Genomic DNA, 71657 nt, shown 5'->3' on the forward strand with positions numbered 1-71657 from the left:
GATTATAAAATGGGGGGTGGGGAGGAGTAAAGGTTAAGCACAGGGTACAATAGAGATTACTTACGGTAATGAATTGCATAATTTTTCTAGACATAGTTGGATCAATGTTCATCCTAAAAAGAGATTATGATAGTTGTGATTCTTGCAGTAAACGAATATTAAACACATCATTTCTGTTCAACATGGGAATCGAGGTCATAAAGAATCTATGGTTCATCATATATGAGGAGAAAAAAATGTAATTCACTCCCTAAATGTAAGCATGAGATACACTGGGGTTCTGTGCGCGAATGGAGACAGTGTGCTCTGTGCCGTGGTTTCTTTGTCCGGGTGCAGCTTTGAAGACAGTCAGGGGAACCCCAGTTGTCATAGTCTGCTAGCTGCAATTCCATTTTTTTAAGTTTATTTATTTAAATAAATAGGGAGACAGAGCGTGAACAGGGGAAGGGCAGAGAGAGGGAGACACAGAATCTGAAGCAGCTCCAGGCTCTGAGCTGTCAGCACAGAGCCGGACATGGGGCTCAAACCCACGAACCAACCGACTGAGCCACTCAGGCGCCCCTAGCGTGTGTTTTTAAACTTCAAAAACAGAAGTGTATTGTGTACTGCTATACACCCTGAGAGGGGCACATTGCTTCTGTGAGATTGTTTCCCAAAATGTTACAACTTCAATCGGATCATGAGAAGACAGGAGACAACCCAAAGTGAGGGGCATTCTACAAGTGAACAAGTACTCTTCAAAAGCAGTATGTTTGTATCATGCAAACTTGAAGAGTCCAGCTCCCAAACCCCATAATCTCACCACCAAGCATAATGACCATGAACATCTTAAAGCATCCCAGACCTTTCTCTTTGAATTATATCCCTTACCAAATTTTTAAGGAAAATGCTGTTGTGCCTATGGTTACTTAACTGCTTTATTAACTTACAGATAATATATATTGTGAACAAATTTCTCTAAAAGGTCAATATTCATGGACTCTTGAGTGTCATGCACTGGCCTATGGTGTCTCTGTCTGTGGATAAAGACTCAAGGGAAGGTAATCTTCACAGCCTTCACATCATGTCATCGTTTCTACCTGCCCCTCTTTGCACTGTGAAGCCAGTGGATACCATCAACTCAGTCCGCCAGGGTCTCAGTACTCAGGGAGTGACTCCATATTAAGGGTTCAGTTCCTCATCTTCCTGAGCCTCATTCATCCATGGAATTTTCCTGGTTTGTTCTAATGCACCTCTCCCTGAGATGGAGGATGGGAAGTATCTTGACAGGTTTTCACACTCTATGGACAGGTAGAAGTGAATATGGTATATTCTACTCACTACTGCTTTCTCTGATCCTTAAAACGTTGTCCATCAAAATGCAGGGATATGATGACCAGAATATATAAGATGACTCTTGGGCTCCACACATCCACCATGAAGCCGTCTTACTTTTGGTCCTGAAAGTGTTCCAAGGCATTATAAGGAAGCTGCCACACAAGGCATCCAACATATTGCCAAAGGGGAATTCATTGCTGAAGCCAAAGTCTGCAACCGGATGTTTACGTCAGTTTCCAATAGTTGGTTTTCTGCCTTTAGGTCTATGGACAATACCCTTTTGGAAGCAATACTGTACAGCAGACACCCTCTAGCAGAATTTTCCCGGGGCCTCTTTCTCTTTCATACTGCCACGATCCACTAGGTAATCGAACAATTCTTCCTCATTAGCATCTCCATGATAAGGTAGACTCTTCCTGTCTCCATCATTTCACGTAAGTTCGTAATGTTGGCGTGATCCAAGGCCCTCACTATTTTTACTTTCTAGGATACTTAACAAGACTGACTCCTGTTAAGGATCTTCATGACCATCTCTTTTCCAATCAGAATGTGTCAGGTCAACTTCACCTTGGCAAAGATATTCTTGCCAATGGCAGTTGCCATCATGGGTCTTTCCCTCAGCAGAGATGGCCTCGAGACTCAGCAGCATGTTACCCTTACTGGAGGCAGCATCTCCCCATGCCAGCTTAAAACTGTCAGGAGGTATGGAGAAACTTGACCCAAATTACTTCAAAAGAAAATCACTTTCAAAGCATACCTAAAAAACCGATCTTTATGATGGAATCAACATAGTGCCAGACAAAAATAAAGGTAAACAAAAACATTTTAACAAACTGAATTTTTAAAATGCAAAAAAAAGAATAAAAAATAAGAAAAAGATGTAAAAGAATTTTTATTAATAGATTTTTCACTTTTTCTTTAAAGTGAAAATAATTAATAGATAAAATAGAGAAAAACCCTACAATGCCGAGGAAGAAACTAAGTTTAGTCAGAGTCCCCTCAGGTCATTGAAAACCAACTTCCTGAGGTAGAAGCTACGAAATCCCCAGCCCAGCCCAGGTCTCAAATAGGTGCCTGGGATTCCTCAACAATGGCTCCTTATGAGGACATAGCAAGAAACTGGCTTATCATGGCTGGGAATAATGCCCAGAAGTTTTCTCACTTTTCGGATTCTAGAACCCTTTACTCTCTTTTAAAGTTTTTTTTTTTTTTTTTCAATTCCAGTTAGTTAACATAGAGTCTCAGGTATAAAATATAGTGATTCAACACTTCCATACATCACCCAGTGCTCATCACAAGTACGCTCTTTAATCCACATCCCCTATTTAACCCATCCCTCCTTCCCCTTTTCCTCTGATAACCATCAGTTTCCTCTTAAAAAATACCACATTTTGTATCAATTTACACACTGCCTGATACTAATACTTTAGATTTGTCCATCTTTTTAAAAAAATCCTTAATTTTAAAAAATGTAAACTTACATATCAATTTCTTGCTTAAAATTTAATACATATATGGAGATACCTATATAGATAAATATGCTCCTTTTTATAGAGCAATTTGAGGTTTACAGAAGAATTGAGAGGAAACTGCAGAGTTCCCATATAACCTCCCCACCTTCCTATCCCCATAATTTCTACAAATATTAACATCTTGCATTAGTATAGTATATTTGTTACAATTGACCCAACATTAATGCGTTAATATTAACTAAAGTCCTAGTTTACATCAGGGATCATTTTTGTGTTGTACATTATGTGGGTTTCGACAAATGTATGATGAAATACATGCATCATTACAGTAACATACAGAATAGTTTCACTGTCCTAAAAATCCTATGTGCTGCTCCTGTTCGTCCCTCTCTCCCTCAATCCCTTGGCAACTACTGATCTTTTAATAATTCTAGTTTTGGCTTTTCCAGAATGTCATATAGTTGTGATTATACAGCATGTAGCCTTTTCAGATTGGCTTCTTTCACTTAGCAATATGTGACTAAGTTTCTTCCATTTCTTTCTGTGGCATGATAGCTTATGTCTTTTTATCACTGAATAATATTCTACCAACCAGATTTACCACAGTTTCTTTATCTGTTCACCAACTGAAGGATATCTTGATTGTTCCCAAGTTTTGGCAATTGTGACTAAAGTTGCTTGAACATTTGTGCGCAGGTTTTGTGTGGACACAAGTTTTCAACTCATTTGGGTAAATACCAAGGATCACAGTTGTTGGGTCATGTGGTAAGAGTATGTTTAGTTTTATAAGAAACTGCCAAACTGTCTTCCAGAGTAGCTGTACCACTTTGTATTCCCACTGGCAATGAGAATTTCTGTTGTTCCACATTTTTGTCAGCATTTGGGGCAGTCAGTGTTTTGAGTTTGGCTATTCTAATAGGTGTATAATGGTAGCTCCTTGTTGTTTTAATTTGAAATTTCCTGATAATATGTGATGTGGGACATCTTTTTATGTTTATTTGCCATTGTCTTCCACAGTTAGGTGTCTGTTCAGATCTTTTACCCATTTTTAATTGCTTTTTTCTTACTGTTGAGTTTTAAGAGTTCTTTGTATATGTTGGTTATTAGTCCTTTATCAGGTATGTGTTTTGCAAAGATTTCTCTTCCAGTTTGAAATATGGGTTTTCATTCTCTTACCAGTGTATTTTGCAGGAGTTTTTAAAGAAGTTACTTTTTTTCTTTCATAGATCATACTTTTGATATTGTATCTAAAAAGTCATCACCAGCCCCGAGGTCATCTAGATTTTTCTTCTGTTATCTGCTAGGAGTTCTATAGTTTTGCATTTTACAGTTAGGTCTCTGATCTACTTAGAGTTAATTTTTGTGAAAGGTATAAGAATTGTGTCTAGATTTCTGTTTTCGTCAGGAGGATGTCATTATTCTACCACCATTTGTTGAAAAGGCTATCCGTTCTCCATTGAATGACTTTGCTCCTTTGTCAAAGATCGGTTGACTATTTGTGTTGGTGTAATTTTGGGCTTTCTCTTCTGTTCCACTGACCTATTTGTCTGTTTGTTTACCAGTAACACACTCTCTTGATTACTGTTGCTTTACAGTAAGTATTGAAGTTGAGAAGTATCATTGCTCCCACTTTGTTCTTGTCCTTCGATATTATGTTGGCTATTCTGGGTCTTTTCCCTTCCCATATAAACTCTAGAATCAGTTTTGTCAATGTCCACAAAGTAACTTTCTGGGTTCTGGTCAGGATTGCCTTGAATCTGTATATAAAGTTGAGAAGAACTAACATCTTGACAATAGGGTGTGTCTGTTGATTCTATTGATGTGCATGGGATATCCTTCCATTTATTTAACTTTTATTTGATTTATTTCCTCAGAGTTTTGTAGTTCTTCTTATGTAGATTTTGTACATATTTTGTTAGATTTATACCAAAGTATTTCATTTTTATGGGTGCCAATGTAAATGGCCTTTTTATTTCAAATTCCACTTATACACTGCTGGTAAATAGGAAAGCAATTTATTTTTGTTTATTAATCATGTGTTCTGCTACCTGGCTGTAATTGCTTATTAGTTCCAGGAGGGATTTTTTGGTTGATTCTTTGAGATTTTCTGCATAGACAGTCATGTTATCTGCAACAAGAACAGCTTTAATTCTTCTCCATCTGTATACCTTGTATTTTCTGTTCTTGTCTTACTGCATTAGCTAGGACTCCCACGATAATGTCAGACAGGAGTGGTGAAAGGGGGATCTTTGTCCGGTGTTAGATCTTGGCAGGAAAGTATCTAGTTTCTCACTATTAAGTATGATGTTAGTTGTAAGGTTTTTTTGTAGCTCTTGTTGATCAAGGTGAATTTTCCTTTCATCCTGGTTTTCTGAGAATTTTTTCATGAATAGGTGTTAATTTTGTCAAATGATGTTTCTGTATCTATGGATATGATCAGATGATTTTCTTTCTGTATCCCTTTGAGGTAATGGATTACATTAATTACATTAATTGATTTTTGAATGTTGAAGCAGCCGTAAATACCTAGAATCAATTTCACTTGCTCCTAATGTATAATCCTTTCTATACGCTGTTGAGTTCAATTTATTATTATTTTGTTGAGGATTTTAAAACCTATGTTATGTTTATTGATCTACAGTGTTCCTTTTAGTGATGTTTTTGTCTGGTTTTGTATTAGGGTAATGCTGGCCTCATAGGATGAGTTAGGAAGTGTTTTCTCTGCTTCTATTTTCTAGAAGAGATTGGAGAGAACTGGTAACATTTCTTCCTTATATGTCTGACAAAATTCACCAGTGAGCTTTAGACCTGGTGCCTTCTGCTTTGGAAGATTATAAATTATTGATTCAAGGGTGCCTGGGTGGCTCTGTCGGTTAAGCCTCTGAGTCTTGGGTTCAGCTCAGGTCATGATCCCACAGCTTTGTGGGTTCAAGCCCCGCATGGGGCTCTGTGCTGGCAGTGCAGAGCTTGCTTGGGATTCTTTCTCTCTCCTCCTCTCTCTCTGCCTCTACCCTACTTGCGCTGTCTCTGTCTCTCTCAAAATAAATAAACTTCAAAAAATTACTGATTCAATTTATTTGATAGATGCGTACTAATTCAGATTATCTATTTCTCCTTGTGTGAGCACTGTAGAGACCCTCACAAGTCTGGGCCCTTAGGATTTTATATCATAAGTTAGTCCTTGCTCAGTCTCCAGCAATTAGTCCACTCACTTTACAGAGTCTCTGTTACAGACTCCAGCGAGCTAGGCTTTTCTGCATTCCACCTGTCTCTCTAGCTTTCAGGGCAATGGTTTGCCTGGTGGCATCAGTTCCTTAATGAATCTAAGAGGAGTTGTTGATACTAAATTTGTTCAGCTTTTGTCTCGTAGTGAAGATGGGAGTGATGTCTTCCTAGCTCCTTAAATAGATAGCAGGAGAGTTGACGAATAAAACAGTTCACACAGATAATAAAAGAACTAAACCATTTATGTGCCGCTGCTTACAATGTATGGATAGCCTGGAAAACTAATCTTGTTTGTATACCAACTGCTTTCAAGAATGAATGGTAAACCTTTAAGGTTGATATTATCATTCTCAAGTTAAAAAGCAACTGGGTGTCTATGTAGCTAGTGTAGTAGATTTAAAATTTCCCAGTATTAAGGGTGTCTGGGTGGCTCAATCAGTTAAGTGACTGACTTTTTTTTTTTTGCTAATTTTTAAAATATAATTTATTGTCAAATTGGCTAACATAGAGTGTGTACAGTGTGCTCTTGGTTTTAGGGGTAGATTCCCATCGCTTACATACAACACCCAGTGCTCATCCCAGCAAGTACTCTTGATTTCAGCTCAGGTCATGATCTCATGGTTCGTGAGACCAAGCCCCGTGTTAGGCTCTGCACTGACGGTATGGAGCCTGCTTGGAACTTCCTCCCTTCCTCTCCCTCTGAGCCCACCCCCGCTTCCCCTATTTGCGCACATCCATGCACAAGCACTCTGTAAAAACATAATAATAATAATAATAATTAAGAACTTGGGTTTAATCATTGAGAACCTTTTTAGGCTCTAATTTGTAAAATTTACGAGATGTGTCCTTGTAGTGTCTTAAATAGTAAAGAGAACGTTTGAGGAAGTATATACCATCAGAGTGGAATTAAGTGGGGTGTGGACCACAATTTTTGTTTTTTGTTTTTTGCATTTTTAAAATTTATTTATTCTTTATTTTTTTAGTTACCCACTTTTGCTTCAGAATCTGTTCTTTTTAGGCTTTGGGACCTGATAATTCCCAAGAAACATTAGGTATCTATTCCCTTATTCAGCAGTGGGCAGTGGATATTTCATTTGCGAAGTCACAGAGCATGAGAGAGACAAATAGCAGTATTTACACTGTGCCATATGTCAGCAGGCCTTTCTAGATCATGATGGTGATGTCTTTCGTCTCTAAATAATTTTTACAAATGTACTGATGAAGACGGGTTTCTGTTGTCTGTCTTTGATGGGTCATAAGATGAACCAGCACTATGTTTTTTGCTGAAAATATGCATAGTTGTGACATGGTGTTTCATACATTTGAGCTTATTCCTGCCAAAATGAACATGGCTGTAAGAAATGATGACTCCCTCATCTTTGTAGCAATACAGTGGCTTCCTAATGGGTGTCCCTAACTCTGAACATTAGCTTAATATTCCCCTGGATTTCTGAGCTTTATCCTTTCCCCCCGCAGACATCCGGTGAAGAATGCAGCTTTTGACCAAATGACAGTGCGTAGAGGATGAAATTAGTGACGTTAAATTACGATATGACAAAAAGCCTTTCAAAATCTTTGTCACAATGCAGCATTCAAGCAACATTAAACAAAGCAGAGTGAAAATAGACCAAGGAAGAGAGTTAACATTTTGAAAGGAAATCTTGTGAACTGTGATCACTTACAAATTTTGAAAGCCATTGATTTATAGCCTGTATGGGACGGCAGTTTCTAATTTGGAGATCCTACCCTACAATCATATACGTTGTCTCCTCTTGTTTAATCTCTGGGTATAGAATTAACTGTTAAAATGTTTTTTTTTTTTTTTGGTACACTTCTAAATTTCTCAGAAAAGCAAGTCTCCATTTCTTAAAGTTAGCATTTAAGAAAGTAACAGGGAGGGGCGCCTGGGTGGCTTAGTCGGTTGAGCGTCCGTCTTTCGCTTAGGTCATGATCTCGCGGTTCGTGGGTTCGAGCCCCGCGTCGGGCTCTGTGCTGACTGCCAGCTCAGAGCCTGGAGCCTGTTTCAGAGTCTGGCACTCCCTCTCTCTCTGACCCTCCCCTGCTCACGCTGTCTCTCTCTCTCCTAGAAATAAATAAAACATTAAAAAAAATTAAAAAAAAAAAAAAGAAAGTAACAGGGAAAAGGATGAAGCATAAGATACACCCTTTTTAGGCAATGTTTCTTATCTTCCTATGAATAAGTATATGTATCTAAGTAACACCATATATTTTATAAATTAGTATAAAAATCAGCTTTATTCTAAAAACATAAAGCAGAGTTTTGATACCTTTTTCCTTTATTTCTACCATACTTTGGGCTTATTTTGTGTTAGTTTATTTTTTTCCCCCGAAAGATCTGATGTTTATGTCTTAAGTTCAATTCTGCCATGTTGGGTTGTGGGAAAATAAAAGCTTTTGATAGGGTTAATCTAGCTACATGAAAGTGCATGTTGAATATGATCATAATCTTGATCTTTGACTAGGCCTGAGCTAGTAATATCTTGTGATTAATCAAAATGGCTTGTTCTGCCTTTAGTACAAGCCATCTTCACAGATGGGATAGAGAATTATCAGAGTTCTCTTGAATATTTGTTTTAATCCCTTCTAGGATAAAATGGCTTTGGGTTTGTTTGTTTTTTTTTTGCTTTAAATCAGATTGAGTTCACAGAATAAATGAAGAAGAAATTTTGAAGTCCAGTTTTGCTAGGATTATAGGTCAAAAAAGAAGAAACTTGTTTTTTAATTCACAGTATTTCAGCATTCCACTGAATGTGTCTCATATGTTGTCTCGTAAAATTTAACAAACCTCTTCATTTTGTAGTTTGAAGAAAAACGTTATGAAAGAACGTAGTAAGATATACTTCATGGAAACAATGTTGAAGCTTTTACTGTTCTCCTCAGCATAAAATATTTTTCAAGATTATTAATTGCTCCTCTGCTAATGATATAATCCCAGCCTAAGTGACATCTGATAACAAAGACCTTTACTTTGACAAGTGAACTGCCTGACATCTAACACTCGGCACAGAGCTCTCGGACGTAAAATGTTTACTGTGTGTAGCTGTCATCTTAGCCAGCCATTTTGGGTCTTACAAGATACAATTTCTTCACAAGGTTGCTCACCAAAACCTAGAAATTGAACTGCCTCCCCCCCAAACCCACACATACTAGTGGGGCTCTGTAAGTCCATGTCTATGATTATATAACAATCATCGAGTAAAAGAATTGGAAATAGCTGTGCAATTCATCCATTCACTTCTAGAGTGGATTCATGACCCACGTGTATTGAAACAAGGACTTACGTTTTTCTTGTGTTTGTGTGTTTTTCTTATAGGAGACCCGGTGAGCCTCCATTGATAAAAGGCTGGCTTCCTTACTTTGGAGAGGCCTTGAACTTCCAAAAGGATCCTTTAGGTTTCATGAAAACGCTTCAAAAGCAACATGGTGACACCTTCACTGTTCTCCTTGGGGGTAAGCAGCACTTCTATGAGTACCTCCCATAAGTCATAAGTTCTCGAGGTGTCTGGCTGGCCTAGTTGGTAGAGTATGCAACTCTTGATCTCAGGGCCATGAATTCAAGCCTTGCCTTGGGTGTGGAACCTACTTAAAATTAAAAAAAAATACTTAAAAAATAATAAATTCTCAGTTGAATTTTTCTCAGTTGTTCTTAAGTTGTATTTTTCTCTAGGCAAAATATGGAATATTTATATATTGTTGTTTCATTTGTAGACGAATACGAAAGCAAACTATTTCTTCGAGTACAGTAACTTTCACATTAAAAAAGCCAAGTGTAAGAGTCTTAAGGGTACCTAGGGAACCCTACTCTCCCACCTACCATTTTGGCTTAGTATGGCTTGGTTTTAAGAATGGTTCAAAGAAAAATATAATGCTAGAATGCAATAACAGACTTCATTTTGTAGAGCAGTTTTAGGTTTGAGAGAGATTTCCCGTATATCCTGTTTCCCTTGATCATACTTTTCCTTATTATTTCCTACTATATTATATCCCATAATTTGTTACAGCTGATGAGCCAGTGTTGATACCTTATTAAAAGTCTGTGGTTTACCTTTGGGTCCGCTCTTTGTGTTGTATAGTTCTTTGAGTTCTGATAAATGTATGCCATGGATCCACCATCCCCTGTATATTATTCACTATCATAGAGGATAGTTTAAGTGCCCCCCAAATCCTCTGTGTTCCACATACTCATTCTGCTTTCCTCCCAACCTGATCCCCTAGCAACCACTGATCTAGAATGTATTTTTTACAATGTATTTTTAATCTTAAAATGTTTGTTATGCTTCTGACTTGAATAAAATGCTTACAAAAGAAAAAAGAAAACTACAGCAAGATTACTAAACATCCCAACATTGTAGGGCTGAGAGGAAAAGTTGGAATGTTCTTCTCTCATCCTCCTTGAGGGCCCCTGTTGTCCAGCTGTATGAGCTCTTCACTTCCGTGTAACAAACCTCCCCCAGATGTAATGCCTTAAGGCAGCCAGTCTTGCCTGAATCACTCCTGTGGCTTGAGTCATCTGGGTGCTTAGCTGGGAACTGGGTGTTCCAAGATGGCCTCATCACATGCCTGGCTGGGCCTCCTTCTCCACACGCTGTTTCATTCTCAAGAAGTTGTCCTTACATGGCACGTAGTGTTTCAGGTAGGTGAGAGGAAAAGCTGCAAAGCCTCCTGAGAACTAGGCTGAGATATTACAAAACCTCACGTCCACGACATTCTACTAGAGCCATCATAGGCCAGTCCCAGCTCAAGGGCAGGGAAATACACTTCACCACCTCCCGGGAAGAATGGCGGAGTCCCGTTGCAAAGGAGCAACGTAGAGGGTTAGGAAGAGTCTCCTGTAGCCATCTTGGCACACGGTCTCTTACATCAACTTGTCGCTGGACTAGCCATCTCTTTTCTTCACCTTTTTTTTTTTTTAATTTTTTTTTATGTTTTATTTATTTCTAGGAGAGAGAGAGACAGCGGGAGCAGGGGAGGGTCAGAGAGAGAGAGGGAGTCACAGACGGAAACAGGCTCCAGGCTCTGAGTTGTCAGCACAGAGCCCGACGCGGGGCTCGAACCCACGAACCGCGAGATCATGACCCGAGCGAGAGTCGGACGCTTAACCGACTAAGCCACCCAGGCGCCCCTCTTTTCTTCACCTTTTCTGTCCTGTGTCCCAGAAATCTTATTTCTACGGAGTCGATTATCTACACTTCTTTTCTCTGACTTCTGGTGGAGCGTGCTGGGGGGAGGGCAGGCAAAGCCTTTCCAGGTTCTTCTAGCTCCCGTCTCCCACGGGGCTATAGCAACGCAGCTCACTCTCCTTCCTTTCTTCCCAAGAAGAATGAAGGCGTCAGGTGTGACCTCACACCCTCACCTATCTACCAGATAGATAGATGGGTGTCTCACAACTATGCTCCTCCCTTTTCTCTAATTTCAAAGAATGTTTAAGACTGTTACGTGTCTCTGTGGCCCTAACCTCCTGCCTCCAAGGGCATTATTTATTTATTCCTCCCAAACATAGAACTTCATTTTTCTTTCCCTCTTAGGTTGTTACAAGTAGCTTAAAACCATACATAGGCTTCTCCTATGTTCTCCTTCTAGTTCCCTTTCATTTCTTTTTTTTCTCTTTTGCATCCAGAGTTTTTGGGAGTTACCTACATTTGCTGCCCATGCTTGCTTTTCTCCTAGAGATCTCCCACCCGGAACCAGCCATCGGCCTTGCTGAGGACATTAGGGGGCCCCTTCTCCTCTACAGAGTGGAGACCTCTCCACTTTGTTTGACAATACAGATCCCTCGTTCCTTCTCACAACGCCCTAGTCACTCACTCTCATGACACAACCCCCCGGGTTCTCTCACTGACTCTGAGTGTTCCTTAACTGGTCATCTTTACTTATGCCCCTTTCTTTGCTCAACCCTTTTACCTTCCTCTAACCAGCCTTGGAATTTTATGTTCTGTTCCCAAAGAATTTAGGTAATTTCCTCTTACTGTAATGACTTCGTTGAGTATCGGAAGCAACCTTTTGTACATAGAGCAACTTCATTTCAGTGCTGCCATTTTAATATAATTGGAAGGAAAAAAAACAATGACCCAACTGGATGGAATTAGCAGCGTGGCTGTGTTCTTGCATGAACAGGCAGCATCCATTTCATCACAACCTACTGGCAAGTCTCTCCCCACACTACGATTTCAGAAAAATGGGAATGGAAAAAAAAAATCATGCATCTTAGACCTGGAGCAACTGCAGTATATAACGTAATCCTCACAAGGCTCCCCGAGGCTGAGCTCCCTACCTCTCTGGCCTTATCTTTTGCTGCTGCTTGCCTTTGCTTAGTGCACTATCAATACACCAGATGGTTTGAAATGTTCTCCTCACACGCGATGCCCTTTTGTGCCTATGTTTTTTCTTGCTGTTCTTTCTGCCTGAGTGCTGTTCTCTTTGTGAGTTATCTGAAAAGATGACTGACATGGATTCATCTTTTGAGGCCATAGTCACATTACACTTCTTCCCAAAGGATCACTGACCGTCTCTTCTCCCCTGTGATGTTTAACACCTCCTCGCCAGGCTCCCATTACACTCGGGATCACTCTGTCACGGCATTTAATACATTGTGAATTTATTGTTAATTCATTTGTCTATTTACCTTCATTATTCTTTACCTCCTCTATTGCCAGCATTTAGACCAGAGCTCAGCACTGATTGATTCACAATAAATATTTGATGAGGATATTCCCAGTACCTTAGAGCTGATGAAATACTTACTATAATACAGATAAAGGCTATAGCTGGTGCTTCTATTCTAAGTGATCTTTTGGCTTCATAATAACGAAACTATATTCTTCACTTAAAAAAAAAAAAGAAAAAACCTCTTACTTAAAAACTTAAACTTCATGTTCTAATGAGTAGATACCACAAATAATTGATCTTCTCAGTTTTCCCTTTTTAATACATTATACAAAAATAACCTAAGATGATCAAGCAGAAACTTGTAGTAGAGTTGAAAAATTTTATTCACTGTTCAAAAAACAACCAATTTCCACTGACGCTTGATATTTTAAACTTAGACACTAAGAAGCTTGTTGAATGTCTGATGTCTCAATGATTTGACCATGGTTACATTTTTGAACTCAACAGCACACAACCACAGTTGAATATGTACCACTACTTCCCTTTGGCTTCTTAGCCAAGTTTGAATAAATTCCTGTCAAGACATCCTGTTAATGCATTTGCTTCTGATGATCAGTTTGCAAAATAGCTCCTTTGGAAAATGTGAAATGAGCAACAGAGACTTCTACCCTTGTCCCATAATGTGATTTCAGTTACTGTATGTTCTTGCATGAGGAGCAAATGATTGTCATCCCCAAAAGTCTCAAAGGACATGGATGTCATCTTAATAAAGAAATTAAAAGGTACATCTTTTCATGAGAAACCACGTAAATTCGTGACCTGTCGCAGAAAATAGTTCTCTAATTGGTTTTGTGTGGTGGTGCAGAGGAATAGTTTTTCCTAGATGTCACCCCAGCGAAACACCACTGTACATCATTGTCAACAGCTAGTGAAATCTCCCTAATAAGAGAGGGACTATACAATGTGGTCCTCCTCATAAACTAAAAAGTTCATTCATATTACACTTTTCAACTAATATTTTCGGCTAGATGTTTTCAATTTTTCTGTTGAAGAACAAACTAAGCATGGGGATTAAAAGCTTATAATTATGGAAAACCTCTTTAAAATCCAAATTTATCTTGTATCTGTTGACGAGGCATTTCTAAATCTAAATACTCAAAGAGTTGTCCTGAATTCCCAGGGATGTGTCTCTGGAGAGCACCAACTATCTGAAACGAAAACATCAAAATTCAATTTAGAGTGATCCAGGTATCAAACATTTTGTAAGACATCAGGGTGAATGATCTAATTTCTTAAAATATTTACTGATGTACTTTGCATCATGAAGCCTTACCTTCCTAAAAGAAGTAATTTTGAAAGTGAGAAGGCTGCTGAGTTAGTAAAGATCGTCTGCAGGTTATACAGGAATGCTAAAGTGATTACCATTACACTCAGTCAGCTCTGAAAAGGGACGAGAATGAAATCATTAGCAAAGAAGACATGAAAAATTTTGAGCCCATTTCAAATTTATTGCCCTAAAAGATGATTATATATGTTACATATTATATAATTCATATAATATTACATTATATATATGTATACATATTGCAGAAGTGAGCCCCATTTTGACATTTCTATTTTAGACAAATGCAGACTCTGAAATTCTTTAAATCAATATTTCATATCAGCTGCTGACAGCATTCTTTTCTCTTTTGAAAACATGGCAATGGATATTGTTTCTACCTTGTGATCTTTGTAAACTAGGCAACTTGCCTATCAACACTTGATATTCATTTACATAAAGTCACACTGGAGCAAAAGTTAATTTTGCTCTAAGAATACATGGCCTTCAGAACTAACTTTTCAGATTTCCTTTGTTAAAAGATTTAAATTCATTTTATGAATGTATATGTGTTTTCCTAACTGTCTGGTTAAAGATTACAAAGAAACTCTGGTTTTGCATCTCACATTAGCAGATGGTGGGCAGATGGTTTAAATTAATATTAATTTTGGAAAACTAAGCTTAAATTGTTTATACTGAAGATTAAAAGTTGGAAAGCCAACTAACATCTCCAGGGTTATTAGTACTTCCAAACCCACTTGAAAAGTAAAATCCAGAAAATCAAAACGTCTACTTTTAAAGCAATCCACATCTTACTCAGAAAGAAAGTTGATACAACACAATGCCTTGACGTTGAAGAAAATTAAAATAAGAATGAGGAAGAGAAAATACAGGTCCTGGAGTATAAAGAAGCTTGACAAGAGCTTATAGAGGTTATAAGGAACCTATAGCAATAATTGCTTATTAAAAAAACAGTTTATCAATAATAAAATCAATAACAGTTCTAGCCAACTGGAACCAGCATTTCCACATTTAGCTTTTATTCCTTTTATTTGAAATTAATCTCCGGTGCCTGGGTGGCGTAGTTGGTTAAGTGTCTGACTTCAGCTCAGGACATGATCTCACGGTTCGTGAGTTCGAACCCCGCATCGGGCTCTGTGCTGACAGCTAGCTCAGAGCCTGGAGCCTGTTTCAGATTCTGTGTCTCCCTGTCTCTCTGACCCTCCCCTGCTCACTCTCTCTCTCTCTCTCTTTCTCTCTCCTCTCTCTGTCTGTCTCTTTGTCTCTCTCTCAGAAATAAATAAAACTTAAAAAAATGAAATTAATAGTTTCTTCCCATATCCTCACCCCCGAGGAGAGAGAGAGGGGATATCTGTGTATTGGTGATGAACTGTAGACAAAAACTCTTGCATGCACACAGCCTCTGTCTACTTCAGTAGGCCAATGGCCAGTAGCCCATGCTGTCATGGCTGAATATAGTTTTGTCTTTCCACTTAGATTTTAATGAATGTAGAACATTGGTAGGAAAAATTCAAACTATTCTCTAAAAATTGTGTGTTTTACAAACTGAATCTTTTATACATTCTCTGAATTTTAGTGACTAATTTAAAATAACCCTAAAGATATTTAACAAAATCTTCTCATTTAGTGAAAGGAGGAAAGTATGAATCACCACCTGTGAAAATACATAGCTTTGCCTAAAATTATATCTTTTGCAAAATAAGAGAATTCACTCTTTTTTTCAATTATTTGTCAGGCAGATGCTGGCAATTTTATTTAATTAAGATGCTATGGTAAAGCAGGTGTCATAAAATATGCTCAAATCCAGTTGAGTCCTTTTTACTCTTCCTAGGGGGGAAACTCCAGTTTACTTTATAGATGCAGCTTTGGGATACGACCATAATGAATAGCCACTTCTAGCTTTACCCACAATCCTAGATTGCCCACCTTCTTAAATAGATGAAGGAGAAATACAGTAAATAAAATTCAAGATGTATGATTTTTAGAAAAACATCATAACACATGTACATTAATGTATACTTAAAAGTTATGTTTTAAAATTGTAAGCCAAAAACACATTGTCCTGTTTCAAGAATTAGGTTGAAAGTTATTCAAAACTTTATTCTAAATCCTGTACCACATTGAATTTAATGTCTCTGATGCTGCTTGAATTATCAATAAATAACAAGTGAGGCATTGTCGGTCTAAGAAAGCTGCACACACACACCCACACACACACCCACACACACACACACACACAGAGGAATTATGATAAAGTGAAGAGGAAAGCGTGGATAATCCTACAAATTTTAAAATTTATGAACTGTTTTCTAGAAGACGACACAATTAACAGACATTAAAATCTGTAAGGTTATCTAAACTTCATGTCTGTTCTTAGAAAAAAAGGGACATCAAATGCCCATTTTAAATACTACTTGCATAATACTTCTAATTAGGAATCTTGAAACAGCACTCTAGTGAGAAGAAATCGGCAGTGTGTAAGGAACAGGACAATGCATGGAGAGTGACTTCTTGTCCAGGCTCTGCCACTAAAAACGGCACTGTGTTCTTGGCTCTTAACCTCTCTTGAGCTTTTTCAACTGATGCATTTGATTCATTTCAACTGATTCATTGATAACTCAACAATCAACTGGGAACTGGGAACTCTCCCAACTCCAAGAGTTCCCAAGAGTTCGGAGCTCTCCAAGGTTCCTTCCGGTTTTGAGAGACCAAGGACAGTACGGCTGTGCTCCTCAGTGTGCTGTGCCTTAAGTCACGTCAGGCCGCTGTCAAAAACAGAGACCTGTAGGTCCCGCATCTAAGCCTGTGAATCAGAATCAGGCAGGAATCTGTGTTGGTAACCGACACCCTCAGTTTTTTAATTGGGTAAGTTTGGACAACACCAGTCTATGAAAAGACCAAATGTCAGCACCTGGAGGAACACTTGCTGAGTGCTAACTCCAGGCAGACGGAAGCACATTTCACTTTCTCTTTCCCTTACATTGCATTCACATCTCCGCTGTAACGCCATCCACAGTGCTACAATGATTTCTTTGTATCTTTTTATCTCAAGAGGAAAGAGATCCAAATAAATATCTGGATCTCAATAAATGCTGAATGTTGGGATGAATGCATGAATGGACAGGTTCTAGTTTGGAATCCTGTTTTAGTCACACATCAGTAGGTAACCTTGGACATGTTGCTAAATCTCCATGAACCACTTTTCTCATGTATAAAAATGAAAATGTTGACATTTTGATTTGGTATTAGTGTTTCACTGAACACTAATTTATGAGTACTGGCCTCATACCACATATTCATTTATCAGAGTGAAAAGTATTGTATCCAGGGGCGCCTGGGTGGCTCAGTCGGTTAAGCGTCCGACTTCAGCTCAGGCCATGACCTCGCAGTTTGTGGGCTCAAGCCCTGCGTCAGGCTCTGTGCTGACAGTTCAGAGCCTGGAGCCTGCTTCCGATTCTGTGTCTCGCCTTCTCTCTGCCCCTCACCTGTTCATGCTCTGCCTCTCTCTGTTTCTCAATAATAAATAAATGTTAAAAATTTTTTAAAAATATTGTATCCAACCAAAGCTAAGATGAAATAGCTCTTTATGAAGTATAAATAATAATTTGATTTGTTTGTTTGGTGTTTGTTTCCTGTTTGTATTATTGTAAGAGAAATGTTTAATAAATTGAGAGATTCTGAGGATATTTCAAGGGTAGTTTAAGTACTCGGGTACTCAGTTAAAATAAGAGAGTGTCTTTTTAAAAGTCATTCAGAATTTAAGAATATTTAACTTAAAGAGTTTTTCCTACTATCTTCCATTTTTAAAGGAAACAGTTCCGGAATCTTTGAACAAAATGGATTTTTATTCAACTTTGCACCTTTCTAGATGTTAGCTATTAAGATCTTTCTAATTTTGGTTAAAGTATTTTCAAATTTCAGGTATATTCTTTGTTTGTTTGCTACCAAAAGAACTCATATTCTCATTCATTTCTTTTAGGAAAGTATATAACATTTATCCTGGACCCCTTTCAGTACCAGTTAGTAGTGAAAAACCGCAAGTTAAGCTTTCGAATATTTACTAATAAGCTATTAAGGAAAGCATTTTCCATCGAAAAGCTGGCGACCAATGATGACCTGAACGATGAACTTCATGTCTGCTATCAATTTTTACAAGGGAAATCTTTGGACATACTCACAGAAAACATGATGCAGAATTTAAAACAAGTTTTTGAACTCCAGCTACTAAAAGCCACAGATTGGGCCACGGCACACCTGTTGGAATTCTGCAGCTCGATACTGTTTGAGATCACCTTTACAACCATATATGGAAAAGGTCTTGCTGGGAGTACGAAGACATTTATTACTGAGCTAAGAGACAATTACTTAAAATTCGATGACAAATTCCCATATTTAGTATCAGACATACCCATAGAGCTTCTAGGAAATGTCAAGTCTGTTAGAAAGAAACTTATAAAACATTTGACATCGGAACACTTAGCTAAGATACAAGGACGGTCAGAAGTTGTTCAAATGAGGCAAGATATCCTGGAGAAATACTACACGCACGAGGACCTTGAAATAGGAGGTAAGAAACTTCTGAATGATTGCTTGTCTAAAATAAAATAATTTACAATAGACCTTTGAAATAAAAAGACAAAATGGTGACCTTGAAAATTTTTATGCTCTTTCTAATTGGCTAATGATAAAATGTTTTACTCTGAAACAACCTTCTGTGATAATTGATTTTTTTTTTTTTTTTTTTTTTTTTTGCCGAGGTGGTAAAGCAAGATACTTAATGGTGATAATGAGAAAGAGTATAACTAAGCTGCATTTCCTCCTCTTATCTCATCCCCCACGTCCCCACCCCCCACGCACACATTACATTTTAAACTATTCTCATTAAGCAGAAAATTAGACTTCAGAAGTCTATTGGTCCTCATTAGCATGCACTGATCCTTGGCTGGGTCTGTGTCCTAACATCTTTTAATTAGCACACTGCAAATCTAATCAGTGTAATAAACGCTATTAATCTTCCTTTTCACTTATTTTCTCCCAGCACATCATTTAGGCTTTCTCTGGGCCTCTGTGACAAACACTATTCCAACTACGTTCTGGGCGATGTATTACCTCCTGCAGCACCCAGAAGCTATGGCAGTGCTGCGTGACGAAATTGACCATTTGCTGCAGTCAACAGGTCAAAAGAAAGGGTCTGGATTTACCATCCACCTCACCAGAGAACAATTGGACAGCCTGGTCTACCTAGGTAATTTATTTTTATCTGTTATGAAGAAAAGAAGGTACCTCTCTGCAAACTCCGTTTATCACTCAAAGCTGTTTACCACGAGGTAGAGGACACAGCTGCCTAATTGACATAATAACACCCATTTACATCAATTATAAATTATGTAGTTTATAGCTGTAGATACTCTCATTACATGTAAACATTAAGGCCTAGGTAATTAACTATGCAAGGTATGCAAAAGGCTAAACCAAAGCTTTGCAATTATTTGGAAAAAAAAAAGGTTTATGCCTATTAAGTCATTTGATTCTGAGCATCTGGTGGTGTGCTAACGCGTTCCAAACACTGCTGCACCATCTCGACAAGAAAGGTATTTGGGGACTGGAAAGAAAAGTATTTCAGAAAGGCAACAACTTGTGGACCAAATGTACTTATTCTTCCCGAAAATGGTAGGATGTTTTATACAGCTGTAAGTGTATGATTCTCAAAAATGCAGTAAAGGTGATTTCCCCTGGAAGTTCTTAGCTTGAACATACTTGGGGAGAAAAAAAAGGAAGGAGGGAAGGGAAGAAAAGGAGACAGCCAGGAAAAGCAGCAGCGGCAACTACTAATTACTCCACTTGAAATGTGAAAATTTCATAAAATAATCACTGACTCATGAGATATGCATGGTCACTATTTCAAATATATTTGAGGTCAGGAGTGACTAAGTTGTTTTTCTGTTTCTACATAGACCTGTCCACCAGTGACCTGAAAGTTTGATGACAATGGATTGCATTTTCCTTGACCAGTTTTGATAAGACGCTTCATATGTCTGTGTGAATAAACTTTAACTCCCAAAGTTAAATTCCACATCAATGAGTTATTTCTGTCCCTTCTCTGTTGATATTTCATCCCGTGGTATCCTTTACTATACAATAACGCGAGTCCCTTTAGACACAGGTAGGAGTATGTCTTTATATATATCTGTTGTTTCACTCCTGACAATGTCGGCAAGTCTTTTAGCCCGTGATGGCCTCAATTTTTTATCTTTGAAATATGTTCCAGGTTCACATTTAAAAAGGGGAGGGAGAGGTGCCTGGGTGGCTCAGTCTGTTAAGTGTCCAACTTCGGCTTGGGTCATGATCTCATGGTTCATGAGTTCGAGCCCCAAGTCGGGCTCTGTGCTGACAGCTCAGAGCCTGGAGCTGCTTCAGATTCTGTGTCTCCCTCTCTCTCTGCCCCTCTCCTCTGCATGCTCCGCCTCTCTCTTGCTCTCAAAAAATGAATAAACATTTTAAAATAATAATAATACATAAATATGTTCAGGTTCTTTGATGGGAACTTCTGGGAACAAAGAGCTTCCAGATCTTGAGTTGTGTTGACTATCGGGTGACATTAAAAAGAATGGCCCCTGTGTTCAAAGAGATTGTTCCCAGGGACTAGGCTACGACCCATCCGAAGCAGTAGCAGGAAACTTTTCTCATACAGGCTATTGGCTAGCTTGTTCCCTCAACTGGGAAAAATGTGTCACCGTATAGTTCTTGGCATACATTAACCCAAATATTGTAGCATGCATTATCCAAATATTTTATATTTGCCTGGAGAAAAGAAGTAATCCCAACATGATCAAAATACAAATATTATTTTGGTCTTCTTTGCAGAATTATTGGTGAACAAATCCAAAAAATGTGCATAAAATTCTGGGTAGTCACCTTCACGTGGCTACACAGTATTTTGTGGGTAGAAGATTTATAGTTCTATGGAAATCAAGGTTGCTTTGCCATATATTCCAGTAATGTCAGTTGCATTTTCTGAATCAGCTGATGCATACTGGGAAGTAAAGCAAATAAACTATAGAATTATGTGTTTGTATTCTGTACACAGTTATTACACTTAAAAATTTAATTGAAATTCGTCAACTCTCTTCTTACTCTCAGCGTCTTGTTATTGAAAGAAAAGGTCATTTTAAAATTGTAATATTGGGGCGCCTGGGTGGCTTAGTCGGTTAAGCGTCCGACTTCCGCTTAGGTCATGATCTCGCGGTTCATGGGTTCGAGCCCCGCGTCGGGCTCTGTGCTGACTGCCAGCTCAGAGCCTGGAGCCTATTTCAGAGTCTGTATCTCCCTCTCTCTCTGACCCTCCCCTGCTCACTCTGTCTCTCTCTCTCTCTTTCCTAGAAATAAATTAAGATAAAATAAAATTGTAATATTAAAGCAGAAATGTTTAAATTTATTTGATCCGAAGAAATGGCAAGTTCCAGAGCTACAGTTTGGGTCCATTTAAGTTCATGGCCAGAGCTAGAGGTTTTCACCCTTGGAGCCCTCATTAATTTACAGCTCATTTATCATCAACAAATGGAAAACAATTATCCCAAGAGAGTGTAGATCTACCTGGATAGAGGTGGAGCCTTGAGCAATCTAGAAGGGCGGATCTCTGTTCATCGTGACCTCGGTTACCAGAAGAGGCCAGTGTTGTTCATTACGAGGATTTAATCTTCTAGAAAATAGTGTGCATTGTTTCTTGCATGAGATAGACAGTTTGATGCAGGTTGAAACAAATTTTTATATGAATTAGTAACACAACAGATAACCTCTGCATCTGGTCATAGTTCAGTTGTGAATATTTCTCGATATAAGAAGAGTATGAACTATACGTCCAAAGGCAGATTCACAGAATTAAATATTTACAGTGTACCCCATGATGTGGGTGTATATGTTTCCCCTTTTTCATGTGCTTAAGGACAGAGTTGTATATAGTCTAAGTATATTTCTTTAAAAATAAAGACCTCTTGAATTTCTGTTATTATAAGGAAAAAGATCACAAGGATGAAATGAATGCTACCGTATTTTTTTAACTAGGAAGAAGAAATTTTTTTGAACCAGGAAGAAGAAATCTCTTTTAACAGAGATTTTGCAGGTCAGCATACATCGATTATAAAGGAAGGTTGAAAGGAAAGTTAGAATGCCGTAGAAATGAGTGCTTTATTCCTGAACAAAAATGATTTCTCTTGTTTAGAGCGATTATAGAAGACAGAGCCCAATGGGGCATGGGTTTATCTCGATGCGAATCATTGTGCGTATATTATTGATGTTTGTGGCTCAGTCCTCTAGGCATTACGTGTATCAAATTTCTTCTGACGTCAATATACACGTAATATCAGCAAAAGTTAAAATATGTCCCATAAATTGGGCTTTTAAGTACCAAGCCCGTTTAAAGAATTCAAAGCAATCATCTGTTGTAAGAGGTTGTGAGGGATTCGTGCTTTTTTCTAATGCTCTTGAGAATCTTTCTCTAAAACCATTCCACCCTTTATTTATTTATTTTTTTTTTGGATAAAGAAAAACACAACTTTCTATTTTTGTATACTTATGTAACTTACTCTACGGACTCTGCTTATCATGACTTCACTAAAATTTTATATTGATTGTTTAATACAGGTTTCTACAACAGATTTTAAATTACATTAAAAATAAAATAGTAAATGCAGTGAGGCTCAACTAACAGCCAATTGGGCCTAAATCTCAACAGGAAGAGCTGCTGATAGAAGGGAAGTTTGAGAAACTCTGAGAGAAAAGTAAGAATTGTTCAGTTTTCCTAGAAAGAGAAACCTGGAGTTGGGATTTAGACAGAGAAAGGAGAAGGAGAAAAGATGAGTCCGAGAGCAGAAAAAAGATAATGCAAGGAGGGGAATCTCAAAATTGGAATTTTGACAAATGGATGGCAGATAATCTCTCTGAATACTACCTCTTACTTCCACATTTGCCTAAATAATGTATGTAAATAACTTTAAAAGTATGGGTTCAATAAGCGTTATCTGTTGCTGTCTCCAAAGTGATGTCTAACCTCAACACCATCCCTACAATGCTTATGTTGTTCTCTTCATTTTCAATTATTTGTGAATCAAACTGCTATCAAATTCAAGTCTACCTTACCCCACAGGAGTGATCTTTCTGTGCATAACACGTGAAAGAACAAACATACTCTAAGAAGAACCTAAGTCAAGGTGGCGTAGAAGTTCTGAACTGAATAAGTGAATGACTCGGGGGCATTGCAGGCACCTAAAATGGTTCAACTGCGTATTCTGAAAATGAGAAAAGTTGCACACGTGGCTGAAGTGAGGGATATTGGAATAAAATTGCTGTAAAACTACAGCTCAGCAAAATGTGCGATACTTTTTAAAAAGGAGACCATATAGTATAAAGCCCCTAGAATTGTGCGCCTGGCGTGAGTGATTCTCCAACAAAATTCTATCAGAACTTGAAGCCCAATTAGTGAGGAGAAAGAAGCGGAAACAGAAAGAAATGATCAATTGAAAAAATAAAGATCCCTTAATAACAAATAATGACTATAAGACATAGTCCATGTTAAATATATTAATGGCTTCACAATTTCGAGGCAATTTCATGGACTCCTACATTTTTTTCAGGTGATCTTCCCCAAAATACTGGGGGACCGGGGCAGCTCTTACGTTGTCATTATTTTTACAGATGAGAAAACGATCACGATGCTAAATAACTTGCCTGAGGTCATGGAGATAAAGGGTTTCTGGCCACATCCAACCTTTTCCCCTCAGACTTGTCTGATAGCAGAGCCCTCCTGAGTCCTTTTTCATTGTCTGAACTGAGAGGGGAGAGGAATTCTTTGTATCTTGATTCAGCAAAGCTAGCCATGATGTGTACACGTACGAGATCAGAAAGTATGAGCAAGATGGTGATAGAGTTAACTATCGTTTTAATTTCCAGATGGAATAGTATGAATGACAGTATTAACCACTATCGTTTATTATGTGGTGGGCACTGTGCTACTGCTTTACATATATTAGCTTCTTTAATCTAAAGGTACTAGTGTCTTCACTTAATTATTAGGTAACAAGATGCAGAAAGATTAGTTAACCAGCTCAACTCCTACAGCTAGGTATGTGGCAGAGCTAGAAACTGATGCCAGCTCTAACTTAAACGCCAGCCCATAAATACCATCACCGCTGGGGGAAAATGCTCTACAACTGTAGCAGAGAACTTGACCACCCTTTTACAAGGATATGGATCACTAATTCTCAGACTCAGTTGAGGGTGTTAAGGGGGCTAGAGGTTCGCATCAGAATTTGGGGGCTGTTTTTTAATAAAAATAAGTCTTTCATTTTAAAATAAGTTTACATTTACAGAAAAATTACAAAGACGATAGAGTCCCCACATGCCCCCCCCACACACACACACATACAGTCCTTCTTATCACTATCATCTTAGTGTGGTTATTTGTCACAACTGGGGGTGTTATTTAGAAAAAGCTTATTCAATATTAAAGATAATTGTGTATTTGAAAAATAACATAAATTGTTTCTGTTTATTTATTGTTGAGAGAGACAGACAGACAGAGTGCGAGCAAGGGAGGGGCAGAGAGAGAGGGAGACGTAGACTCTGAAGCAGCTCCAGGCTCCGAGCTGTCAGCACAGAGCCTGACGCGGGGCTCGAACTCACAAGCCACGACCTGAGCTGAAGTCGGATGCTTAACAGACTGAACCACCCAGGCGCCCCATTTGTCTTTAAATATTTTTAAAGGGCTGATATATGGATGAGGAATTCGAAATTTTGTTTTTGCCTTTGTCTTTCCAGGACTTTCTAAATGCCATCTTTACAAGTATCTACTCAGGAATTATGCAGAATCTCGTCTAGGATCTTGACACGCATTTCTGTTTATATGCACTTCCCGACTTTGAACTACTCAGATTGCAGGGTCCATTACAGCCAAATTTCTTTTTTTTTTTTTTTTTTCTCCGGCAGCAGTGGTCCACTGTCCTGAGCAGAGTAGGACCTTCATAAGCATTTACTGAACATAGGAATGTTGAATTTACATTTCCACATTTTAGCAGAAAACCAAAGGTTGTGTCTGTAGTGCAGAGTGACAGTAGACATTTGTACCGATTACCTATGTACCTTTAACTTGATTTAAAATATATGACGCAGTTGTTGAGCCAAAAATTCGCTATTTGCTTCAAGTTATCTGATTATTGCCATTTCTAATTTACCTTCTCACCTGTCTTGAAGGCAGTTATGTAAAAATGCACACGCACACACCTGGAGCCTCACTCCATTTCTTCACACCCTCAGACCACTGCCTGCGGACCCCGCTGTCCCCCCTTGTCATCCACCTTTGTAAGACCGCCCAAGTGCTCAGCCCCAGTGGACTGCGGGAGGGCCAGGCTGTCCATCTCGCTCCAGCCATCACTGCTATCCACGGACACCATGGCTAATCAGACGGTATGACAGTCTGCACCGATCATTAAGATGACCCAAATTACCAGCCTGGCCGTGTCACAGTACATTCATTCCACATATACAGACATGGCCTAAGTGTGAGGCAGACACTTGGATGTGCTTATTTGTGTTTGCATCGTTATATGCATTATTGATTGTCATGAGCTGCTTCAGCGCTTTAAATCTGCAAATGAGAATCATCTGTCAATTATTACAGCCAGAATTGAGATCTGAGGGCAAAAGAGAAAGCGTGTATGGCTCTTTCTACCAGCAGTGCCTTTCGTTTGCCATTTTCCTTCACAGTTACGTGGTGAAGCATCTTAGCTCAACACATTCCCCAGCTTCTGCTTAGAAGGGATACTTAATCAGAATATTTTTAGCTCCTGAAAAGAGAAACAAATCTCTCCTCGCCAGGTGAAGGAGGTGGTTCAGGCTCTGCACTGTACGTTCATGGTGGGAATCCTGTGATCCAGTTTCCTAGTGCGAACCGGTCCGTAGCGCTTAGTTCTTAATAAAACACAGGCAGCCTTATCTTAATCACAGTCGAGTCGTTGGCACCTGGTGGTGCCTGGTGTAAATTATCCCCAAAATATTTGCATTCTCGATAGCCATTTCCCCCCAATGCATTTCATGAGTAGAGGGTCCTATTACCTGCTAAATGTTAGTATAAATTAACAATCCATTATGCACAATAAGTTTTATAAAACATTTACAGATAGAGATCATGTTTAATTAAAATTAACTTGCATATGAAAGCCAAGGGCACTAATGATCACAATGACCTTTTATTACCTACAGTCCCTTGTTTTGGCTGGATGATTGACAGCTTGCTGTTTGGCTACCATGTTGAATTTCAGCTGACAAGACTTTTCATTTTAACTCAATTTGCCCGCCTATCACAAGCTGGTGGCAGGCCAGACCCAAGTCACCCAGCTTTGCCTCAGCAGCTTGCTCTACTTCTCATTAGTACGCATTTATTCAGTGGAAATTGGAAGACAAATGCTTGAAGGCATGTGAACTAAGTATAGCAAATTAGGTTTAAAGACTGAATATTTATAAGTATATGGAAAGTTTTTTTTTTTTTTTTTAATTCTAGAGCGAATTGAGAACTGAGTGCTAGCTTTGGTATAAAAGAAATGAAGATAGAAGGGGGGAAGGAAGATGCTAAGAATAACAATACTATACGCTTTCCCTTTCCATTTTGGAAATCTGTAAAATCTCTCTGACAACACCTTATCAAATACCAACCTGGCCTCTCCTCCGTGGAGTGCTTGCACAATGAAGTTTAACACCTCGTGTGTGAGAAGGAGGAAAGAAACGAGGGTCATGTTCATTTGTTGCTTGGTTATCCCTTGGTATGTTTTAAATTGCCTTGTTTGTTCGGCACTAGCATAGAAACAGATGTTGCTCGGCCGCGCGGGGTGATTTACGGTTCCTCCTGGTGCAGCATGGAGGCCCTCCCGGGGCCCAGCTGGCCCGGCGGTGGCACTGGCTGCTGTCTGCTCAACTATCACAACTACCAGTCGAGGCTGCAGCTTTTTTATTCTGCAGTTGTCATTCTTCTCAACATAGAGCTCTGCCTGCATCCTTCCGGGGGCTGGCGGAAAAGCTGCTGGCTTTTGTGTCCGTCTGTGTGACACGCAGCCACAGAAGCCCTCCTCTGCGCTGCTGACAATAATGCAACTCATTACTTCTGTCATCTAATGATTATGGGCATGATGGCTCAGAGCGATGGCCAGCCTCGCCTTGCGCGGGTACCGGGAGGTGAAACAGATTTGTCATTTACGACCTGACCGCTCAGCCACACTTTGCGCCCCATTACTGTGATTAACGTCTGCCTAAGACATGCTTGCCCGACTGGCATTTGGGGCGCTGCAGCGGGCGCGAGCTGCCGTGCCCCCCTCGGGCGCGGCGGCCCATCGGACGCCACCGTGTCGTCGGGGCTGGAGACGCCTGCCCTGTCACAGAGCCACCCCACAGTTATTTTGGCCTTTGTGTGTCTTCTTCCCACGGCCCTGCTGGACCTGGGAGGCGAACAGCACTGCCGCGTGTGTCAGCCGCCGCTCCGCGCCCAGGGACGCCGGTCACCGCCGAGGTGCCCCGTGGCCGGCCGCAGGAGGGCCCACGCTCCAGAGCCGGACTTCGTTTCTGGCCGCGTGGCCCTCGGACCGCTTTGCCGCCGCCTGACCGTGGTAACGAGGGCGGCGCAGAGAACGTGCCGGGCCTCCCCGCTCGCGCACTGGGTCACCGCGCGGGCCGCGCAGCCGCGCTTCCTCAGGCAAATGCGCGCCTGGGGAAAAACGCCCGGGGAGAGGGCTCCCAAAGGAACCTGGTGTCCTTGTGCACGCGTGTGCACATGTCAGTTCTAGTGAAATAGCAGTTTTTGAAAAAAATTTTTTGGGTGATGCCCGCCCTCGCTGACCAATGAACTGCTATAATGTAATCACCGAGTCCTCTGTGTTTCACAGCTTTGCTGAACACCGAGAAATTGGGGGTGTGTGTGTGTGTGTGTGTGTGTGTGCGCGCGCGGGTGTGTGTTCTAAATTGCAAGCCATAAACACAACCGTTTGTTGCCATGTGAAAGGGGACAAACGGTCGACTTGGAGCTCCTTTTCACATTGCCGATTAGAAAGAATCAAGCTTTATATTCTAGGACCCATTCACGCTGGTGAAAACGTAGTCAGTTTTGATTACGAAGGCCGAGATGCAGCCCTAGACAGGAGCTACATGCTGATACGCATGCTATCAGAATGATTTATGCAAATTATGCATATTATTCCCAAAGGAATTCCTCCTCAAACTGCCAGGATAAATTGCCGGAAATTAGCCATAAAATCTGCCGTGCTAGGAGCAAAGGGTGAAGGCCACTGGGAAAGCAAGGACATTCCGCTTCTGGAAGCTTCCAGGTTATGACGGTGGCTGTTATTTTCCCCGGATGCTGAGGGAAACACGGTTTTCCTCTGAATCCTATAAAAGTCTTTTTCCCTTGAAATTTTTCCGATAAACGCTGACCCACATTTTATTTACAGCTAGCGTAAAAGAAATTAAGTGTTAAGCCATCGCAGAAAGCACTACTACAATTACTTTACCATTAGCGGCCTAAGTGCTTATTAACTTTCTAAGCCTGGCTTTCAAGAGGTAGCTGTTCTGGAGGTTGGTGAGATAATCCACCAGCACCATACTTTAACGGGGATCTGGTTTTAATGTCCAAAGGATATACCTGTAACACAGCATCTCACTCTCACAAACCTTTCCGTCTTACAAAAAGCCTCGTTAATGGCTTTCTGCCCAAGTACAGCGCCGTTGCCCTCTGTGACTAGGGCCAGGTCACAGCTGTCTCCGTCGCCTCATCCTCACTCTGGCCGTGGAAGGCCACCATGACTCCCTCTTGGTGCTCAACGGAGCTGATTAGGAGAGGGCTTCGTTTTCAATCAGAGCAGTTGGTAATGAGCTTCGCGGCGAATTGAGTGCACTGTTCAGGAGCAGTCGTGTTTTAATAAGCTGTTGTTGCTTGTGTCCTTCAGAAAGCACCATTCTCGAGGTTTTGCGACTATGCTCATTTTCGAGCGTCTTTCGTTTTGTTCAAGAGGATTTGACTGTACATTCAGAGACGCAGGACTACTGTCTGCGCAAGGGGGACTTGGTGGCCATCTTTCCTCCCGCCTTACACTATGACCCGGAAATCTTTGAAGCTCCAGAGGTAAGCAAGCATCTTCGCTCCTTCTTAGATAACTGCAAGCCCACTCCTCCTCCTCATCCTTATACGCTTTCTTTTTCGTTTTTCTTTTGCTTTCTTTCTGTTTATTTTTTAATTTTTTTGGAGAGCAAGAGCGTGAACAGGGAAGGGGCAGAGGGAGAGGGGCCTCGTACTCTCTCCTGTAGCTTCCTTCTTCCACCTTGTTCCAGAAGGGATTTGAGATGGATGGATGACTTCTTTTCTTCCTTCCAATGGGAAAGTTTTCCTGTTTACGGAAGTGTTTTCTAAGTATCTCTCTTTCAGAGGTTTTGTGATCTCTAAATAGAAATGGAATGATGAGACTAAATGCTAACTTCTTCAAACAAAATAGGCATGGTACCTTGCCCATCATTACTTTAGGCCAAAAAACTAGGCGTCGCTTGGCAGAGACTTATTGAAAGCCAGGGAGGGCTAGCTATTGACAGGCGGCTTAGAGAATAAATGATGAGGACTGTTTTGCTGAGTGTTTCCACAGTGGGGCTGACTATCCCCAAATCAAATACCATCATTGCCATCGTGAAGCCCATATACTTTTTCACCTCTTACCAAAGGTATATGCCCCTTTTTGATCAATCAGGATGGCATTGTGAACTTCAGATTGTAAAGCTGCTGCGTACGGGTGAAGCTCTGAGGGTAATTGTGTCATCTCCTTGTATTTTTTTCTGAAGCTGGAGTTAATGAATATCAAAGACTGGAAATTAATCCACCCTGGCTCATCCCTTAATACCATTTCAGAGGTTCACCACCTGCATGCAAATTGAATGCAGTCATATTCTGCCTGTGTGTCTCATGAAGTAATGTTGTTGCTGTAGCGGTTTTTGTATATAAAATACTATTTTTGAAAGGTGAACTTCTGGCTTTTTGGGGCAGTTTATAGCTGAACCCCTTTTATACCAGTTTCTAAGTTAGAGGCTTTGCAGCCAGGCTAGATTAAAGTATTGTTGGATTTTGGAACGTAATAAGAAGAGGACAGACTCCAACTGGACGCAGTGATGTGCATCTGCATCTATTTAATCAGCAAAGGCAAAATGTTTAAGCGAGGGGGAAATTTGTGCATATGATTTCTGTGTGTTTCAGAAGAGGCATTATATGAATGGCGGTAGCAAATCAGAACTAGGGTATTAGTGAGTGAATGGACATTCTGCAGACAATTAACTTTGTAAATATCAAAAAAAAAAACCCATCAACACATAGACACTCAGTAAATAGGGCAGATAATACCTAATATTTGAAAATATTTTTAAATTTTAAGTTTTATTTCTGTCTGTCGTTTCTTTTCTTTATTTAAATCGTGCTTATTATGTTCATTATGAGACTGTTTCATTAAGTTTACCATTCATATTATGATAGTAAAATCAACAGTGAGGTTATCAACACGTATTCAATAAATGTTTACCAAATTACCACCATTTTGACGGTACTATTCTTTGGTCTCCAAAGTTAACTAGCTAATTTTTTGCTAACATTATTTTCTTGAAATAACTGACGCAGAAAAAATATATGGTTCAGAACCGTTTTTATATGACTCGGCAAAGTCTTTAACATTCATTCCATAAACATTCACCGAGCACCTACCGCTATCAGGCATATAGATTTATTCCTGCCATTTTGATCTTGGGATGACAATAGGTAGATGCTATCGATGCTCATAGAACAGATACCCATATGAAACGACCATCCGCTGACAGTGAAAAAGAGAAGAAAATCCTTAGTTCTGTCCTTGGCCATTTACCACCGAGAGCAGTGGCCCACAAGCTCCTCAGAGCCCACCATCCTTGCTGCCTGTCTTTTGTGCTCTCTAGATCTTGAAGCGGAAGGCCAGGCCTTAGGTATAGGAAACAGACAATAGCTGTTAGGCCAGAAACTTGAAGAAGAATCACTCCAAATATAAGAATAGTTAGTTATTCCTGGAGGACACAGATATTGAAGAGCCTTAGCAGAACCTGGGTTCTGCCACCCAATGAGGCATGGTTTCCAGGATGTTCGAGCCCAAGAGACTCTAGAATATGACATTCCAAAAACAGTCCGTGGTCTTCCTTCACATCCCTTTCTCCTCCTGGAAGACACCTCTTCTCCTCCTCGCTTGTCCACTCAAGAGGTTCCAGATTACTCCACAAGAATCATCCTTAGTCACCTCTGTTTTGACAGTGTTCCTGATTCCCACCTCATTCCTCAGAGAATTTGCCATTGCCCACTGCGGGGTCTGTTGTACCTTCGCTGTATTGCATAGCACCTGCTGCTTTCCAATTACTTATTTGTCTGTGCTCCCATATGCTGTAAGCTCCAGAAGGAGAAGGAGCACATCATTGCCTTCTCTGCATCTCCGTGCCTTGCACATGAGGGTGTCCGCAGGGTGAATAAATAATAAGGGGATGCTGGGATGGTTGAATATTCCGAAAGTGAAAATACACTTAAGTTAAAGCATTAAATCAACATTGATGTTGCATATTCAAATATGTACTGGGCCTAACTAGAACAAATGGATGGAGTGTCTTGTGTAGACACGTAGCAATACTATCAGTAGTGGTAAGAACTATGGAGAAAGGAGAGCCCGGGAGGCATCTAAATAAGACCATTTGTCTACTTCTGAACTGACATTCAGCTCCTACAACTTTGTAGACCTGGCATGGCTGAGGCCTTAAAAAATATAATAATTTTTTTTAACTCAGAAAATAGACTTTTGGGTAAAGTTAAGAATTTTTAAAGGTTTGGAAAAAGAATGTTTAAAAACACAATGTGGACTAAACAAAAAGTGGTCGGTACCTGACTGAGTCTCTCAGCTCCCAACATGTAACTTCTGGGTGAAGAATTATTCTTTTCCTGAATATTGGTTGCTTAGTTTATTGTAATATTAGCACTCAAGTGGCTCTTGCCAAATGGGAAACAAATTGGCAACTAAAATTTAAGACCATGAGAGAGAGCAAAAGAAACACTCCTTCTCAACTTTCCTTTCCCTCTCTTTGTTGGTCTAAATGCTATTCAGAAAGGTCGAGGTGGTTTAACTAGGAATGGGTAGCTTTTTGAAACTTTCTGAAGGCTTCCTCAAGCTTCTGGCTTCTGTTATTTGCCAGAATTCAACCAAGTGGCTCTCAAATAGTCAATAAATAGTGATGATTTCTTTTCTGGCAAAATCTAGTATCCAGACCTGGAGCTACAGAGACGAGCAAGTCTGTTGGTTGTTTTTTCTGTGGCCAGAGATGGTGAGGTACGAAAGGAAGCCTGGGAACACGAATGAGTGATAGGGAAGAAACAGCAAGCCTTTAAGGTAGTAACACTCTATCGCAACCGTGTCGCCTCCTAAAGTAAGGTAACAGCGAAACAACAAAGTAATTACCAAGCCGTTGGCGCACACCCAAAGCTCTGACGCTTTTCCAAAGACCTTATTTGATGTCATGCCAAGTCCGACCTATCTAACTTCTCAGAGGTGTAGGGATTATAAAGCGATAAATGAATTTGAAAGCCCTTGTATAAATTCTGAATCACTATAAAAACTGTTGTATCAATATTATTCTGATTATTGTCACTATTCAACAAATATACTAGCCACAACAGATGAAGCAATATTCTAATATTTTGTCTCTACCTCAAGTTGGTATGGAGATGAAGCCACCAGTATACTTCAAGGAAACATGAATACTGAGCATCTGTTATGCAGAGAGCACTCTGATGGGCGTGATGAGTGGCCTAGAAATTTTTAAGGTTCTTGTCTTTAAGAGCGTAGAGTTTAGGGAATTGGCCTATCACAAGGCTATGTTCTCAGAGCTCGGTGCCTCATATTAAGAGGGTTTCTGCCATACCAGTAAAGTGGCCTTCATACCTACTATGTTGGAACTAGCAGTGTGCTGCCAAAGAGCACTCTGGAAAGCCTTAATTTTGTCAATTATTGTGGTATAAATACTCCCACATGGCTGAGTTCATGTTGCTAATATGAAGACCCTAAGCACAGAGCTGGGAAGAGACGTACACACTCTCTCGACCTAGTGTAAACTAATTGGAACCCAAGCTATGGGGATAAATAGAACTCTGTCATCTTGCTCCCAGGAGCACTGACTGTAAAGCTGGGGCAAGAGCCAGCCCCTTAGTCATCCACTCGAAGCACCGACAGTTTGCATTTTAAGAAGTCGTATCTTTTGTCTAGTCTAGATTCCTATACCCAAAATGATTGGGTGAATACAAAATCTTATTGTATTGTATGTCACCTACCTCAACAAGACTACGTTTTATTTGCAACTTCAGTGTTTCACATACACGGAAGTGCTCAGAAAAATCTCTTAAACTCAACTAAATACAATATTTGGAGAATGCAAATGGGGGTGTTCAATGGTCCTCAGTCACTTGCACCAAAACTCTTTTCTATCTAGAAAATTGTATCGTCTATCCAATATGGACTTCTAGTGCTATTATACCATTCTCTCTTTGTGAACGCTGAATATTCATTTATGCTCCATTCTCTACATATTTATTTACTCATTCGATATCTGTGTTGTCTTCAAAAGCTTGAAGATCAATTTTAAATTATAATTTTATATATTATAATTTTAAATTATACTTTGTTGTCATGTATTCATTTATTAATTCAACAATTGTATATGGAGCCTCTACTAGGTGCATAGCACGATGCCGGGTGCTTTGAAAATACAGAGATAAATAAGACAGTGAAGATCAGGAGATCTCCAATCTCCTGAGATTTCTTGGCTCTACTGTCTCATGTGGGTTAACTCCATCTTCAACCCGGTGGCCCAGCAGTTACAGGCATCATATTCACAGGTAACTAGGGCCAGAAGAGAAGCAGTGATTAAACATTCGCTTGTTTGTCTTTCTTCACGAGAAAGGAACTTCCGTCACATGTCCTCACAACTCTTACCCCTGTAGCACACTTACCCACACGCCCGCCCTAACTCTGTCAGAGGCCAGAGCAGTGTGATTACCATGATTGGTGCCTAGACAAACCTCAGCAGAGGAAAGATGTTCAGAAGTGCACCACAAGAGCGGTTAGTGGAGTAAGGGACATTCCAGTGTCATACCTTTTTGTTAAATGATTTTCTCCGTTCTCATCCACTTAATATTATTGCGTTTAATTGACCTTCTTTCATTGTGAAGTGCTGAGCTATTATGGTCACTGCAAAGAGTTTGGGTCGACATGATGAATCCTGTATTTCAGTCGCTCCAAATAAATGTGTGCATCTTGAGTTCTTCGCACTTTGTTCTTTGTCACTGTGACCCCAGAATATTACAGGTGAGACTATTATACCCCTTCTCGTTTGGGTAAAAGCCAGACCATCTCTCTAGCGTCTGCCACAGGCCTTTCCTAATATTGGTTTCTGCTCTAGTTCTCCACGTCCTGACAATGGAAAACAAACTGAAAATAAATTTTAACTCAAAAATATATTTATGTCCGTGTGCCCTCTGAGCTTGGTGGTAGTAAAAGAGCAACAGACGTTGGCTTTTTCTCTTCTTGTTTCATAATATAAACAACTAAATAGGGATTCCTGCGATGTTTATTAGAAGGAAATTGAATAGAAGGTGGTAGAAAACTAGAAGAGTATCATTGTCGATTGACTAGAAATTTGAGGGAATTCAATGTGAACACTACCTGCAGGTCACAGGGCTGGGCGAGCACATTATATGTTTATCCCTCTGGGCTCTCACAGGGGAGCACGTTCACTTTCACAAAGAAAACAGGAAAGCCACGATGTAAAGCAGTTATTGGCTTATTCATGTAAGCAGGACAGGATGAAGTTGCAAAGCAAGCTAAGTTCTCCTTTTGTATTTCCTGGTTTGGATAGTGCGGCTATAGTGAGACTTTTTCCAACAGATCATTCCGTGAGTACATTAACGTAAATTGAGTTGGCTACGTGAGAAGCTCTTGTGGAGGAGTCTGTCCTCAGAGTGGCCCGTGAGGAGGAGGAAGCAGCAGCCCTAAACTCAGGAGAGCAGGCTTGGGCCCCAGTAATGGAAACGGTCATCGGGAGAGAGTACCATATTGTAACTCTCCAGGAACAAAGTACAGGTCAACAGGAGTGTCCTTGCTCATTGCTACGGGGATGCACAGATATTTTTAGTTCAGCTCTGGTTAGATCCTGTTCAGATACATCGCAGAACCGTCTGGGGGTGGGGAGAGTACTTGTGTTGTAATGCAGGTTAATTTTGCCATTGTGATCGCGGCAACTTGCAAGTTGAAAGGGAATTGAAAGCACCCAAAGTGTGTTTTCTAAGCCTGACTGTTTATCACAATAGGTATATAGTGAGTAAGGACAAACCCAGTACGTTTAAAGGAAATTAGTCTGGTGACGTCAACATTGAGTGAGAAAAGTAGATCATTTGTGATGGATTCAGAATCCGTCCACATATTGTAGGGTTTTCGCTGCAACGTGAAATGCCTTCAATCTGACCCGCCTCTTCACCTCCGACTTCATGTAGTTCACCTCCGAGTTGTGTGCCGGGCAGGTCTAATGCTAATGAGCACCAAGTATAGGAAATACTTGGTCGTTTTCATGCATGCCACGTGCAGTAATTTAATCAATGGCTTAATTCGCCATGGGCTGAAGTAAGGTCACTCAGTTTCCTCTCAGAAACTCAAGTGAGAGTAAATTAATGCCAGCCTAGACACCCTCAATCAGCCAGGCCTATAATTGTCTGTGACAACTAATGTAACTTCTTTATGAAAACGTATGGGAAGTACCTGCAACCCTAGAGTTAATCCAAAGAGAGTCCGTTGTAATAGAACTGTGGTGAGAGAAATTCCATACAACATCAGAAAACAAGCAAGACCGATTTGGTGGCTTCCTTCCTCTCCAGTGCCTTACGTGGATTTCACATTTCATTTTAGGTCTGTTTAATCCAGACATAAGCCCTGAATCCTAAGCCCACAGCCCTCACCCGTCAGTAGCTAACTGAGAAGGAGTAGAGAAACATATTGGGCAATTCCTGTGGCCGGTCGGAGACATCATTTCATAGTAGCAGCGGTGGCGAGTGCAGCAACCCTTACCTTGTACGGAGCATCAGTTCACTAAGGGCCCATCAGTCAGGACCCATCTGAGAGAATGAACATAAAGACACCACTTCTACACTTAGGAAGCTCACCGGAAGAGAGAAATACGAATTAGGAAGAAGAGTCACATAGGCGCGTGTGCATTTCACTGTGATAGGAGTGGGGAGAAGTAATTCCCTAGCAGCATTTGAGTTTTTTGAAAGTTCATACATGATTTGCACTTAGTCACGTTCTACTTTCTGGCATTTGCTGGACGCAGAGAAGCCTTGTAAGATGGGCAAGAGAGAGCTGGCAACTTGGTGGAACTGAGGGCAAACTATTTCATGTAAATTTTTCATTTGAATGCTCCTTATTTCTTCTTTGCAGGAGTTTAGGTTTAATCGTTTTGTAGAAGACGGCAAGAAAAAAACCACCTTTTTCAAAAAAGGAAAAAAGCTGAAGTGTTACCTGATGCCGTTCGGATCCGGAACCAGCAAATGTCCAGGCCGGTTTTTGGCAGTTATTGAAATAAAGCAATTGTTGGTTGTACTTTTAACGTATTTTGATTTAGAAATAATTGATGATAAGCCGATAGAAGCCAGCTCCAGCCGTTTTCTGTTCGGTATTCAGCATCCAGCTTCTGATGTTTCATTTAGGTACAAAGTAAAATCGTAAAGAAGCTGAAAAGAAAGGCAGTCTATCAGAACTAACCTAAATGTCCCCTGCTCATCGATTTGTTTTGAATTTCTGCACATGTAATTGCTTTGTTTGTTTGTTTGTTTAAGAAGTGCCAATTTATATCTGATCTGTGATCAGTCCAACTCGCACTTAGGCACAAAACCCATCATAAAATAAAATAGAATGTCGACATGAAAATGGACATCAAAATAAGCATACTGATAAACTCAAAATAGCTTTTTTATGTTTTTCTACATCCTGTGATTTTCGCCTGTCATGGTAAATGTACCACAATAAATTTGGCACCGTGGGATTTTTTAAGTCACTCAAATTCTTCTCTAATATGTAAAACACTTTATGTACTACTGGAAATTTGTGCTAGAAACGGACACAGTCTAACAAATGCAAAATTCTCAGAGAAGAAGGAAATTAAATTTTCATGAGATAAACTGGATGAAAATGTTCCCTTCAAGTGTAATATCAATAATATCTATATCGCCTGGGTACGTTTGCATTAAATGAGTTTTGCAGTAGATTAAATGCTTCAACTTCACTTCAATATTTAATCATCCATAAATGTTATTACTTTGTATACTATGGCTCAATGCAACAAAATTTCTGGTTATGTAAGACCACTCATGTTAAGTTAGATACTGATAAGATGTAATGTATAAGAACACACAGAACCTATTACGCGTTCAGCGATTGCCCGGAGACGTTAGTATTGGGTTTGTTGTTAGGAGTAAATGTTGAAATCATTGCAGGACTGATGGTAGCATTTGGCTTTAGTGTAAACTGTAAGGGTGATACCAGCATGGCAATTAACTCTTAACTCTTTCCTAAATGCTTCCATGTATATAAAGTGAGAAACTGGATAGCAGGGTTTGTTCTTGATGCATCACCTTTTGGACTTGGCGATTATTTTATTGCTTACATAATACCGTATAATTTTTTGTGCCACAATGCAGCATTGTGTCCGTGAGTCAAAGCTTTCTAATTTCAGGGTACCAACTGATTATTTGGCATCTGACGTAAATGATGATGCTGTGTAGAAACAGGAAAAGCAGGTAATAAAATTGAGTCATTTGTATTGCATCAATTGGAGCTTTTGAAACAGGCAATTGATTTTTAAAATAACATTGTAAAGTTCAATACTTAATAATAAATACATGTTCTAGCATTCATCTTCTCCTTCTTGAAGTACATGCTCTAAACATTTCTTAGTGAGGCTCTGCTGGTCCATACTGTTTTTACTTGGTTGGAAATGTCTCTGTTTGTGCCGTTGTTCTTGAAAGATGACTTTGCTCTGCATACATGTCTGTGTCCTCACAGCGCTCTGAAGATACTGCATGTTCTAAGGCTTCTGTTGTTGCTGTCAAGAGGTTAGCCTTCAGCCAGTTTAATTATTCAGACGGTAGTCTGCCTCTTCTCTCTGACGGCGTTAACATGTTCTTTTTGTCTTTGATGTTCTTGGTCTCTTTCTGTATCATGCCTGCGTCACAGTGCCTCTTGAGTCTGAGAATACATGTCTTTTATCAGGCGGGAAAGCCTTAGCCTTAATATCAGAATAATACCTCTCCCAGACTCTGTATTATAGCCTCCCGCTCTAGACTCCATGCTGTTTGACCTTTTCTCCCCATGGTTTCTAGCTCTAATTTACATTCTAGGTAATGTGTGTAGATCTCACTCTCTGAGTGTACCTGATCTGCTCTTTAACTCATCCATGGAATTTGTTTCTTCTTATTCAACCTCATAGGATCGAGGAACCCTCCTCTTTGTCCTTCTTAGTCGTGGTACACACTTACGGTTGGTCCAAGCAGGACCCCTCTGCTTTACCTACTCACTCTATCTCACCCCTCATCTTCACTGTGACACCCCTCCCCGTCATAGACATTCTAGTGTGTTTGATGTGTATCTTTTTATTAGTATGTATTTTTAGAAAACATATTACCTGTGTGCATGTTAATTTACATAAGTGTATTTTCTATACATGAGATCCGTCTTTTCTTATTAATCCCTATGTTTTTAAAGATCTATCCGTATTACTGTACACACACACACACACACACACACACACACATATGTACACATATATTTAATCTGTTGGTTCTAACTGCCGTGTAGTATCCATAACATGCACCCACAATGTTTTAATGATCTTTTCACCCCATGATGGAAATTGTATCCATGGGAAACTTAATTTGGGAGAGAGGCCAAAGGAGAAACTACCCCCACCTATCTTCCCCCTGCTGTGCCCATCCATCCTTCACCCTGGACTGCCACAAACTCTGTCCCCAGCCCCTGTACCACACTGCGTGCGCACGCGCGCGCACACACACACACACACACACACACACAGCTTGTGACTGTCTTCACTCGCCCCAAGATGTTCTAGATTTGTTATGTTGCATCCTTAGATCCTTACAAGCCTCTCCTTTCTGTAGGTTGATTTTGAGTCAGGTGCCAGCTGCCGACTTGTCAGCTTTCAGTTTTTCTGAACCCATTGAGTTTGCCAAGTTCAATGATTAATTTTGTTCTTCCTATCTGCCTGGTCCTTTTTAATGTCTTTCTCAATACACTCAATATCCTCTGTCATTTCTTTAAGTATATGAAGAAATCTATTTTATATTATGTATCTGATATTTCTAAACGGTTAGTATTTTGTGGGTCTGATTCTGTGTTTGTTAGCTTTACTCAGTACGACTTGATTATTGAACCCAGATTCCTTGGAATTTTATCTCTGGAAAATTTTTAAGACCCGAGTTTAAGGTTCATTCCTTTGGAGAGAAGTTGAGTTTCTTTTGTGTGACTGCTGATGTTATTATCACGCTCGGATCACTTTAAGTTTACAGCTTGAGTACTTTGAGAGGAGATGAGGGATCGGAGATACATAGGTAATGTGGGTTATAACCCTAAGTCAGCTCCAAAGCGGTCCTATGAGAAGGAATAGACGGGAGATATGTGGGGGATATATTTTTCTTTTCCCAGAGGCATCACCGAGAGAGGCAGATCTACTCACGGTCTTGCCTGGAGCAAGGTCTCTTTCTAGTTCACCTACTAAGGATGTTTCCTTTGCAAGTTTTTGGCTTGGGGCAGCAGTCTTGGATTTCACACGCACTCCCAACTTGGGCCCTGGGTTTTATCTTCCGCCTGCCACAAAGGATAGCCCATTCTCTTTGTACCAGGAGGACACCGAGCCCACCATATTCCCTGACGTAGAAGCTACCGTGTTCTTACATTTGTCTCCACAATATGCTTTTGAGATATTACAGCAGGGAGAGCACGGGAAATTATTCAATTCTAATTTCTGTTTAACTTCGGAGTGTGTCCAGGAACTTAGAATAGAAAGTAAGAATAAACAAAATGGTTGAGAAAGTACTATATAAAAGGAATGGGCAGTCGAAGCAAAACAGAATCATAGCACAGGCTTACATCTAGGAATTGGAGTGCTTATGAAGAGAAAAAAAATGTCATGGAGAAATACGCTAAAAGGCACGGATTCTAGCTGTGATATGACTAGTTTGTTATCATCGACCAGTCATTTTGCCTCCCATTGATTCAGTTCCTTAACTGCAAGATAAAAATAATAAGGCCTTTTTGACACAAGGGTTCATGATGAAGATTAAACATAGTGAGATGTGTGAATTTATTTTGAAAAGCGTAATGCAATATGCGAACACAAAGTTGTAACGGAGAACTTTAACAAGGTTGTGCCTTTTAAAAACTGTTCTTATGTGTTTGTTAAAGGAAATATTTTTTTAAGTCATCATATAGTTCCTTATGCATTAATTCCATCAGACATTTTTGTTCTAGACATATCTGTTCTAGATATGAGGCTGTGCACTGGATCACCCTTCTTTGAGAACACACAATTTATTAGGGAAAACCACACATACACAACCAATATATTATAAGTGTCGTTGTAAGTAATCAATTCATCCCTTTAAAACAGTTCTAAAATTCTGATTTACCACTAGTTCTAACTACCCTTCCATCAGGCATTCCAGAGTACTGTTCTGTAATGAGAAATTACCATGTGCATAATTATGCACAATAAAACATGTACATCAGGTATTATGATTATATGATAAAAACAGCCAAACCAAATACAGTCACTGAGGCTCCAGAATCTTCTTAAAAACTATAGTTTACATATCTTAAAAACCCTTTTTTTTTTCATTTTTACAGCCACCCCAAGTTGCAAATGAAAGGAAATGAATAATGTGGCTTTATATCAATGACTAACACTGATGAAGCATTCAGTTAGCAAAAACTTAATGCTCTGAAGATAATAAGAGAAAAAGCTATTTACTCCTAAAATAAGGCGCGCTGCTAAGCGACCTATGTGGAACATTATCTGCCTTGTGCCAGCTTTCCTGGCACACTTGATTATATCTCCATTTTATCATTAAGTTTGGGGTCACGACTCTAAGGTAAAGGAGTTTCTAAGTCAAAATCTGCATGGTTACTTCTGTTTATTTTCTCATAAAAAATAATTTGGGTCACACTTCTTGTAAATGTTTTCCAGTTTAACAGTGGAATCTTAAAACCAATTTCAAAGATCAAAGCACAAAAATTATGTAAGTTTTAATCTTAGTATAAAATAATGTCATTAATGACAAAATAAGACCTCTATGCCCTCAGAATATGCACTGTTCTTAACCTATTAAATTCACCCATATTGCAAACTATTATTTACTTGAACTGCATTATTAGGTATTCATATTCACATACTCAATTAAGAAAAAGTTAGCAAGCCAAGATTACATTCCCTGTAGCATTATTTTAAATTATAATGAGCAATCACATAAAACTCTCTACTATTTCTCTAAAGCAATTATTACTTACTCTGCTTCGTAGTGTTAATCTAAATCAGTGATCATTGATGTTTGGACTTTTTAGCTTAAATCTTTATTTTGTTTATAATACTTTCTTGAGTAAGATGAATTTGATTTGTGAAAAAAAAAACCTACAGCACAATTTTAAAGAGGAGATAATTTGATAATACTAATGTTTAAAAATACGTTTGAGTCAAAAGGAAGTGCTGTATATTATAAAAAAACTGTTGTTCTGAATTGTCCATTTCATGTTCTCTTTTGATTTTAAAAAGGCACATACGTGGATTTATGAGGAAGCAAATCTTAAAAAGACATTAGATCAGAAATGCAAATGCCTTGTTAATCTACTTAATTATCTTTTATTTACAACAATAATTCAATAAATTAACTTTAAAAACACAGGTGAATTACTGTGTCTCATTATTTCCCTACGAGGAGCAGGTTGAGTGACAGAATATTTGGTTAAAAATAGCGAGTTGTTTGGAAAATAATTTTGCTGTCTGAATATCCTCACATTTTTGTCTCCCCCCCAACACACACACACACACACACACACACACACACACATTCTTATTTTCTGATACTGTTCCTAAAAACGTATTCATTGTTCTATTCAGAGTATTTTTCATATATTTTAACTTAGCTATTTATGTGGGAAATAATAAAAACAGACCCAAGAAATATCAGGGACTAATAAGATTTTTAATAAGTTTATTTTAGCCAGGCTGACCTTGCTAGGCTCTAGTTCTTAATAATCGTAGTCATTCTGTGGAGAGACGTAAAAGAACAACAAAAAAACAGAAACGAGATGCCATTAGACGTGGTCTTTGTCTTCTGCAGATCACTTAACACAGATCATGAATGAAGCTGAATAATACTTGGGCAGTATTCTCTTTATTCATAAAGCTGAAATCCAAACTGTGGATGAAGCAAGTAATACAGAATGCTGTTGGTGAAGATGAAATGTGGCTCCTGCATTAACTGTACATAAGCTTCTTACTGGACACTTGGCTTCTCTCAGAAACACTCCTGTGAGCCATTGACCTTTTACAGGAACTTGCCTTCACTCGAACGGTGTTCCTGTGTATTTGAACTAGTCAGTTCAGTATTGCTTTAACAATTAAGATAAATTATGCCACTAAATGGGCAGTCCCTGAAATAATTATCTCTGATTTCAGTTTTACTCTAAAAAACATTTATTGAGTAAATAAAACTTTTATTTTTTAACAGTCTGGAATTAGACAAGGCCATGTGAATAATAATATGCATTTTCTATTCAGGATATAGCTGGAAAGAGAAAACACTCAGTGGTTATGCTGGATAATTTTAAGCGGGTTTGATATAGTTTGTTGTCAATTATTTGAGGTATGGCTTATGCTCTCAATTCCTAAATGTATTCATTTTTACAAGGAGAGGCAGGATATATTGCTGAATATACAGGAAGTAAATGTTTAGTGATAGACTCTAGAAGCGTTTTATTTCCCTTATGACATTTTGTGCCTATAGAAGAAACTAAAGAGAACTGTAATCTAACAACAAATAATAAGCAAAGGTACTAATCTGATTCATCTGTGAGTCACTCCTCAATGCAAAGCGTGTATTAATTTGAGATTTTTTATTTGCTTACAAGAGAACATTTCCTGCATATTACATTTATTTCTAAGAACTTACATCATCATTACCTGATAAATATCCCAGATTTTTTAGTAAATTCCTTCATCTTTTATGTTTAGTGTTTAAATGAAGTATACTTTTATTTCACAACTTCTAAGAACTGTCCAATACATTTAAAGGGTTACAAATGTCTTTGTTTTCCACTTTAAATGGATTTATTTAAGTATTTGAAATCACTTTTGAATTTTTTTAACAAGTCTTGAAGTCTACAGATAGTACTGTCTCTGTGTTTTGAAATTAGGTGTACATTCTTTTTTATTTCGAATTAATTTTAGATTTGCATAAAAGCTGTAAAACAGTATTCATTTCTACAGAAGAAAGTCCTCAGACAAAACAATGTTCACAAAACGTTAAACTAAAAAATGGTCCCAACGCGTAGCAAGTTGGAGGCCTTAGTTAATCCTTGACCTTGGGGAGATGTTTATCCATGCTAACTACCCTGTAGGACAACTTGCTGTCAAGAACAGAGTGGCAGAGAGAATCTGAGTGTGTATGCTAAGCAGGTCTTCTATCATCCAGTTATGTTTTCATAAAACATCATTTTTCTAAATTTTCCAAAGACCTTACTTTGTGCAGTAATTCTAGATTTTACTTAATTTCACTGTCTTCCGAAATGTACACTTCAAAGATATATATGCCTGATGCTTCTCCAAAAGAAAATTAACGTTAAGTTACTCCCTGACCCTGCTTCCTGACATGTGAGGCATTCGATAGAATTCCCTTCTCTCTCCATGGCCCTTCATGTTTCTGTGGAGGCCTGATTTGGAATATCATTTCCTCTCATGGACGTCTCATGGCTCAGCCTAACAGCAGAATTTTGACCATCGCTCTGCAGAGAAACTGTACGTGGCAAACGTAGCTGTACTTACCGGAATAGACAGTGCATGACTCACTGTTTTAACCAGCTAGGTATATAATCCGGGTGTCTCCCATTATAACAAGGTATTTGTCTTCTCTTCTCAAAGAGCAGATGAGGATATTTAACGCAGAAATCCTTATACCAACTTCTTCAGTAGTTGCCAGAGCAGAATAAATGCATAAAATGAGCTTAGGCCATGAAGCATTTTTATGTTGAAATCTAAATTCTCATCTCTAAACATCTCTATTAACATAGCAGATCTGAGTTGCAACCATCCTCCTAATAAAATGTGAAATCTTTAAGACTGTGAAGCATTTGTAAATAATGGGTCCTTTAAATATCCCTGAACTTTATTCTAAAACTTATAAGGAGAAATAATAATTGCTTTATATAACCACTGATACCATTTTAGCATTTGATGAAGATGTTAATTTATGGTTGGTTAGCAGTTTATGGCTGTCATTAGTTTTTCAGTTTGGCCCACATTAGAAATCTATTTTTCTTTTTTATTTTAATCTGAGACAATTATATAAAGATATGGTTATGTTTTATCTAAAATGTATCATTCCACTATAGCATTTCAAATTATTCACAGATCATAGTTCTTATATGTGCATATATGAATTTAAAAATACAGCAATAAAATGCTTGAAACAGATCATAAATTTGCTCCATATTTTATTGCATCTCTGAATCAGGTTGAGAAGACAAGGGCAACTATGGTCTTTGGGAAGGAATTAACTCTTTCTCAAGCCGGAAGGGAGAATGATACCACAGTGTGCATCATTAAAGGGGCCGCCCTCTCGAAGCATCCTGGTGACTGACTTGTAAGATAGGCTTGTCTGTTTTACTGTATATATATATATATATATATATATATATATATATATATATATGGTCGGGGGGGGAGGGTATAAACTGCAAAATCCTCTTTCCCTTTGCAATCTAACCTTCCCAGCCCAGCCATTTCTCTTAAAGTTTCTAATCTGTATTTCCATATTGCTTGAATTAGAGAGCACAGGGGAAGAAACAGAAAAGTCACACACATACACACGCACGTGCACTCAGGCTACCTGATAATTTTGCAATAGTCCAGAAATCTCCTGGATCCTGCTCAGACGCGTAAAAAATGGTAGAATTTAACCCAAATTAAACCTCGGAAAAAGCGAGCAAAGAGCTTCCCTTCCTTGCGAGGAAGCAGAGAGCTCTTCGAGGTTTAACCCTGGGGCGCTTTCACAGAATTCCTGGGTTTAGCAAGGCTGTGGGGGGGGGGGGGTCCTGACAAGCCTGGGATCTGCCCGGGAACCCACGTGCCAGGGGCCACAGGGGGCAACTCGATCCAAGTGCCAACTCTGAAACGAGTTTGAGGCAGAGCCCTGAACTTCCTTTTTGAGCCCGGAAACCTGCAGGCTGGCTGTGCCTGCGCGCCCAGGAGGGGCTGGAGAAGGGGTGCTCTGCGGCGGCCCGCGGGCGCGGGGAAGCTCCCAGGGCGCAGCGTGAGCGGCGCGGCGCGCGGGGCACGCGCAGTGTGGACGTTCGGTCTACAACCGTGGCTGGAAAACTGCCTCCCGCCCCGCTTCTGCTCTCCGGTCCCCAGTACAAACATGTGCCCTGGCTGGGGGTGAGACAGACCCCTGGGTGTTCAGCACAATCTACAGTAACCTGGTTCTAATAATCACACAGCAGTAGATCCGAAGAGCCGGAGATCCAGCAGGAAGAAAAAGGCTCTTGCCCTGGAAGTTGTTTTTCTCTTAAACTTAGGTTATGTCTCCTGTCCCCCCCCCCCCCCCCCCCCCCCCGCATCTACTGTGCCCAGGGTCTGATTTAAAGGGCCAAACTGAAATCAACCTGCACCTTCATTTGCAGGCCCGGGCGCGTCCGCGTTACAAGTGCCAACGCAGAGCGCGCAGGAGCCGGGCTCGTGGATTTTGCCCGCACGACAAAAACTGTTAATTGACGTAAAGTTGCTCGGCACGAGCATCACTGAGCCGGACCTACGTTTCATTTAAAAAGAAAACTTGTTTCTGTTTCTGGTGTTTACGTTGAGCGACTTGATTTTGTTTGGCGACCGCGCTGCGCACTTGGTAACTTCCCCGCCACCACGTCCGCAGCTGAATCACGGTGTCATCAGAGGGTCTGCTCAGGAGCCTCCCGAAGCACGACCCGTGCCCCCCGCCTTGGACGAGCACGCTTTCGGTCCCCACTCGCACGGTCGCTGCACGCGGAGAGCCGCCACGACGTGCGCGAGCCGCGAAGTGAACCCTCGTCGTTATTTTTCAAAGTCTGGGACGTGAATGATCCCTCTTCCCGGTGGTAGTTAGTTACCATGGCATCCAATCCGTAAACGTGCCCGGAGCACACCACTAACAGGTAAACGGAGGATTCCATTTAACACACGATTATACCTTTCATAAGTCATTATATTGGAAAAGTCGACGCCCCTCGCGCGGGAGCCGCCGCAGGCCCGAGGGCGCGTGGGGAGGCTCGGCCCCGCGTCCGAGGCCCGAGTCCGTGCGGCGGGGGCCCCGCGTCCCGGGCCTGCCGGGCGGGCCCCGGGGGCAGAATTTAGGCTGCGCGCGGGGTCTCGGCGGAGCCCGGCCGCGGAGCGCGGGGAAGGCCCCCCGGAGGGCGCGCCTGCGCGCGCGCCCCAGGCGGGGGGAGCGGAAGGGGGGACCCAGGGAGCTCCCGCGAGGTGCGCGTCGGCCCCGCCGCTTCCGTAGGTGGCCGGTGTGAAGCTGGAGATGGGAATCAGAATTGAGAGGAAACAACTGAAATTAGGGAGAACTCGGAGAAGGAAACCGGCGGAACAGAAAGCCAGGCGGGACCCAGGGTCCTTCCCCCGCAGTTTGCGCACGGTCTGCGCGCCAACAGGCGGGGCAGGACGCATCACCGGGGCTTCTCCGCAGAAGCGCCCACGTAAGGTGCCGGTGGGGGGGGGGTGTCGGCTCCGGCCCGGGAGCGCCTCCCCGGACCCCCGCGGCCCGACGTGCCGGAAGTGCATCTGCGCCCCAGCAGCGCGGGGCCAACTTTCTAGACTGGGCCGCGCACTTGAGGGCCCCAGCCTCAGGAGGGGAACAGCCCAGGGGGGCTGCCGGGTGGAGGAAGAGTTAGGTTTCCTTCTCCAAAAGCTGCTGCTGAAGGAACTTCGAGAAGCTTCAGGCCACCTGGACGGCCGCCCGAGCGAGTCGCCCGAACCCCTCTCCGGACCTTTCGGGGGTCCTACCTTTGTTCTAGAACCAAACGCGGGCAGCTCCCGGATTTGGAAAGAGAACTGGTTCGCCTGTAATTACCAACACGAGCATAAACGTGGTTCCTCGCCATTCGTAGTAAGGGTACATACTCGTCCGACCTTTCACCTTATTCTCAGCAGCCTCTCCCCCCACCACCCCAGGCCTCGTCCAAGAGTAAGCCTGGAGATTGAATTATCAAAGAATGAAAGAAGTTATGAGCATGTCTTTTTCTCCTGAAGTTCAAGGTTTGCTGTTTGTACAATTTCTGGTAATAAACACAGAGGGTACAGAGGATCTCAAGGAGGCCTTCTTAGTAGTGAGAACTGTGAAGCAGTGGATCTTGCAGCAAATGTATGTCCTGTGGTGTTAATATGCAAAAAGAAGAAACATCCGCTGATGGTGGCTGTGGTTAATTCCTAATCAGAATGATGGACAGCAGGCCCAGAACAATACAAACTAATGGCTGTGTTGCTGATCACTTTACCCCTTGATTAAAGACACCCAATTATGGCGCAGAACAGTGTCGTAATTATGTTTCTTAATCACATCCAGGAGGTTTAATTGCCTTAACGATGTGTTTCATTAAATGAATTTAGGTATTATAGTCGACAGTTTTCATACACAGTTGTTTTCAAATTAACATAATATTAGACATCGTCATGGAAATTGTTTTAATAATCATAATTAGACGCACCCAGGCTTTGTCTGGTAAATGCTGAGAGACGGTCTCTTCCTGCCTGGGGGCTGCCCCGGTCTGTTCCCTCCCTCCACCCCCACTCCCTGACTGGGAGGGCTCCAGCTTCAAGGCCTTTCGCTGTTATGTTTTCTGAAAAGTTACAGGTTCTGATTAATCTTTTTTGATGGCAAGTGGAGCAGAAAATATCCTCCCTCACCCCCCACTGAGCTTGATGTCATTTAGGGATATCATTATGAGCAGAGGCTATGCAGACAAAAATGCATGTAGCAAACTGCCTACAGAGGAAATACTCTAAACAACCCACCACCACCACCGCCGCCACCTCTAACCTCCACCACAGCAAAAATCAAGCCGTCTCTATTTGAGGACATTATTAAGATCCAAATACAAGCCTATACAGACAGTCTTTAATAGAATCCATGCTCAGAGCGATCCCAGTAGAGTCCCTAAAAATCTCATTAACGAGCAACCCTAGCAAGTTTTGAAAATCTCTATGGGCGTTGTTTACACTTACAATTAAGCCTGGTTGATTTTCCCTTTCACAAAAAAAGCGGAAGGCCACACCAAAATCCATTCTCAGAGAATCCAAATCCATCCCTTCGCCTTGCCTTGCAGGCAGCTGGAGATAGAAATTTCCACTCAAATTCTTCACGAAACTTTACCCTCTTTGCTGGGCCCGGGCGCGGTTAACGGAGCCACGTGCGTGGGGCAGGGGCCCCAGAGGCAGCGCGGCCTGCAAAGTTCATGCCAGCAGGTGGCAGCTCTGGGTGTCCTCTGGGCCTCACCACTGACCCCACGGCCCCGGGGACCCGGCCCCGCCGCCAGCCCACTGAGAAGGACACAGGTGAAGCGGGGCAACTCCTCACCGGGCATCCCTGCCAAAACTTCGGTTCCACCTTCTCTGAAACTCCCTTCTTTTTTGTCACCTTTCAAGCAAAGTAACACAGCAGAGAGGGGATCGCTCCTTCCACAAAGCACAGCATAATAAAATGTTTGATCAAAATATTTTAATAAAGATTCTTTCTGACATAGGTACACATACAAATGGTCGTACATAGCTGTCATAGTCTGATTGACCTATTTAATATATATATGTATATATCACTCTTTACACATCCAAAACCCGCCAGTAGGTCCGTCACAGCTCCCAACTCGCCGTCCAACCTGACAAACTGAATCTGTGTCATCTGCAAGGAGTGGAAAATAGCAGGACTCCATTTTTTAAAAAGGTTTTCTTGATTTTCATAGGATAGAAAGGCAGGCAAACAGCCATGCAAACTAAAACTGAAAGCTCACTTTGGGTAAATAGCTTCTTGCTCTTCCTTAGTTTTATTTGACTTCTTTTTAAATTTTATTACTTTTTTTTTTAGAAAAATAACAAAGGATTTCACACCATAGGCAAATCAAACCAGTCTTTTAACTTAAATAATTCTCCACAGTTAAAATAACTTATATATGTACATATATATTAAAAGCAATTAAATTAGACCTTTTAAAAATGCACAGCACAGCCTGGAAAAATATTTGCTTAACATGTTCTTACTTATAGGGTCTATTGCTGTGATGTCCTTCCCTTTTAGAATGCAAAGGAGTCCCCTTTCGAAAAAAGAGATCAATTCATTCATCAATTAAGAATACACCTTTCCTGTAATTTTTGGACTGAAGCAGTTTATTAAAGCTCAATTTAAATACAGGGATGATGCAACTGAAAATATCCAGGTGACCTTTGATAAACCTAAGCAGCTCAGATACATCAATATGTCTCTTCATACTTGTTGGCAAATAAACCTTTTCAACACTTGGCACACAATATAAGTTAATCTATAAAACAGAATTTTAGAGGCATTAAAAAAAAATCTGCACAAAAGACCCATGACCTTAACACGTGATAAATACTGTTGATGTGGAAGGGTCACTGAAGAATAACAAATAAATACCATGAATTGTTAATACATCATCGCAGAGTGAAAAGGAACAAGGTGCACATAAATATTTTTAAATGCAATTCTTTCAGCCACAGTCAGTTTTTTTGTTTTGTATCACTCTTGCCAAAACTTTTGAGCATTTTCACAGGATTAAAGTTCAGAGACAATAAAAAATACAAGTCTCTCCATAGCAACGTGTCTCTTTCTGGTTTGTCTCCCCCCACTTAAATAAGTCTACATTTCAAGTTTTTCTCCTGGCTCAGAATCAGATTTTATTCTCAAGTGCCCTTTCTGATTTGTCTGAATGAGTCCTCATCCCACGAGCCCCCCATCCCCGGACTCCTCTGCGCTCAGCACTCGCCGAACTCACAATTATTAGTAGGATCAGCATTTTGCCGCTTAATAGAAACTCTCCACGCTTAACCACCGAGCGACTCCTTCCCAACTTGCATTTTCAGCTTCCTTGCGGTCTAGGCTGCCACCAAAGTGGCCACTTTTCTGAGAAAAGAAAAAGACATCCGTACTCATCCCAGCTCCCCCTCCCCCCCCCCCCCGCAAAGACCGCGATTCTGGGGATGTCGAGGCTCAGAGTCCCGCTTGTCTCTGATACTTCTCAGTTTTCGCCTCTGTTTTGTTCGCAAGCGCCTCGCAAGTGCGAGAGGCCCGGAGGGAGAGGGGCGGGGGGCGGCCTCGCCCTCTCCTCCGGCTCCGGGGTCGGTCTAGTGTCCTGGGGGGGCGGGGGTTAAGGCTTCTCCGTGCACTGTTTGCAGAGGCTGGAGGAGACGCTGTTGAACAGGGCGCACTTCTCCGGGCAGGAGGCGGCCGGGGGCAGCCCGGCGCTGAACGGGTAGCCGGCGGCCTGCTCGTAGGCGCCGAGCGCGGGGTGCAGGGCGGCGGCGGCGGCCGCGGCGGCCGCGGAGCTGGGCAGCGAGGCGGCCGAGAGGGCCTGGCCCTGGTTGAGGTAGGCGACGAGGCGCCGCATCTCCTCCAGGGCCTGCGCCTGCATGAGGATGTAGTTCTTGGCGAGCAGCAGCGTGGCGATCTTGGAGAGCTTGCGCACCGAGGGGCTGTGCGCGTAGGGGATGACCGCGCGCAGCTCGTCCAGCGCGTCGTTCAGGTCGTGCATCCGCCGCCGCTCGCGCGCGTTGATGTTGAGCCGCAGCGCCTTCTGCTCTTTGGATTTCTTGCCGCCGCCGCCGCCGCCGCCCCCGCCGCCGGGGCCCCCCGGGGGCGCGCTGCCGCCGCCGTGGCCGTGCGCGTTGGAGCAGCCCTCGGCCGCCTTGGCGCCGCCGGGGCCCCCCGCGCCCGGGGAGGCCCGCGGGTCGGCGCCCCCGGCGCGCAGCCCCGGCTCGCCGCGGCCGTCGCTGTCGTCGTCGGGGCTCTGCTCGCCGCCGCTGCTCTCGGCCGCCGCGCCCCGGCTCGCGCTCTCGCCGTACTTGAGGCACAGGGCGGCCCCGGCCGGCAGGGCGCTGAGGCCGGGGTCGCCCCCCACGCCGGCCGCGCCCGCCAGCAGCCCGGGGACGCCCGCGCCGCCGCCTCCCGCGGGCGGCGGCGGCAGCAGCAGCCCGGCGCCCTCGGGGTCGGCCGGCTCGAAGCCGCGCAGGGGCGACGCGGCCGACGCCGCGGGGCGCTCCCGGGGCGGCGGCGGCGGCGGCGCCAGGGGCAGGTCCATGCCCGGGGGCGCGGCGCGGAAGGCCGCCTCCAGGCGCTTGGCGGCCGCCGCGCTCAGGCTCTTGTGCGCGAAGAGGTCGTCGTCGCCCGCGGCGGCCGCGCCGAGGTGCAGCCCGCGCTCCATGGCCGCGCGCCGGGCCGCCTCCGCCGGCGCTGGGGACGCGCGGGAGCCGGGCGCCCGGGCCGCTGCGCGCGTCGCTGCCTTCGCCGCCGCTCGCGGCCTCGCCCCTTCCTCCTCTTCCTCGCCTTCCCCCGCGCGCTCCGCCGCCGCCGCCGCCGCCGCCTCGCCTCCCGCCGGCGGAGCTGGCCGCCGGGGCTCACCATGGGCCGCGGCCCCGCATGGTGCGCGGGCGGGCGCGCGGGGACGGGGGCCGCCGCCGCCGTGGGTCTCGCCCGGGCCCCTCCCGGGGTCTCCGGAGCCGCCGAGCCGCCGCCGCCGCGGACGCGGGAGCCTTTACATCGCGATCTCCGAGCGGGTGATTATGAAGCCGACTCGCCTGTTGGGACAGCGCTTTCCACCCAATCAGGTTAACGTTTTAATTAATAGGATTAAAACGGTAACAAACAATCGCAGGCGCTGTCTGGCCGCCAGGCTGAAGAGTTTCATTTCCCAGGTCTGAGGACGGGCAGCCGCTCGCGCTTTATAAGAGGCGCCTGCTGCATTATTGTGCGCGCCATCTGTATACACGGCGCAGCGCATATGTTTGCGAGGCGCCGGCCGCGTTGGTAACCCAACAACTGCCTTCAGCCTGACATGTGCCACGTTCACCCCCCAGTGAGCACGCTGAAAGCCCGCTCCGGCCCGGACTGCACAGCGGCGGCACGGCCCGGGCCGGGGGGCGCCCCCGCGCCCCCCTCTCCACCCAGCCGCCCTCCCACCTCCCCGCCCCCCCGCGCCACCCAGCCGCCCTCCCGCCCCGCGCGTCGGACGGTCTGGATCCGGTGACGGGACTCGGGGGGGGGGGTCCCGCAGGCTCGCCCTAAATTCACCCGAGATGCTCAGCTAGTGCGGGCGCGGAGCAGGCGCCCCCCTCGAACCCACCGCCCCATTTCCACCCCGCACGCCCACCGCCCATCTCCTATCCGGATGGGGCGGGGGGGAAAGGGAAATGGAGAGCAACCTGAGTACGCGGCCCGTTAGATAAATAAAAATAAAAAGGAGGGTGCGTTTGCAGCGGTGTCCGCACAGCTGCCGCAGTGACGGGACCGCGAGGCACGTGACTTCCTACACGGGAAGGGAGCGCGTCTCTAACTTTGCTCCGCACTGAGACCCAGGTGACAGAACGGCCACCGCGGCCCGGCCCCCCGCGCGCCCAGGGGGGCGCCCGCGCCTGCCTTCACCCGGAAACAGCCGACGGCCAGGGAGGCCCCCAGGGGCGTCTGGCTGCGCCTCGCTGCGCTTGCAGGGCTGGGGGCCCTTCCCGGGGGGGGGGGGCACACGCGGCCCCAGCGCGACCCGGGAGCGCACGGCGCTCAGCGGCCCCGCACCTGCCCGGACCTCCTCGTGCGGCCCGGGACGCTTTGCTGTCTCCGCCTTCATTAAAAACCTTTTAATTGTGGCTTCCCGAGTTGGCCCCAGGTGTTGGGCTCTTTTCATTACATTTGGCTCTAATGTGATGAAATTCTAATTCTCTCCTTACCATATGGTTAAATTTCCCCACTGAGAATTAGTTGAAAAAGGAGAAATAATCTATTAATCTCTGTAATAGATTCACAAATGAGGTTCCCGCAGAACCCGTTTTCGAATGGAAATATCCGAGCCGTTGGGCGCCCGATGCCGGGAAGGCGGGTGAGGCCGGCGGGGGCCGCGGTGTCACCTGCGGGGCCCGCGCAGGCCCCGGGAACCTTCCAGAAAAACCGCCTGCGCTTCTGGCTCGGGGGACGCAGGACGACGTGGCCGTCGGTTCCCGTCGCGCCTCGGATTTCCTGGAACCCGGAAGACAGAAGACGCCGTCGGGCTGCGCGAGGCCTCGGCCTGGGAGCCGGGCCGGGGGTTCTGGAAGCCTGAGCCCACGCGTGCCCTGCGGCCCCGAGGGCACGTTAGGCGCGGGGCCTCCCTTCCCCCCTCCCTCCTCCTCCCCCCCGTCTCCCCTCCTCCCCCCCGTCTCCCCTCCCTCCCCCCCGTCTCCCCTCCCTCCCGCGTGCTGCAGCTGGTAACCTCTCCCTTTAGGAAGCTAAAGACACGTTCCTGTTCGTGTTTCTCAATTAGCAGCTTTGTTTTCACTGGGATCANGGGGGGGGGGGTCCCGCAGGCTCGCCCTAAATTCACCCGAGATGCTCAGCTAGTGCGGGCGCGGAGCAGGCGCCCCCCTCGAACCCACCGCCCCATTTCCACCCCGCACGCCCACCGCCCATCTCCTATCCGGATGGGGCGGGGGGGAAAGGGAAATGGAGAGCAACCTGAGTACGCGGCCCGTTAGATAAATAAAAATAAAAAGGAGGGTGCGTTTGCAGCGGTGTCCGCACAGCTGCCGCAGTGACGGGACCGCGAGGCACGTGACTTCCTACACGGGAAGGGAGCGCGTCTCTAACTTTGCTCCGCACTGAGACCCAGGTGACAGAACGGCCACCGCGGCCCGGCCCCCCGCGCGCCCAGGGGGGCGCCCGCGCCTGCCTTCACCCGGAAACAGCCGACGGCCAGGGAGGCCCCCAGGGGCGTCTGGCTGCGCCTCGCTGCGCTTGCAGGGCTGGGGGCCCTTCCCGGGGGGGGGGGGCACACGCGGCCCCAGCGCGACCCGGGAGCGCACGGCGCTCAGCGGCCCCGCACCTGCCCGGACCTCCTCGTGCGGCCCGGGACGCTTTGCTGTCTCCGCCTTCATTAAAAACCTTTTAATTGTGGCTTCCCGAGTTGGCCCCAGGTGTTGGGCTCTTTTCATTACATTTGGCTCTAATGTGATGAAATTCTAATTCTCTCCTTACCATATGGTTAAATTTCCCCACTGAGAATTAGTTGAAAAAGGAGAAATAATCTATTAATCTCTGTAATAGATTCACAAATGAGGTTCCCGCAGAACCCGTTTTCGAATGGAAATATCCGAGCCGTTGGGCGCCCGATGCCGGGAAGGCGGGTGAGGCCGGCGGGGGCCGCGGTGTCACCTGCGGGGCCCGCGCAGGCCCCGGGAACCTTCCAGAAAAACCGCCTGCGCTTCTGGCTCGGGGGACGCAGGACGACGTGGCCGTCGGTTCCCGTCGCGCCTCGGATTTCCTGGAACCCGGAAGACAGAAGACGCCGTCGGGCTGCGCGAGGCCTCGGCCTGGGAGCCGGGCCGGGGGTTCTGGAAGCCTGAGCCCACGCGTGCCCTGCGGCCCCGAGGGCACGTTAGGCGCGGGGCCTCCCTTCCCCCCTCCCTCCTCCTCCCCCCCGTCTCCCCTCCTCCCCCCCGTCTCCCCTCCCTCCCCCCCGTCTCCCCTCCCTCCCGCGTGCTGCAGCTGGTAACCTCTCCCTTTAGGAAGCTAAAGACACGTTCCTGTTCGTGTTTCTCAATTAGCAGCTTTGTTTTCACTGGGATCACAAACAAAGGCCCCTCGTAAGCCCAGGTGAGCCTGGCGTGCGTGCCGGGACTTGCCCGAGCCCTCTGGCCACGGACCGAAGCACCCACACTGGCACCGTGGCCTCTCGGGCCGGAGGGGCGCCCCACGCCGCCCCGCGCCCCGCTGCCCCGCCTGTGCGCCGCCCCCTCCGCGCCTGCGCCCCGCGCGCCCTCGGGGGTCCCGGCGGCCGGGCTGCAGGGGCACCACGCGGGGCGGCAGCCCTGGGCCCTCGCGGGAGCCCCGGCCTTGGGCGCCGTCGCCCCAGCACCGGGGGGGGGCACCTGGCGGCCCCCCCGGCCTCCCCTCCGCGCCCTCCTCTCTCCCGCCTCCCTACCCTCCCCGGCCACCCATACTTCCGCAACAACCTGTTGCGCACCTTTGCCTCACGTAGGAGGAGCCAGAGGCCTCTCTTCGATGGTTCCAGAGAACCCCCCCCCCCCCCCCCCCCGGTCTCCGCGGAGGAGGAGGGTGCTTGGGAGTCCCTGGAGACTTGGGGCGCTGCCGGAGAATTTGCAGAAGCTGTAAACGGGGGCCTTGTCACAGCCGCCGGGCAGGCCCCGGCTGACGCGCCCGTGACCTTGTGCGGGTTGCTCCGGGCGGGGGGCGGGGGTCAGGCACGTTCACCCCGCACGGCGACGGCGACGCACGTGCGCGGAGGCGCGCGGCCCGGGGCTCCCTGTGCCCCGCCGCCCGCTCCCCTCGGCTCCCCGAGCCGCTGGGAAGCGCCCCCCCCCCCGCCCTGAGCAGCTGGCGCAGCGGGGGCGCGGCGGTGACCCGAGGTGGCCACGGTCGGCGGCTGCCCGGAAGCGAGGGCCGGAGGCGCAGCCGCGGGGGGACCCCTGACCCGCTGACGAACCCTGAGACGGAGACGTCGGAAGTTAAACACTCGGACTCTGCAGTTTCAGGGACGGTCCCTGCGAGTTACCTGAGCAACTGAGGCCCGGCCCGCCGCCCAGCGTGGGGCGGGCAGCTCCAGGGGCCCCAGGGGCCCGCAGCCCCCCGCCCAGCGGGGCGCCCCGCCGCACGCGCGGCACAGGCACCTTCTGAGCCGAGGGCGGGTGCCGGTGCACAGGCGCCGAAGCGGCCGTGCGTGGGGGGGGTAGCTTGTTACCGCAGGGGGAGCATACCTACGGCGATTAATGTGTGCTTGGAATGTAAATAAAGAATAAAGTCCAATGCACTTTAATTTTTTTTTTTCTGAGAGAGACAGCGTGAGCAGGGGAGGGTCAGAGAGAGAGGGAGTCACAGACTGAAACAGGCTCCAGGCTCCGAGCTGACAGCACAGAGCCCGACGCGGGGCTCGAACCCACGAACCGCGAGATCGTGACCTGAGCCGAAGTCGGACGCTTAAGCGACTGAGCCCCCAGGCGCCCCGATCCAATGCACTTTTGAAGAGCAAACCCACAGTTTTCCTTTGTCGTTTCTAGAGCTCTACTCGACAGTTATCTAGATTCAAAAGTTAGGAGAACCCCCCCAACACTGGAATTTGAGGGTCACTCTGTGTTTTCCGAAAGGGAAAACTGTCTTGTGTGTGACCGAGAGAACATTCTAAAAAGGAAAAGCGAAGTTTGGCAAAGGCGGCATGAACTTCCGTTTGGGGGCCGTTCTGAAAAGGCAGGTTTCGCTCTCCGGGCGGCGTTCCCCGGAGGAGCCCAGCCGGGAGGGTCGCAGGGGGCCCCGGCGGCCCGAACCCCGAGACCCCGGCGACCCCGGCGACCCCGGCTCCCTCCTCCAAGCGGCCCCGGATGCGGCTTCTGGGCCTTCGCGACCGTGACCGTGCGCGGCGCGCGCCAGCAGGGCGGCCCCCGCGCGTCCCCGCCCGCCAGGGCTGCTTGGAGCCGGGGCGGCTGAAGGTCACGGCCCCGGACCCCGCTGCGCCGCGGGAGCGGCGTCCGTTCGGCGCCCGTCGAGCCCGGGAGCCGCGCCTCCCGCGCCCTCCTGTCGCCGGGCCTACGCGGCCCGCGCGCCCGGGAACTGGCGGGGCCGATGGACGGGGCGCGGGGGCGCGCGGGGGCCGGAACGGGCCTGGCACCGACCTTGGGGAGGGTTCGGCCGCCCCCTGGCCTGCGCCCGGGAAGAAGTTGAAACCTGTTGATCTACACCAGCGTTCTTCCAGGAAGAGTTTCCTTTATTTTAAGGAGGAGAGGGTCGTCCCCAAGTCCGATCAGGCCCGGGAGAGACACCGCAGCCCCAGGGACCCGCGGCTTCGCCCGACGGCGCGCCCCCCCGGGCGCGGGCCCCCCGCTCCGGGGAAGCAGGGGTGCGCGGATGCGGACAGAAAGGCTAGGGAAGTTTCTGGAGTTCAGGTCCTCCTTGGTTCGCAGTCAGTCGCACGCCCTTAGGGCTGGTCTGCTTATTTGTGTTACACGTGTTTCTCCCTGGAACCTCATCTTCATCGAAAGTTGGAAAGCGTTTTTAAAAGAAACCTTGTTCGCACAATAAAAACGGTGAACAATGGTAAGGCCTGCCGTGTCCACGAGTCCAGAAACACTACCGACGGTTCCGCGGGGTTGGGAGCTTAGCGCCGCGATTTAAAACCCACAGCGCCATCTCCTGGCAGTGGGAAGAATAAGGAGGCGCATGACGGTCCTATTTAAACGTTGAATATGAAAGATTCAAATATGAGACCCTTTATTTTACGCCTCCAAAATTATTTCCGTGATAAATCGATTACGGCTACGAAACCTGAGCTGGAAATGTGTGACCATTAAAAGTTGTCAGACAGAATCCTGGAAGCTAATTATTTGTATAAAATAGAAGTTTATATGTTATATTTACGTGCACATAGTTTTAATAGACGCAGATACAGTTCTTATTCTGCGGAGTTATAATAAAGTATGATTCTTTATCATCTACACATAATTTGAAGGAAGAAAAGAGCCACAGATTAATTTCTGAATCAGGATTTTAATTAGTCATTTTATGCAAAAGACATTGTAACTTTAAAAATACCCCCGTGCTCTCAGGAATTAATTAACTAGTGAAAACCAAGTGCTGAGTACTATTCAGATACTTTAATCACTAAAAGATTTCTTTTCGAAGTGTGGGTGTTTTCAGTAAAAACGGTTCTCTTCCTTTGCTTCCTGTGGATAATACCACATATGGCAGAAAGGAGAGTAACGTTGATAGGGTGGCATGTGAAAATGTTAATTCTCCTAATCCTTCAGCAATTTTTACCAATCAACATTAGTAAATACTTTCCCGATTTTTCTCAGTAGCCCTTTGCTTTCTTTATTTAATAAGTCTTCTCATCACACGATCTTTCAGAATGTCTTATTTAGGCTTTCTGAGCCTGAAATATCATCTGAAGCAAATCATTTCCCTAAATTTAATGCATATAATAGAATTATGGATACCTAACACTTCTATGAATTAAAACGTCTCTGAAGTGTATTTTCACAATCTTTGATCCTTCTTATAAATACACTTAAAATCCAGTAAAACTTTGAGATGATATCCAAATTAAAACCATTTCTCATCTATGAGATGAGATGTACAAGCCAGCTGCTTGTAACACAAATAAAAGTAGATATGCTTTCAATAGTGTACAAAATATTATGAGTATCCTTCAAAAATATTGTAGATCAAACAGACAAATGTAAACTTTACTTCAGTTGAAAGATTAGTTTTATTTGATTCATTAAAGTGAAAATCTATTAAGCCAAATATTTGGACTCCTACTCTGTCAATGTAAGAGTTCCTGTTTGAAGGAAATTTGATGATGTATAGGAGGAACTAGATAAACAGATGGTTAGCTAGAGAGCTTTTCACAGTTAAATTTTGAAATTTAACATGGATAAGTTTGACACCTTCTCAAACATTTTTGATGAGGTCATTTGATCTACTCTAGCAACGCAGTATTGTTATACATAATCATTTTAACTTATGTTTAAGAGAGACATTAACTGGGCTTTTCTACTAATGTGTTTGGCCGAAAACTATATTGATTGAGTTGTCCACTTGGAAAAGAACACGCACACGCACACATACGCGCACACACATCTGTGCTACATTTACACCGTGGTAAGCGAGTATTCTAAAAAGGAAATCAACAGCTGCAAGGCACCGTGGCCTAAGTGCCTTAACATAAAAGTAACATTTCTGAGAAATGTTTCGTTCAGACTAGCTGAAGAGGCCATCGTTTGCAAACAACTGCGCTGGCAGACTCACTAGGCTGCATGTCGATGTATGGCAGAGCGGTGCCCCGTGCAGAATGGGCATGACTCGTGTGTGGCATGGAGACATTAAAGTTAGCCCCAAAAGTGATTTGAGGGAGCGCCTGGGTGGCTCAGGTGGTTGAGCGACCCATTCTCGATCGGATTCGTCTCAGGTCAGGATTCCAGGGTCGTGGGATCCAGCCCTGCATAGGGCTCTGTGCTAACAGTTTGGAGCCTGCTTGGGAGTTTCTCTTTATCCTTCTCTCTGCCCCTCCTCCGCGCTCTCTCGTCGAGCTCTCTCTCTCTCGTATGAAATAAAATAAAATAAGATAAGATAAGATAAAATGAGATAAAATAAAATAAAATAAGATAAAATAAAATAAAATATAAAATAAAAAGTGATTTAAGAGCCCCCTGGCCTTAGGTACTTATGAAAAAAATTTTTAAAAATCTCCCATTGCCTTTATGGATGAAAACTTGAGATTTCCCTAGAAAGATTGTTTTGTAATCCGTGTACGGAAACATTTTTACTGTCTTGGGTTGCTTCCCATATTTCCATTGTTTTGAGAACAAGTACGAAAAAAATAAAGGAAGAAAAAGGCAAGGAAAAAAAGGTATGTGGATTTGAGGCCAAAGAATACATTTAGTCCTTGTCTCATGACGATAAGTTCTGCTTTTCTTTTAAAAAGACGTTTTTGAGTTATGATTTTTACCTATGTCCAAACCTGGTGGCCAGAATTCTCTGTGAGTTGCTTTGAAAGGTATGGGTAGGTATAGCAGAAATAGCAGATCCTCTCTTCGGCAGTTTTCTTGATCCTACTTAGCCTCAGGGGGAATATGGATCTATTAATCATGCTTTTCCTGACTGTCTCAGGATATTAATCAAATGACACTGTGTGGAAGCGTTTTGTAAACATTAAAATGTGATGTGAATTGAATGTTAACACTTTATTATGCTTCTTTGACGGTTCCGTTTAAACCAGTTCAGTCACCTTTAATTATCAGTACAGGTTTGTATTTTGTTGACTTTTTCCATCACAACGTTCAGATGCTGGAGATTTTAGGGCATCTCTCACTGCTTGGCCATGCTGGAGGGTCAATAGGAGGAGGAGCCATAGTGGGTGGGTCCTTGATGTTCCCACGTCTTCAAAGTCCATACCTCCCCTCTCTGCCTTCTCCTGAATGTCCCTAACTGCTCTGCCTCTGGAGTGTCGGCTCTCTTTCTGCTGTCTTGGACTGAACGATTTTGTCTCTAGTCAGTTAACAAAGGGGTCACCGTAGTGTGATTTGACTCAAGTCACTGGCATGTGGATAGAGAAATGGCCTGGAATTGGCTCAAAGTCCGTTCTCACCTGGCTCTCCCACTGTGGTTGTAGCCTTCACAGTCTTCTGCTATAATGCTTCCACGTGTGTGGAGCACACTTTTCAGGTGAGTGGTATTTGTTAAATTAATGATTATATCACTTTTCCTCCTTCCTTATATTAATGATTCTAATAGAGCATTAATGTAAAAGCTTTGTGAATCCAGATCTATCACGGATCTTAGCGTGGCCTTCGTTTCTTCCTCCCTGTGGCGGGAGGCATCAACGCTATTATTATTTCTGTTGTTTGTGGTCCATCAGACAGTTTTCAGTTCAGTTGATAGTGTTCATCTCAAAGCCAATTTGAATTAATTTTTTATGAAAGATTTATGGAGACCATGTATGTCGAAGCTCTAAATTTATTACACACCTTGCCTTCCTTTTCCCACTAATTTAGTTATTTTTATCAAGAAAAGAAAGCAAGTTTGTCTGAATTATTTTTCCTTTTTAAACCTCCGCTATTTATGGCCCCATGTTTCAACATTGTGTAAGTATCTGAGGAAAATTCCTACTTAAAGTTTGTTTTATTATTTTATTAGAATTAGAGTAAAACCAATTACGTGCAGATCGAGAAATACACTTAAAGTAATGCATTGATGACGTACTGCATTCATAAAGGTGGATGGTGTTTATAGGCTTAGAGTAGAAAGGATTTCCTAGGCAAGGCAAAAATCCAAAGACTCACACAGGAAAAGTTCGACACATTTAATTACTCATTAAAAAGTTAAAATTCCTATTCTGCAAAGAAAGAGGCCATAAACAAAGCTAAGAGACACATGGCAGACTAGGAAGAGAAAATAGATACATCCAATATACAAAGAGCTTCTACAAAATAAGAAGAAGCTATCTAATGGAAAAATAGGAAAGTAATTCAATCTGGCAATTAGAAGAAATATAAATGTCCAAAGCATGTTGTAAAAATGTTCAGAATCACTAATAAAAAGAAAATGTAAATTAAAACAATTTTTAAAACAGGCCAAAAATTTTAAGAATTAACAATGTGCAGAATTGTGAGGAGTACAGTTGTAGTCAAAACCAGTACAAACTTTTGGGGAAGGTGATTTGGAGTCTGACACCTAAGAATCTGTCCTACAGAAATAATGGAGTGAGCACTATACACATATGTATAGAGATTTTCTAAAAAGGGCAGCAAATTTGAAATAACCTAAACGTTCTTTTGGTAAGCAGATGATTACGAAAATGATGACCCCTCCATTCCATAAAATAGTATGCTAGTATACAAAGTAAGTGAACTGACCTCGAGTGACATTTCTGATAATTAATTATGTTCAAAAATAAAGATGTAGACTATAATATAGTCGTTTTTGGTATCAAAAGAGGTATATGGGTAGCATGCAGGAAAAAATCTGTATGAAGTTCACTGACAATTAATGAATACACTGAGTGTATGAAGTTAGAGAGCCAAAGGTGAAGTTTCTTATAAGTTACTTTAAATATTTTGATAAGGATTATGGGTGACAGATATTTCTCTTATCTGTATAGCTATTTTACAATTTAAAAAATCTTAAGAATAAAAGATTAAATAAAGTGCTAATATTTTCTCTAGGTTCTTTGCATCAATATTTCTTCTCCTTTTTAAAAAATATATTAACAATAGTTTTCTTAATTTTTACCACATGCTCTCCATATTTTTGCCCCCCAAATTTCATTACCCAAAACCACTTTCTTTCATGCTGTTTGGATCAAGGATGCACTTTGAAATAATAATATCTGTGAATAATATGTATTTTCACTTACCCACAGTTACCTGCCCTTCTTTACTAGTTATTACATTTTTGAAGAAAGTCTATGGCATTAAAAGCATACAGTGATATTGCTGCAACATCAGTGACTTTATTGCATTTCAATAAAGAATAACCCCAGTTTACTTTGTAAACTGAGCCATTTTATGATTTTAGCATGATCACAGAACTGGTTTTTAAGTACCAGAGGAAATATAGATTTTTTTTCTGGAACAAGAATTCTCACTTTCAGTTCTAAGTGATTCTGGGATACAGGTTTACTCTTCTGATCTCTCCACACGTGTTTGTGTCATCATTTGCTCATTCTGTCTACTGCTTCAAGAGTGAAAGAACAATGGTCTTTGCCTTCCAGGTTACTAAAATTCACATTCTCATCTTTCGGGGACTGCATTTCCAGCCCTACTCAGATGTCTGATTGTCAGCTTTATGTCTCAGAGAGTATTCCTTGCAATTCAGGTACAGTAAAGTATCTAGTGCCGGCTAGCCTCTGTGTACTATATAACTTTTATAGTCATTATAAAAAATAATTTATTGAAAAAACTTAAACCTTATCCAACTCAGGTGACTTTTGATTTAAATGTCTGTGAGCCTGGCCATGGTAATCAGTGATGGCAGATTTTTTTTTTCTGAATGAAGTTTGCTGTTTATATCACAAAGTTAGAAGGTATGAAAATAACGTCATCTCAAAGATAACCCGGTAGAAGAAATGAAGAGTCCGTAGCCCCCATTTTACCATGACTTGCTTTGGAATCACATTTAATACAAGGCCTGGAGAAATTTCCTATTCTTTGTGTCATATTTTTTCTCTTCTATATATTTTTACTTTATTTGGGCTGCTACATAGTAAAGTCTAAAATACAGCAAGCCTCACTCCCTATGACTGTTTATTGGAAATACTTTGTTAGGTGAAATTATGAAGAGCAATGTAAGCTATTAACAGTGATATTAGACATTCAGAATAATAATTAATTATGAAACGATTTTTAGGAGGTTATTTAAAGGTGATGCGACAGGCAACAAATCTCTACGAATGCTTAACTGCTTAAGCTCTGAAGACATAAACTCCCAATATATTGTGATCTGAATTTAAAGGCACTGTGCTGACGGTAGTATTTCCTATGCACACGGGTGCGGCTGACAAGATCAATGTGTCCTCTGTGCTCCTTACGCTCTCCGGTTAGGAATTGTCTCCACTGCTTGGGGAGGTGTGTTTCCATACCTGTGGTTTGCTTTGTTACTTAGACTTTAAACATTAAAATGAAATCACTCCTTACTCAAATGCAAATGCAAATAGCACCAAGCTATTTTTATATTTGCCAACTGAGCTCTTCTGACTCGGACTGTGGTCAAAGCAATTAAGTCATCTTTCATCTGTGGGTAGTTTGATGTGCCAAGACCCAGAAATATCATTTGTGTTGATCATGCTACCATTTAAAAGAAAGCAATTTGCATACTACTTAAGGTCAGAACGGCTCTTCACTTTGTGGGGTTTTTGGTACTTTCAAACTCCTTATATTTTCTAGCTACCCAGGCTGATGTTACAGCTAGTTTTCTTTTAAATGCATGGGCTTCTTTGTTAATTTAAGAAAGATACTATGATACACAAGTAGACACGTTGAAAACAATCTCAGCCTACAGTTAAGAGAACATATGATGAATATAGGCATCTTCGGTAGAACCGGATGCAGGTTAGGGTATGAAGACATGATTGTGATCTCCAGAAGCTTTAACATCAGTCTCTTTCATCAACCTCAAACTACATTGAGAAGTAAGACCGACAGGAGAACCAAACTTTAAGGAGTGACAGAGATCTGAAAACTGCTGGCTTACTTAATAGAATATCTTAAATGAATGTTCAGAAAAAAGAACCTCTCACATGGTAAGTTTCAGAAGAGGAAATGTATCAGAGAGGCTTACTGGTGACATGGTATCCAAGAAAGCATTGATTAGTAGTGAGGGTGACTCATAACAGAGGTGACAGTTTTGAGCCATGGGTAGGAGTGAGATGTAAGAGAAAATGGAGAGGGCTCCAGGAAGAATTTCTTCAGCCTATTTTTGAAGAGTAACAGTCCTGCGAGGAGAAATTGTGCTTCAAAGCTCATTAGCAGGACGAAATGTGATCTTCATCTTGAGGACAGTAAGCAGCCAGTTTAAAACTCACCTGAAGTAGCAGAATCAGGAAAGCTCCTGGCTCTGCGAAGCATGCCACGGTCGTTTTGTAACCTGACTTAAGGTAAGTGGTGACAAAACCAATTTAAACACTCCAGCAATGCATCCGTCTTGTATGAACTTGATCTAGTTCGTGCAGTAGGATGCAGAGAGCAAGGCAGCAAATATCCAGCCGACGTGTACCGAACTTTCTTTAAATCTTGATTCTAAGATTTCTGTTTTTGGAAGCAGGTATCTAATTAATCTTGTTTTATTAATGTAGTTGTATTTTAGTAACAACAAACAAATTTCCAAGTGAGACATGTGTTAACTGCTGGGAAGCTCCAGGCTGTAGAGGAGAGAAGGTATCGCACAGTTAAGATGAAGCTGTTTTATGGGCGCCTGGGTGGCTCAGTCAGTTAAGCTTCCAACTGGATTTCGGTTCAGGTCATGATCTCACAGGTCACGAATTCGAGCCTGGTATTGGGCTCTACACTGACTGACAGGGCAGAGCCTGCTTGGGATTCTCTCTCTCTCTCTCTCTCTCTCTCTCTCTGCCCCTCCCCCACTTGCACTATCTCTTTCTCTCTCAAAAAATACATATATAAATAAAATTTTTTAAAAAAGATGAAGCTCCTTTATGAGGTCAATGCTACCCTAGATGGTGCGACTGCCACCTAGTGGCATGAATTTATATACATGACACAAACAGTACAGAGTATCTTGTTAGTTAATTCAGTATAATTTCAGTAACGCAACCATTATACTAGAGATCATAAAAAGAAATGTTCTACTAGTGATTGAAAATAGCAAATTGTAGCTTTTTCTTTACGTGCACGAGAGACACCCTCCTTTATCACAATCTCCCCTTCTTAGTGACTCTGTATACACTCCATCGCCCTTATAATTGCATAGACACCGTTTACTTCAGGAAAGAGATGGAAAATAATCACAGCCTGCAAGGCTTGTAAATTTATTTGGAGGTTACAAAGGCACTTATTGCAAAATGGACCATTAGATAGACAAACAGATACTTCTTAAAATCTCATTTTATAATACAAAAATGGATTTTATGGATTTTCCATTTGCTCAAATGCATAACATAATTTCAACACTTCACATCCTTGTAATGATTTAAGGCTTTTAAGAGTGGCTGGTGAATGCCTTCATATATCTCAGCGGTCTCTCTCTCACTGATTCTCACCTTTATTTGTTTTCAACCCATCTGTAAACACATATTTGATATTTTATATTCATCGTATTCAGGTTTCATCTTATTTTTTTATTATGATTTTACTTTAATTTGTGACTGTGAATAATTACACACTTTATTTTATGTCTTAAAGAGACAAAAATGCTTGCAGCCACATTCTATAGCTTTTACGTACAGGAAGGCAGCCGGCTCCACTTCCCCCTTCACATTCCACAGCCCCAGGGAATATGTAGGGAACCGCCATGTTCCAAAACACATTCAAGCCTGATGTCAATGGAGAGAAAAAAACCAAGGTGCATAGTTAGCTGACCTAAGCATTTCTTTGACTTTCTATCATAAACTTTAGGAAGTCTTGGGACCTGGAGTTTTTTCCTTAATTAAATTGTATGACTTATAAAATTAATAAGCCTGTTTTTTCCCCCGGATCCTCAATGTCTTAATCTATATAATGACTGTAGTGTTTTCCTATCTGGCATCTATCAGGGGGAAGATTGGGCTGGCTTCCCATTTCTTCATAGCGATACTCAATGCCTGAAGACAACAGAGTAGAGGCTAATTCTGAGGCAAGGTATGGCCCAAGAATGTTACCTCCATCAAAGGTGTCCAATAAGTCTGCAGGCCAGTTGGCAACTATTAACAAACAGGAGCAAACTCAACACTGTTGAGTCCATCCTGGAAGAACCACTTGCTGCTGAAATTCAGCCAGCCATGCAGTTAATTAAAGAGCTCAGGAAGTCAGAGCGCTTGATAAAAGGATGGAGGTGAGCATTTTATTCCAATTAAAATTAAGACAAAATATCTATGGAGATTATTAGAATTAGGACACAACGTAAACCTTGATGGCCTAAAGAAAATATTTAATGAACAATAAATGAAATGAGAGATAGGAGAAGTGTTCACGTTGCAATATCCTCAGCTCTCAGTATTATCGATCAAGACTATTTAAAAGCAAAATATAGTTTGAAAATAGCCACAATAAGTTCAACCACCCCAGTTTTCTGTGACTGATTAATTTTAGGGGCAAGAATTTATCTGAAATTAGAATGTTTTACGTTTCCCTTCTGTTTTGCTGTTAAGTGCAAATAAAGTTGAATAATTTTGAAGTATGCATAGAACAGTGCCTATTTTGTTTACTATTTATTATTTACAAGTATATGCATACAGAGATGTCCAAGTGTATGCTCACTTATGTTTAAGAAGAATAACTTCTGGGTAGTTGGACTTAAAGTCATTAATTTCTTTGGGTTTTGGCTGGAGTCTTGTGAAAATACAAGTGTCATTTACCAAAGTCAGCTTTTTAAAAAATTTTTAGTGTTTTTTATTTATTTCTGAGAGAGACAGTGTGAGTAGGGGAGGGTCAGAGAGAGACGGAGACACAGAATCCGAAGCAGGCTCCAGGCTCTGAGCTGTCAGCACAGAGCCCGACGCGGGGCTCGAACCCACGAACCGCGAGATCATGACCTGAGCCGAAGTCGGACGCTCAACCGACTGAGCCCCCCAGGCGCCCCTCAAAGTCAGTTTTAAGTAAAAGAATATAATTCAGTGTCTTAGCTTTAGCTCCCACCATTCCTTTTTCCTGTGATTCCTGTTTTTGGGCTTTGTGACCATAAACTTGGAATGAAGCATCTAAATGCTTTGTTAATTTAAATGACTGAAATAAGTGGTGCTATTTGACATGCTGAGTGCATAACACAAAGATAGTATTCAAATTAAATATTATACCAGATGTACCCACGCTCCATACGGGTAGTTTGCAAATGTTGCTTATTGTGCATTATGCATATCATGATTTCCTTTGATACCTAAAACTGTGAACTTTTGTTAGAATATGCATTATTTTGCTTCCAAACTCTTAACTCTATGTTGTTAAAATTGTATATGTTAAAATGTGGTTGGTAAAAGAAGGGCTTGGGGGGCTTCTCAAATGGAGTCTGAAAAAGGGTTAAAATCAAGTAAAGCAAAAGTCATTGTTTGTAGTGTGAACATGGAGAGATGTATTTTAAAATTCAATATAGGCTTTGAGAAAAACAAAGCATTTCTTGAAGTATTTGATAGTGATTAATTGACGACAATACGATGTTTAGACTTTTGGAGTGCACCCACTTAAAAATATGAGAATGTGGCCCAGAGCAGGAATGTGCCTTCCCTGTTCACTTGACAGTGACATAGCTTTCACCATCATCAGCATATGCAAATCACTCAGATAACCCTGGCGATTATCATATGCAATCTACACCATCGGTTGCTTTTCCTTCTTGGTTATTTCTTGATTATCTCATTATGTTTTCCTTGACGATTATGTTCTTTCTTTCACTTGTCTTCCTTTGTAATATTTTCATCTTACCTTGCCGTGAATATTGAAGTCGCCAAGAGGAAATGAAATAGTACCCCATTCACTGCTGGACCTTTGACCCACCGAAACACTGTGCAATGCCTGATTCTAAGGCGAAAAAGACATGGATCTTGTTCTCAGAAAGTTGACCACATAGGACGTAAGAGGTGGAAATTATATATTGATGGTGGTTTCTTTATTACCAAAATGGATATTCCTTTATTCCCTAAAGCAATCACAGCTTTGAAATATAACGAGAACATGAGTTTTTAAGCCGCACCGAGTGACATGAGTTTGAACCCTAGCTCTGTTACTTAGTAACTGTGAATTGAACTCCAGTTTACTCGTTAAAATTTTAAAGAAAGGAAATGATACCTCATGCAATTATGATGTGGAATAAATGAGGAGATATTTGTGAAACTAGTCCACTCTGGGGGTGCCTGTGTGGTTCGGTTGGAAAGTGTCCAATTCTTGACGTCAGCTCAAGTCCTGATCTCTTGGCTTGTGGGTTTGGGCCTCGGGCTCCATGCTGACCACACAGAACCTGCCTGGGATTCTATCCCTCTGCTCTCTCTCTTCCCCCCCACCCCCAAATAAATAAACTCAGAAGAAAATAAAAGACTAGTTCGCACTGTGGCACATTGTGCTCCCTTGATAATAATGTTTTCTTTCTCACCTAATTCAAATTGCACTACAACTGTATTCCTGATACCTATGAAAAAGCCATCTTCCTCCCTCTGTTTTGTTTTACTATATTTCACGCCTGTATCCTTACAAGGGAATCTATCCCTGCACCTCTATCTCTATATCCTTGCCGTTTTCCACCTTTCTTGGTTTTATACATTTTCATTCTTATTTGATTATATATTGTCTTGACAAGATTCCCATTTTTTAATTATTATCAAAACATCGCCCTCTCTCTCTCCATTCCTCGCAATCCCCGTGGTGACAGCAGGCCGCCATTCCCCCCGCCACCATGTCTGGCCTGGTCTCTTAGGCCAGTAAGTCATGAAGCAAGGTGTTGGGGTAAAGAAAGCGACTTTATTCAGAAAGCCAGCTCACGCAGAAGATGAGGGACTATTTCCCTAAAAATCATCTTCACCCGTCTTGAAATCTGAGCTTCTTTGACATTAGGAAAAAGGGAAAGCAGGAGAGGGTTGGAATCCAGAGGGGACTGAAGTCCGCAGCCAGCTGCGAGGACCGGAGGAAGGTTGTGAGACTTTTCTGTCTTTGGCCGCTGACCTTTGCGAACAGCATTCCGGTCATGAAGCTGCTAGAAATGTTAGACACGCAAAGGTCATTTCTGTACATGCCCCCTTATCTCCTCTGCGGAGCGCGGCTTCCGGAGGGGCGGTGTGCACGGGGCTTCACACGCCGGTGCCGCAGGCTCAGCGGAGGTCAGAGCAGCAAGGGGGGGGAGGCGCTATGGAGTCAGATGTGCCCGGTCTCTCCCTGTCATACCCCCCCCCCCCCCCCCCCCCCCCCCCCCCCCACCCCCCCCCCCCCCCCAGTACCAGCAGCACCTGGCCTTGCCTCTCGCTCTTAGACAAAGGGGCACCTTTCCCGCCACGCGGGCCTGTCCCTCCCCGGGGACTTGCCGCACGTCCGTTTTCTCCGGGAATGCCTCGCGTCTCCCACCACCCCGTCTCCGCTGTGCTATTTCTAGTAGTGGCCACCTGTCACTCCATCCGAACACAAAACACAACTAGCCTGTCCTCATTCTTTTTTTTTTTTTTTAATATATATTTTTTAAATTTATTTCTAGGAGACAGAGAGAGGGACGGCGTGAGCAGGGGAGGGTCAGAGAGAGAGGGAGTCACAGACCGAAACAGGCTCCAGGCTCCGAGCCGGCCGTCAGCACAGAGCCCGACGCGGGGCTCGAACCCACGAACCGCGAGACCACGGCCTGAGCCGAAGCCGGCCGCTCCGCCGACGGAGCCCCCGGGCGCGCCGGGACTGTCCTCATTCTCGCGGCTGCCGCTAGCCGCCTTCTCTGCCGTTCTTTCCCTTCGAGGTCAAGTTTCTTGAGAACGCGGTTGGCGTTCTTTTCCTCCACTTGCGCTCTCCCCAGCCCTCCGTCCGCGACCGTCCGACCGGCGCCGGCCACGCTCGGCCAAAACTGCTTCCACTCAAGGCGTTTTCGACATCTGGCTTCAGAAACCCCATTCATTTGAAAGCAATTTCGCTTCTCTCACGGGAGCTGGCCCCCGTGTTGGGCGCAGGAGTGGACGGCGCCCTGCGGGCCCCGCGCGCCGGCCGCTTTCTCCGCGGGGCCCGCGTTCTTCCAAGCGGGTCCCCTGTTTGCGTCCCTGCCCTTTCACTCCATTCTCGGTCCGTTCCGAGAAGTAGGTCTTTCCATAAAATATCCAACCTCGGGAATAAATGTGTATTACTGGGACTAGTGGTCTATGGCAACAGACGGTACAATACCGGTGGCCGAGCAAGTACGACTTTATTTCTGATCCGTTCTCGGTCCAAGGTGGCTGTTCTTTCGTGGGCAGCGCTTGCAAGTGCCGATGCTGGATTCTGGCTCCTTTCATTGTCTCGCTGCTGTTATCTGCAACATACAGGCTCCCGGGGCACTGTGGGAAGGGACCCAGAATGGCGAGAGCACGCTGCTAATGATCTGCGTCAGTCTGGAAACGACACACATCGCTTCCGTTCACACTGCGTCAGCCAGACCGGCCACACGGCCTCCCTCACACGCGAGGCGACTCTGGCGACTCAAACTGTAGAAGGCGCGCGCGCGGATCTTCAGTGTTAGCCACAATTCATCACAGTTTTCAACTTTTATATGACTTCGACAATTCTCAGCAATGATTGCATTCACTCTCCCAAAGGGTCATTAAGGGCTCTTTTGTGTCTCACCAAGGATCGCCATTAACATTCACTGTTATTTGAGATGCTGATGCATTTAATGTCATAACGAGGTCCCAGGGAATGCCGCAGATTGTCTAAGGAGAGGCCTTGTCTGTATCTTGTCTCCAGTAAAACAGCTTTCTAGCGTCTCTCTGCCTCATTGATGCACCCTCTCTTTTCAAAACTCATCAGGAAACATACCCTTCTCCCTGGACTATGCCTCTTGATTTATTTCTTCCTCTGCTCTTTATTATTTAACTCTGCATAGTTTAATTAAGTTAGGTTACATTATTGAGTATTGAAGATGGTATTCAAAGAAAGCTGTTATACAATATTTAGCATTTTTATTTCACTTGATGTTTCCAAAGCTCTTCACAATATTAATTAGTAAACTGTCACAACATTCCAGGGAGCGAAATTAATTATATCTTTTTTTCTTTTGAGAAATAGCCCACCTCCGCAAGGAAGTATACTTAGCTTCACGGATTTATCTATGTTAATATTAGATAGTAATATATCTATATTAATTAGCTTCTCTTGGCCCAATACCAGTGGGAATGTATAGTGTTAGAAGTACT

At 43.3% G+C, this 71657-nt stretch overlaps 2 protein-coding genes, 1 long non-coding RNA gene and 1 other non-coding gene across 6 annotated transcripts in view; 1 reads left to right on the plus strand and 3 right to left on the minus strand.

Annotated features, from left to right (window-relative positions):
* Positions 1-1921: 1921 nt before the first annotated feature.
* LOC120225910 (cytochrome P450 7B1) lies at positions 1922-37932 on the plus strand. The gene is made up of 6 exons (XM_039224092.1): positions 1922-2019; positions 9349-9485; positions 17963-18550; positions 19022-19228; positions 28962-29137; positions 36531-37932. Exons 1-6 carry the CDS (start codon positions 1922-1924, stop codon positions 36816-36818), a joined length of 1494 nt encoding a protein of 497 aa, XP_039080023.1. The 3' UTR covers positions 36819-37932.
* On the minus strand, positions 11069-11153 carry TRNAE-CUC. Its single transcript has one exon. It is a non-coding gene; the product is annotated as a tRNA-Glu (tRNA).
* A 12637-nt stretch (positions 37933-50569) lies between the features above and the next one.
* On the minus strand, positions 50570-51877 carry BHLHE22 (basic helix-loop-helix family member e22). The gene has a single exon (XM_039224090.1). It carries the CDS (start codon positions 51837-51839, stop codon positions 50787-50789), a length of 1053 nt encoding a protein of 350 aa, XP_039080021.1. The 5' UTR covers positions 51840-51877; the 3' UTR covers positions 50570-50786.
* Positions 51878-64986: 13109 nt separating this feature from the next.
* Positions 64987-71657, minus strand: part of LOC120225912 — a 7098-nt gene continuing 427 nt past the window's right edge. The window contains exons 2-5 of one of the 3 annotated variants that reach the window (XR_005526902.1): positions 69283-69493; positions 68233-68328; positions 66064-66152; positions 64987-65024 (exon numbers count right to left, since the gene is read on the minus strand). This is a non-coding gene — a long non-coding RNA (uncharacterized LOC120225912). Of the gene's footprint in view, positions 65025-65936; positions 66153-68232; positions 68329-69282; positions 69494-71657 lie in introns of those variants that run through there. The other 2 variants (XR_005526900.1, XR_005526901.1) reach the window with 2 other exon arrangements.

The sequence above is a fragment of the Hyaena hyaena genome, unplaced genomic scaffold (genome assembly GCF_003009895.1).
Source record: "Hyaena hyaena isolate Hyena2069 unplaced genomic scaffold, ASM300989v1 scaffold_1542, whole genome shotgun sequence".
Classification (NCBI taxonomy): Eukaryota; Metazoa; Chordata; class Mammalia; order Carnivora; family Hyaenidae; genus Hyaena; species Hyaena hyaena.

What these genes read in the sequence shown, in the direction of transcription:
- BHLHE22 (XM_039224090.1), bottom strand. Translation starts at nt 51,839, where the DNA reads ATGGAGCGCGGGCTGCACCTCGGCGCGGCCGCCGCGGGCGACGACGAC.
- LOC120225910 (XM_039224092.1), top strand. Translation starts at nt 1,922, where the DNA reads ATGGGTCTTTCCCTCAGCAGAGATGGCCTCGAGACTCAGCAGCATGTT. An exon ending in CTTCACTGTTCTCCTTGGGG is followed by an intron (nt 9,486 to 17,962) that starts GTAAGCAGCACT and finishes CATTTCTTTTAG; the next exon opens with GAAAGTATATAACATTTATC. An exon ending in GGACAGCCTGGTCTACCTAG is followed by an intron (nt 19,229 to 28,961) that starts GTAATTTATTTT and finishes TGTGTCCTTCAG; the next exon opens with AAAGCACCATTCTCGAGGTT.